The sequence below is a fragment of the Sorghum bicolor genome, chromosome 3 (genome assembly GCF_000003195.3).
Source record: "Sorghum bicolor cultivar BTx623 chromosome 3, Sorghum_bicolor_NCBIv3, whole genome shotgun sequence".
NCBI classification, from domain to species: Eukaryota; Viridiplantae; Streptophyta; class Magnoliopsida; order Poales; family Poaceae; genus Sorghum; species Sorghum bicolor.
The window spans coordinates 60,891,305-60,957,590 of NC_012872.2; the positions used below are offsets into that span (position 1 = coordinate 60,891,305).

General features: G+C 43.8%; 4 protein-coding genes across 5 annotated transcripts; 2 read left to right on the top strand and 2 right to left on the bottom strand.

Moving 5' to 3' along the window:
* LOC8059163 (IAA-amino acid hydrolase ILR1-like 2) lies at positions 6,680-12,854 on the bottom strand. The gene is made up of 3 exons (XM_002458334.2): positions 12,391-12,854; positions 11,647-11,772; positions 6,680-7,890 (listed from the first exon to the last, which is right to left on the bottom strand). Exons 1-3 carry the CDS (start codon positions 12,754-12,756, stop codon positions 7,039-7,041), a joined length of 1,344 nt encoding a protein of 447 aa, XP_002458379.1. The 5' UTR covers positions 12,757-12,854; the 3' UTR covers positions 6,680-7,038.
* Positions 18,899-23,490, top strand: LOC8069769 (vesicle transport v-SNARE 13). The gene is made up of 5 exons (XM_002456185.2): positions 18,899-19,246; positions 19,350-19,408; positions 19,647-19,835; positions 21,277-21,447; positions 23,122-23,490. The coding sequence occupies exons 1-5, from the start codon at positions 19,153-19,155 to the stop codon at positions 23,272-23,274; spliced, it is 666 nt and encodes a 221-aa protein (XP_002456230.1). The 5' UTR covers positions 18,899-19,152; the 3' UTR covers positions 23,275-23,490.
* LOC8059164 (transcription factor bHLH84) lies at positions 30,795-33,626 on the bottom strand. Of its 2 annotated transcripts, none has more exons than XM_021455624.1 (3): positions 33,350-33,626; positions 32,935-33,191; positions 30,795-32,507 (listed from the first exon to the last, which is right to left on the bottom strand). In XM_021455624.1, the coding sequence occupies exon 3, from the start codon at positions 32,325-32,327 to the stop codon at positions 31,071-31,073; it is 1,257 nt and encodes a 418-aa protein (XP_021311299.1). In that variant the 5' UTR covers positions 32,328-32,507; positions 32,935-33,191; positions 33,350-33,626; the 3' UTR covers positions 30,795-31,070. The 2 variants fall into 2 exon arrangements, with proteins under 2 accessions (XP_021311299.1, XP_021311298.1); XM_021455623.1 differs by having other exon boundaries at positions 30,795-32,409; positions 33,350-33,623.
* LOC110433742 lies at positions 46,694-47,339 on the top strand. The gene is made up of 2 exons (XM_021456295.1): positions 46,694-47,214; positions 47,321-47,339. The coding sequence occupies exons 1-2, from the start codon at positions 46,694-46,696 to the stop codon at positions 47,337-47,339; spliced, it is 540 nt and encodes a 179-aa protein (XP_021311970.1).

Consider the following 66,286-nt stretch of genomic DNA (forward strand, 5'->3'; position numbering starts at 1 on the left):
ACCCACATGGTCGGATTTGCATTTGCGTAGAAAAACAGTGTAACGACCCATCATCCAGTAGATAGGTTCTCTGCGTTCGTTTAACGATGGTGACTCGCTACCATTATTGATCACTTGTTTAAGGGCTAAATTTTCCTCTTAATGAAAAATAGGCATGATGCAAGTAACGGCTAGTTGTGTTGTTCAATCTTTGGAAGTTCCAACTATTTTCTCGGAAGTTCCAACCTTTGACAGATAACGACTAGTTTGTGAGTGTGGAGTGTTTATACCCCTCCGAATTAGGAGGGGTTGTTGTTGCCTTCCCATGCTCATATCCGAAAAAAGAAGCATCCCTCTAGCTCTCCTCACTTCCCCTTTGTGTGGATTCAAGTGAGATCTTGTGAGTTAAGTGGAGAGAGTTAGAAATTAGGGGGTTTGTGAGCACAAGAATGAGCGATCAAATCTTTGATTGAGCACATGTGTGGATTTCAACATTTATTCGTGAAGCGTCTATTATTCTTGGAGGTGAAGCCTCCTAGATGGCTAAGCGTCTCACGATGAGCTTTTGTACTTGTGGTGAGCCATAGGAAGTTTTAAACGGCTCTGATCTCATCTCCGCAAGGGAAGAGATCGAGCTAATGGATCGAGGAAAGTGGTTGAAAGAAACCCGGCTACTGGTCGCTCACGGCTTCCTCAACAGAAACGTACGGTTGAAGTGGGAACCCAACCTCACTTAAACAATTCCTTATCTCCTTTGTGCTTTACTTTGGATATTTATTTTTTTACTCGATCTACTTGGTTGTCCATGTTTATGAGTGCAGGTGCTTCGTGGGCTTGCTATTAGACATCTGCAGATTAATATATTATTTTTTGGTTTGAGCTAGAAATCATTAGGCATAATTTCACTTCGTTTATTCCGTGGAAGTTCTGATGGCCAAAACTTTCGATCTCCATCAGAATTTCCGAAGGTTATCTAATCCATTGCATTGTTTGAGTTGTGATTTTTTTTAGGAAAACACTTATTCATCCCTCTCCCTCCCCTAGGCGATATCTCGGTCCTTATACTCCACTTTTTATGAACATGCTCTACGCTAAGATGATGTTGTTCATATATTAGGTGAGCCACATAGCTAGAATTTCACAACACTTTCGACGAAATGCAAGATAAACTTTGAACATCCGATACCATATATTTTGGGACTGAGGCAATAATAGTAGATTGTGATCACAATTGTGATATGCCAAGCATGCAGCAACTGAGGAACAGGACTCAGGTGTAGGTCGAGATTCAAGAACATAATCACATATACCTCTATCTCCTCTTAATGAAACACGTGCCACTAAAGATGACAACGGGTAATTATCCATCGGGTTATGGCTGTCCATACCCTTACCCACGAGGAAATATTTTACCCATATCTATATACGGGTAAGAGTTTTTTCCATACCCTTACTCATGCGGGTAACGAGTACTCGTGGGTTATCCTTACTCATGGATCTAAGAATGTTTGCAATATCAAAATTACATGTATCAATATATTAGACTCCCAATTTCAGCCAAAGAATCGCAAATCAATAACAAATTAATTTACCTGTGGCGACGCGAGGAATGGGGATGGCGGCGTCTAGAGTCGTGGCAACTCGTTGTCGCGGTCTTCACGTGCGTGACCATGTGAGATGCGGCGCCGCAAGGGGGGAGGCGGGAGGGGAGGTGAAAACCTAGGATTTTCGCTGCGTTATATACACGTTTACTGGGCTTGGGCTGTGTGGTGGTAGTTTTGTCCCATGATTTCTGGAGTAGGGTCGGGATTAATTTACTTATGGGTTAACAGGTATGGGCAGTGCAGTCCCATACTCTTATCCTCTTTACCCGGTGGGTAAGACTTTTGTCTCATTTATCCATGAGTGAAAAAATTAGCCATACTTTTGCCCTAATAGGTTTTTTACTCATCGGATTTCGGGTAGAAATTGTTATCTTTACGTGTCATGCATGTTCTCGGAAAAAACATATATATTCCTCTGTCCTTGCTCCTGAGTTACGGATTGGCTCATCCTCAGCGCCAAACTTGGGCCTTGTTTAGTTCACTCTGAAAACCAAAAAGTTTTCAAGATTCTCCGTCACATCGAATCTTGTGGCACATGCATAAAACATTAAATAAAGACGAAAGCAAAAACTAATTACACAGTTTAGCTGTAAATCATGAGACGAATCTTTTGATCCTAGTTAGTCCATGATTGGATAATATTTCTCACAAACAAACGAAAAGTGCTACAGTACCGAAAAGTTTTTACTTTTCGGAACTAAACAAGGCCTTGGACCATTATTTTCCCACACCACTGGTTGTAATCATGCCAACCGTGGGTTAAGAAAATTATGTTTTCGAGTGACACTTATGTTATGTGTGAGCTGACACACATATTACAATACTACCTAATGCACCAGCTTCTAGTTGAAGGAACGATTAACTGACGGTCTAACTGCTCCATGATTATTAGTCACCCGATGACCACCATCCCATTTGCGCTGTCAAGAGGCCGATCCTACACTTTGCCAGGACAATCTTCTTCGCTTGGGCCCTGTGCTCCGATGTACAAGATTCTTATATAGCTAGAGTGGTTAAGTCACTCATTAGTTGTGCTTGATTAGATACACACACCTCACGGCGCAGAAGATGTCTAAATCTTTGTTTGTTGTTCCTAGTATACGCACTTCCCATTTTGTCTACGCTTAGGCCGTAGCACTAGACATGAAACCAACGCCTTAGGAAAAAAGGATACGGATCGCTTGGTGTTAATTTGGCTTCCAGTAGTTCAGCTCAAAATGATCTCCATCGGTAGCATCGGCACGCCGAGTGTTTTTTTCTGAAAGGCAACGCTGCCCTTCACCGATCTGTCTTCTTCGTGCGCGGCCATGGGGATCTTGTGAATTGTGATCATCAGAAGGAAAACAATGGAATCGAACACAAGGTTGCCCGCCGTGAGATGCGAGGTGCACTCATTGGGGAACGCTTTGGCGAGACCGCATCGCATGTGGCGCGCGCGGTCCACTCGACCTCCTTTTCGCTGTCTCCCCTGATTTCTCAAATCAAAAGTTCAGATCCTCTGAACCAACCATTGCAAAATTAACGGGAGTGCAAAGAAGCAGATTACCGTCGAGTTTTTCTTACCAAGTACTCCCCTAGTCACTCTTCATCAGTACTCTAGTTCACCGCTCCTGCATCTGAAGTCGCCCATCGGCTTGCAGGTTCTGACGTTTGTATTGCTGTACTGTGGCGGCATCAAATGCATCAGCAAACAGCAAAACTCTGTAGAAATGACGCGCAGTGCTTGCACACACAAACAACTCAACAGTCATCGATGAACACTGAACATGCAGCTATAGATTTGCTATAGGACAGGCTCGCAGGGGCCGGCCTACCAGCCATCCATCGATCGTGAGCTGTCTCGGAGGAGGCAGGCATGGCAACAGACTGGGAACGTGGTGGCTCCGGTTCCAGCCTCTGGATTTTGTCAGCTATAAAAATAGCAGGCGCCGTTCATCTCTCTATAACACACACACACACACACACACACACACACACACACACCCCAGTACACCTGCAGCACCGCCCCAAGCCTCGGCATCTAGCTTTCTACCGTGCACGGTACTACAAGCCGGCAACTTTTCACCGTAACGAAATGGCATCCAAGGTCTTCCGCGCCGTCGTCGTCGCCGCGCTCGCCGCGTCCGCCCTCGCGGGGGTCGCCATGGCCGCCGACGAGCCCGCGCCGAGCCCCACGTCCGGTGCCGCCGCCGTCTCGTCCTCGTTCGTCGCCGCCGTCCTCTGCCCCGCCGTGGCGCTCCTCTTCGGCAGCCTGCGTCACTGAGTCCCAGCAGAACACGGCGAGTTGTCGCATGGTCACTTACCTCCCCGACCCATCCCTGCCTCTGCCTTGTATTGTATTGTATCTACTAGCAGGTTTCTTCCTATGCTAGCTGGCTGTCTTGTGCATCCCATGTATGATGTATCTTTAGTTCTTTACCGACTCAGATATTCTATGCCACCAGTTTCTCAGCTACAGTAATTATTTGATTTGTTATGCCCCCTGTGGAATTAAGTGCGTACAGTTTCACTTGTTTCCTAATCAGAGTCACGTCCCTTGCAATCGTTATGTATTAGTACTACTGATTAACTTCCCGTTGATTTCATTTCTCTGAAGTTGCCATGTAATGTTCCTTCTCTGAACTATACTAAAATGGTCTGATTAGTAAAGCCAACCGAACACTTCCATTGCTTTAGCCAAACAAAAACTGCCCGGAGTCCACTGGAGAGTACTATGGTGGATGCGAAGCACAATCAAGAGTCCACTGGAGAGGGGCAATTTAAATATTTGCCCCCCCTTACGGATGGCTCCTCTTCACTTGCCTCTCTTATAAGTGCAATTAAAGATTTGCTCCAGGAATCTCTTCGGTCCTATAGATTTGCCCATTTTACCTACGTGGCAGTCTTACTCATCACGTCAGGTTGGATTGGCTACAGGAAAAGACTACATTACCCCTCCCCTTATCTGTATCGTGTGCGTGCTAAACCATGGCCTGTGGCTGCTTGCATATAGCTCTGACCACTGAGACTGATGAGTTCATTGCGGGCTGCAGCATCTATGAAAGTTTTTAAATTGAATATAGTTTCTGAATTCACTCCACTAAATAATACCACATCTCAAATAATTTAGACTCATTCTACAAATTTGTTTATTTATTTGGCATACATGGTTTGCTAGAAACTTAGTGCCAGAACACACTTGTTGGGTACCATAATAAGGGATACCCAAATCAGAGCAATAAAAAACGCAAAGAAACACACTAACCACAATCATCAGGGCCTCGGACGCGAGTTCCGACTCGCCCGACCCCTCAGGACATCGAACGCAAGTTCCGACTCGCCCGACCCCTCAGGGCATCGGACGCGAGTTCCGACTCGCCCGACCCCTCAGGGCCTCGGACGCAAGTTCCGACTCGCCCAACCCCGTCCAGGCTCGGGCACCGGACCCCACTCCGTCTGGGCAGCAAGACTTCCACCGCACGGCGCCCGTACCCACGACATGACAGACGCGACGGCTTCCATACCGCGGCAGGGCAAGGCGATAACTATTCCAACCACCCTGGTCACTGTGCCCTTACCTCTTTCACTGTGACGTACTACCTCACAGTAGGAAGGGAATGGGGGAGGTTAATCAGCACCACTATTTGAGGTCACTTCCCACTATTGACAGCATGTGCAGCAGTGCCGGCGACCCGACCCCCGCGACTCCTACAGGGCTCGGTAACACTCTACAGGAACAGCCATACTGCCGACCATCCCCCAAGGACGAGATGGACCAGCTTCAACAGGGTCGGGACTGAGGTTTCACCATTCAACAGAAGAAATCTTCTCTTGTAAAAACCTGTCTTCCCCTTGAGACTATAAAAGGGGAGCCAGGGTTCACAACTAAGGATAGGTCCAGAAGGCCAAGTTCACACACACAACACTCTTTCTCAGAGCAGCAACCCGCACTCTGTCCACCACCAAGCCGAGACCTGGGACTTAGCCCTCTCTCGGAACCTGCTTGTACCCCCTACTTCAAGCACCTTTGGGTGCAAGGTTATACAGAAATTCCGACCACACTGGACGTAGGGCATTCTTGGCCCGAACCAGTATAAACCCTCTGTGTATCACTTGCATCACCATCCAAGCTTGGTCAGTCACGCAGAATTATACTTATTAGTGCCTAGATCGCGAGTCTAGACGCCGACAACACTACGCCCTCAGTCAAAGTGTTATTCTCAATTTCAGAGAGATCGGGCACTTTTATATTTTTTTAGATATATATTAAAAATATTAATATTTATGATACATAATTAATATCATTAGATAAAATATTTAATATATTTTTATAATACAACTTATTTAGAAATATGAATGTTACTAATATATTTTTTACAAACTATGGCCGGTGAGTTCAGAACCATCGTGCGTCGGCGGCCGGTGCTCATGCTCGCGAGCCCGACCCCAACCATGGCCACGCAGGAGCTCCGGCCAGGCCCTCTCCCTGACGTCGACGCCTGACGCGCAGCCGTTTGCGCCTCGCCACTGCTTCTGCTCGCGAGCCCGGCCGCCAGCTGCAGACCTTCGCGCTCGCAAGCCGAGCCTCCTGCCATGGCTATGCAGAAGCTCCGGCCAGGCCTCTCCTCGATGCTAGCAGGTCGCCCACGGCCACTCGTGCATTGCCACGGGAGCAGCTGCTCCTGCTCGCGAGCTCGGTCGCCTGCTGCAGCTGCTCGCGTTCGCAAGTTGCTCACAGGTGCACGACCATGGAGCTCCCGCACGCGCAGCCTCCTGCAAGCCGCTTGCACGCGCACGGCCATGAACCTCCCGCACGCGTGGCTCCTGCAAGCTGCTTGCACATGCACGACCATGGAGCTCCCGCACGCGGCAACCTGCACACCGGAGGGACACGGCCAGAGACATGGCTGGCGTTGGGGAGCTAGGGGCTGCTATGTCTCTAGGAGAGAGCAAAAACAGAGGGAGGGGTACTGCAGTCTTTTCCTATACTCCATCTAAGCTAACATGCTGATTTGACTGCTAAAGAGGTAAAATGGGTAAATATATAACACTGAGTAGATACTTGAGACAAATCTTTAATTGCATTTATAAGAGGAGCAAGTGAAGAAGAGTCATCGGGGGGCAAATATTTAAATTGCCCACTGGAGAGTGGGAAACCTTTCATTTCCCAAACTATTCGTGGAACAAAGCTCGGACAGGAGCGCCTGTACTGTACAGGCATCATCTCAGCTCCCAATCTATGAATCACATCGTGAGCTTGACCAGCTTTACGACCCTCGCGTTGGGCAGCAAGATCAGTCGCACAAATCGATCGGATCCCGACGTGAGTACGTGACTGCTCGACGGATCGCAGGCGCTAACTGCAACCTGGCCTTCTTGAGCTCGTCGAGCTTCGCTGGGCACGCGCCACCATGAGCGCGAAGCCGGCGCCGCCGGCACCGTGGCCGCTCGCGAAAGGCTGCAGCCTGCAGTACAGCTACAGCTCGTCGTGGGGGCCGACGGGCCCGCTGGCTGCCGCGTGGTTCCGCAGGTACCCGATGGCGAGGTTGGCGTGCATCGCGGCGCCGTAGGGAAGCGCGCCGTCGTCGATGAAGAAGTGCGGCGAGTGCGCGGCGTGGACGGCCCCGATGGCCTCGTTCCCGATCCCGACGAAGTAGAAGTGCGAGGCGGGGACGGCCTCCGAGAAGGACGCGAAGTCCTCGCTGCCCATGCACGGCTCCATGGCGCCGCGGACGGCGCCCGCTCCGACCGTCTCGGCGGCGACGGCCTCGAAGTGCGCGTGCAGCGAGGCGGCGTTCACCGTCGGGGGAAGCAGCGGGCTCCCGCCGGCGCCGAAGTCCACGGACGCCGCGCACCGGTGCACCGCGGACTGCGCCACGACCACCTCCTCGATCCGCCGCTTCAGCCGCAGGAAGCCTTCGCTGGAGAAGCACCGGAACGTGCCGCCGATCGTCACGGAGTCCGGGATCACGTTGAACGCGCCGCCGCCCTGGAACCTCGTCACCGTCACCACCTGCGAGTCCAGCGGGTCGGCCTCCCGCGAGACCAGGCTCTGCAGGCTGAGGACGACGCTGGAGGCTGCCACGACGGGGTCCACGGTGATGTGGGGGGCGGCGGCGTGGCCGCCGACCCCGGTAATCACCGCCTCGAAGAACCCGCACCCGGCCAGCAGCGGGCCGGACCTGGAGCCCACCACGCCGGTGGGGAGCATCACGCTGACGTGGAACCCGAATATGGCCTCCACGTTCTCCACGGCGCCCGCCTCCACCATCTGCTTGGCGCCCATGCCGACCTCCTCGCCCGGCTGGAAAAGGAGGACTACTGTGCCCTGAGGGGGAAAAAAATCAAACCTTTGGCTGTATCAATTTCTCGCTTTCCTTGCACGCCGTGAAATTGCAGCAACAACGAAATTACATGTTATCAGCAAGACTAGCAGCTCGAATCGCAGAGGAAAACTTCACTGATAACTGAATATTTATAGACAGTTACTGACTTACTATTCACACTCAATGTAAAATTCTCCTTCCTCACCACGGCACATAAAACGGGTTCACCATTTTCGATCCTCAACCCAAGTTTATCGCCCCCGGCCTGGGTTCACTGGTTCATTTTCGACTCGAAATGTAAGAATCTCTTGCAATTAGCATACCATGTATCATGTCTTCGTATCTCAATCCTATCGACCCAAAAACTTTATGACTATGTTCCTCACATCCGTTTTTATGGAATTGCCATGTCTTCTTCTCTAGTTTGGTGAGCTCCACCGAGCTAATAAGATCACTTTGAAACATAGAAATTTTATAGAAATTATAAAAAAATTTATGTAAGAACCCATATTCCAGAAAGGACCTTCGGGTGTAGGGTCTATGAGATTGTATACTTGTCTCTAACATAACCAGAGAGAGACAAGTATAGTAGTTTGTGATTACGGTCGTAACGATGAGGCCACACTCGACAATTAATCAAGAGGTGGAGGGGCGGCGACAACCACAGCTAATGAGTTACCAATAGAGCTAGTGGCGGGCCGAGTGCCCACCGATGTTAAGAAATGGGATGATGTAGGAGAAAGGAGGTGAGGCTAAAAAGGGCATAAGGGTGGGCCTTGTTGGCGCCGATGAGCAACGAACGCGATTATATGAAAGACGCGCACATACACAAAATAAATGCATAACTTGGAGAAAGTAGATAAGAGATAAAGGTCAAGTGAGAATCGGCCGCAACTATAATATCTAATGGCTTAAAATTCAAGTGTCAAATAAGTTCTGGATATAAAATTGTACATGAGAGAAACTTCAAATCTTATAAAATATATCATAATCACGTGCTCTATCAATATCATTCTTCCTGCATCCATTATTAGTTTATTACTCTTATCCATGCCTGATTTAATTTCATGGGAAAATGACTCTTCATTCAACAACTAGCTAGAACTACTAAAACTTGCACCCTTCTATCAGGACTTCAAAAGGAACCATGCATTCTCTCAAATCAAAATCAATTGGGCTCCAGCTCTAACTCCTTATGTGAAGAAACTTCTCTAGTGAAGTTAGAGTTTAAAAAACGTCCGACAAAAATGACACCAGCGGTAGTCTTGTAGTAATTTGTATTAGATTTGTGAGAATGAGTTAAAAGAAAACACTTTTTTGGTTCCTCTAGACAAAAACAGCTATGCTTCTTGCAATGAACCGCTTTTTGGATGTCGGTTGGCAGGGCTCCTTGCAAAGAGCTGCAAGAAACCAAAGTCTTGCCAAACGGGACCTAAGTACCCCTTCTATTTAAAAAATATTTGGTAAGTTAGGATTCAAAACTTTATAAGTTTAACTAACGACTAATCAAATTATATACTTCCTCCATCCTGAAATAAGTGTTACCGTAGGATATGTGCCGGTCAAACTTTCTTAAGTTTGACTAGGTATATAGAAAATATCGGCAACATTGATATCTCTAAATAAGTTTATTATGAAAATATATTTAATGATTTATCTAATGATACTAACTATATATCAGAAATATTAATATTTTCTCATATATGTTTAACCAAAACTAAAAATGTTTGACTAAAGTAATGACATCTATTTTAAGACAGAGGGGGTACATGATTAGAACATAAAAGATTACAATGATTGATTCACATTACGCATATCTCTAATTACGAGTTTTTTTAGCTATTTTATTTTTTTATTTTATAGCAGGTGAGAATATCTTAGGTCTTGTTTGGATAGCTAGGCTAACAACTAGTTGGTAAAAATTATCATTTAAAGATTCAAATGTGGGGAATAGTGAGTGGGCTAAAGTTTAGCCAAAACTCTAACTAGCCGTTAGTTACTAGTCCTCCTGTTTGAATTCTTTAATTGCCAAACTTTATCTCTTGAGGATCCAAACATGACTTAACAGTAATCAGCAAACACGTCTTTGTTGACAAACATCGTACCACGAGACAGCGGCACAGTAGAAAAAGATGTCTGGCGTGTCGCCCCGGGAATCTTTAAGTTCTTGTTGCGAGAAATTCCATTTGATGTGCACGTTTTAGCAGAAAGGTCAGACTATATACCATGTGCTTAGTCCAATACGGGCCATTTTTTAAGGTGTCTTGCACGCAAGATTTTAAATAGGAGGCTAATTTTATTTAGCGGCCGCACCCTTGAAAGCTACAGGATATAATAGCAGCTCTATCCGTTTATTGCTTTTATAATAAAGTGAAAACGCTTAATTAGTTATGCACAGAAGTACGGAAACAAGAGATTTTATAAATAAACGAAAATAGTCAAATACAAGTCAAGGCTCGCTCATGTTTATAGGTACATTAGTTCCCAGTCATTTAATCAATTAGAATTCAACAATAAACAAATCAATAGTTGTTCAATAGTTCATTACACAATTTATTATGTGAAGAACACAACAGAGATATACATATTACAGTCATCTAGAGTAAATAATGAGTATTTACCTCGGTTAATTAAGATTAGCATCAATGGGCGCTAAAAAAGTTTTGCACTACATACCATACGTACTACTATATAAACGGTGCAGTAGAAGTTACTTGCATTCATATAAACAGGCCACTGAACTGAAGAAATAGACTAACCCATCCCTAAGACTATCTCCAACAATCATCACCCAAAATACAAGACCCATTTGTCCTTTGGTTAGCGCTACAGGTAAAAGATTCTATACCTATTTTTAGTCTTCTCTGACAACAAGACCTAAAAGACAACACTCTTTGCAAATGAGTCTCGAGGAGAGAGGATACCCAAATTTGGGTTATGCCTCTCCTGATACTCAAAATGGGTATTTGTGTATGGGTACTCTGTTGGAGGTCATAGGTATTGTATTGGAGACCCATTTTAGGTTTGGGTTCCCAAACGAGTCTCCTGTTGCAGACAGCCTAAAACTTTCAAAATGGATCACTCAAGATACGAATGCATGAGTTGAATGCAAAGATCGCAAACTTGTCCAACTAACGTGAACACCCATTCACGTGGTGAAAAACTAATTAAGCTATCCTCTACACAAACTCGTCATCTAAACGTAGCTTTGGTGATAACAGATTCAGGCGGATCCAGAAACTTGAAATGCCGCATCGTCGCGAGAGGTCACGTTTTTGATCGGGCATAGCCACGAGCTTAATTGTTTTTAAATAAAATAAGTTATTTTTGTTGATATCAAAACAAACAGATGAGAGGACGACACAGCAAAGAAAGATGTTGAGAGGACTTATTGACAGCTTCATCTCGATCGCTTTAAAGCGGAGCACAGAGATCTCAAGCATCAGCGGGAAAATGACTTTGCAACAAACCATGCATATGCTACCGGCACTAACCACTAACTGATGAAACCTGCATACACAATTGCGCCGGATATGCAAGCGCACAACGTGACAATTTTAAAGGACTCCAAAATCAGGCGAGCGAGCTGTTATTGCAGGGTGACACGCGCGCAGGTTACTCGATCGACGTCGACGACAACCAGATGAGGGACAGTCGGACAGATATCATAAGACGCCGTTGGAACGATGCGCGAGATGCAGTTGTGTAGTGTGACACAGTGAAGGGGAGGAAGAAGAAAGGCGAGCGAGAGGACCAACCTGCAGGTCGTGGCGGCGCTCATGGAGGATCTTGGCGGCGCCGAGCAGCATTGCGGTGTGCGCGTCGTGGCCGCAGGCGTGCATCCTCCGGGCCTCCTTGCTCTTGTGCTCCCACTCCACTTCCTCCTGTGATCCACAGAAATTGAAAACAGATTAGAGGCCATGAAAGTTTGATTATTAGTGAGTACTTGCATGACATCTGCAAGACTGCAACGTCGATCGGAGCAAGCTGAGGAGTTCCGGTCAACTTGCTTAGGTTAACACACATGTGCCGGATACGACCCGCTTACTGTTTGGATAAACTTTATTTACCGGTTCTGAGTTGTCCACCTGTACAATTGTAGTACTTGTCTTCCCCAAAAGTGTATATATACAGTAGTAGTAGTATTAGTAGTAGTATATTCAAAGGCTCAAGATGTTAGCATGCTTGACTTTGCGCTTTACACGACGGAAAACACTTCGACCCGTACGCATGACTTCTGCAAAGTTTTCTATAACGCCAGTGCCATTCCTCCTTTTTTCTTTTTCTTTGTTTGATGAGATGAAATAGTGCCCTTTTCTAGTAGGTTTGCAGCAGTTGCAATGGCACTAGCGCTGCAAGACGTCCTCCCTAGGCCCCTGAATTTATCGTCCAATTTGCTGTGGAAAGGTCGATTTGTGAGAATGGGATGAACCGAACCTGGACTGTCCATCCCCGAATTGAATTTCAACAACAAGACAACGGGAAGCGCGTATTGTTAGTACCTGCAGCGGGAGCGCGTCCATGTCGGCGCGCAGCGCGACGAACGGGGCGCCCCCGGTGCCGACGGCCGCGACGACGCCCGTCCCGGCGACGGGGTACCTGTACGCGACGCCCATCGCGTCGAGCTCCCTCCGGACCAGCGCGCTCGTCTCGTGCTCCTGGAACGCCAGCTCGGGCCGCTCGTGGATGGCCCGCCTGACGCCCGTCATCCACGCCGCGAACTCCTCGCGCTGCGCCCGGCGCAGCAGCACGTCGCCGCTGTCCGCCGCGCCCGCGGAGCCGGCGGCGGCGGCGACGACGAGGGCGAGCAGCAGGGCGCCAGCGATTGCGCTTATTGCGCGCGGCGGCCTCGGCGCGGGCGCGGCCATCGGGGACGGACGGGACGGGACAAGAGGCCGCACGCACGGCACGGGGGCGCGCACCGGGGGGTCCTGGGCTTTGTGGCGCGGGCGGCGTCCGCGCGTTCCCGTTCCTGGTGGATTTTATATACACGCGTCCGTCCGCGGTGCCCGCGCGCGACGTTGTACGGGCTGCATCTATCTGTATGGCCCTGTGTTGTTGCGCTGCCTCCGTTCCGTTCCGTTCCTTGTCTTGTCTCCGGAGCCGTGGGATCGCCGGCGCACGTGGCCAACGTGCCCTGGCCGCGCTGGATTTTCAGAGCACGTGTTGCGTGGAGGAAAGGAAAGGAGGCCCAGCCCGCCGATACGGCCGTGGCGGCGTGACGTCGTCGCCCGTCGGTATCGTTGCGGCCTGACGAGGGAACCTTGTCACGGGTCACACGAGTCGTGCACCGCCCGCCACCCCGCGCGCCGCCCTAGTTTTGTGGCTCGTCGGACGCTGCTGCTCTAGGAGTTTCTGGCCGGGACTTCGTGCAACAGGTCACGGGAACGCACGTATTTTGACCTCAGCGTTATCCGGGACTGGATCGACAAGTTCAGATTGGATTTTGGCAGCGGTCCGCGTGGAATTGTTTGCACCATACTAGCTTGATGATTCATTTTTGCATGTGAATGAAGAATGACAAAAAACTAGCATGGTGCGCTTTGACGTTTTAGCGTTCTGTCTGCTAATTAAGTAGCAAGTCGTGACCAAGTTGCTAATCGCTGAATGTGTCAAAGCCAGCTTGAGAAAAATGTGGCAATGGAATGGAGACAGCCTCATTAATATATACAGTAGATAGGACGACTAATAAAGCTACACAAACGAGAGTTCATCGCCTGGTTGTTGCTGTCAATGTCTTAAACCCCTTCAACCACGTCTCGAACTAATTAACGAACTTAATACCATGACGAGTTTGACAAACGAAACAGTGCTTCAACAGAAAGACTGTTCATATCTATATGCATTGCACCTTACTTGTAGTGGAGCAGTAAACACTAAACAGTCCGTGCTCCACGAATTTTTTTGGCCTTGTTTAGTTGGAGAGGAAAATTTTGATGTCGTAGGATGTCTGAAGGGGTGTTCGGATACTAATAAAAAACTAATTACATAACTCGGCTGGAAACTGAGAGACGAATTTATTAAGTCTAATTAATATATTATTAGCACATGTAGGTTACTGTAACACTAAGTCTAATCATGGACTCACTACATTTAAAAGATTCGGCTCGTGATTTCCAACCAAACTGTGTAATTAGTTTATTTTTTATCTATATTTAATACTTTATGTATATGTCCAAATATTTGATGTGATATTTGAAAATTTTTTGGGTTGGAAACTAAACAAGTCCTTTGTTTCTAAGACTGTGCAAACATGTTTCACCATGAGAAACGCATTGAGACAGTGTGCACATAGGACATAGCCTTTGGGGGTCAATAACTATATAGGACTAAAGATGTGTAACATCCCAAAAATTCACATTAAAAAATCACTCGCATTAAAAAATTATTTTCAAAATATATTTTAAAAACTATAAAATAATTTGAGCTCTATAGTATCTCCATCTAATCCATCCATATTTATTTTTCGCGCACAAATAACAGCAAGTACCAGCAAGCTTACATGCAAGAAAACATAGCAGTGCACCTACACGAATATATATCTCATGCATGCATGCAGGACACGCACCGTCCATTTGCATGCACCTGCATGCAAGGACACGGTGATTAGGCACCGTCCATTTGCATGCAACGTGCATGCAAATGGGACATCGTCCTTCGCATGAAATTAGGCACCGACCATGCGCTACAGTAGCATTTTTAATGGCACGCAGCTGAGCGCTTTGGCCTATAAAAAGCCAGCCTCGGGTGCTCACTCTCACCACCCGAGAAACACGTTCACTCACTCGCTCTCTCGCTCTCACTTCGCGTATACCGTATACGGCCATACGCATAAGCCGAGCTCGACTGTCGTCGCAAGACGAGGTGAGCAGCTCATGAGCATCTCCTTGCTCTTCTCTGTCTTTCTGTAGTATTTTTCTGTATTTTTTTCCATGTATTTGTCTGTACCGATTCACTGCCAAAAACTCCACGAATAGAACCATGACATACAGAAGAGCTCTAATGACTCCTGCTAATTTCTCTCTAACCATGCATGCGTGGGCCATAAGCATTAACTCCAAATAGTACATGCATGCACCATGCACTACCAGCCAAACAAATGCCCACGTGAAGCATGTATTTCTTAATCATCGTTAGCCTTTTTCGCATGATTAAAGTCCGGCCATTTCACAAATGCCACATGCTAACTCTGATTTTAATAATTCTTTTTCCTAAATTCATCTAAAATCATGATCTACCTCTCATATTAATTTCATGATTTTTGGAGCTCATTTGAATTTATATGATTATTTATCTGTGCCTATTGTCTGTGTCGTTCGTCGCGTATTTTAGTTGACGGAGTGAACGAGCCGGAAAACGAGAACGTTGGGGCGGATGTGATCTCTTTTGGGGATGCCCTGGTGTTGTGGCTTATACCTTGCGGGGTTAAGCGTGAAGATATCCGCCGTGTCTCGATTAAGGACTGAGTTGATGATTCATCTTGCCTAACTCATTTATCGTACAACCACTCGCCTTGCATGGGAAAGGCTTAGTCTAAATCTCTCTAGTTAGTATGGCAATCACCTGGAGGCAGGTGTGCAACGGGACACTAAGTGATGTATGTGAAATTGTGAAAATATATGAAAAGAGCTTTGTGAATTATTGTGGTATCATGAGATGTGGCCTTAGTGTTCCCGTGGTGAGCGCCATTACTTAGCTATGGAGGGTAATGACTTTGATGGATCTGTGCTTGCACGACGGTGTAAGTTATGGTATCCTACTTGTGGAGAAAGTGTACAACCTCTGCAGAGTGTAAATCTATCTGGATAGCCGTGTCCGCGGTCTCGGACGGGTTATGGTTTGGTTTCAACAACTAGATGGGTTGGTATGAGTGAAAACATGAGAGTGAGTGTGATTTTGGAAATAAATGGTTGACTGCCATTGTGTTGTGGGAACAAGGGTTCAACAACACTTAAAATTGTGATCAAACCCCCATTTTTAGAAATACTATCATATGTGGAAAAAGAGGTCTTTTACAACAGTACTTGTGAAATGAAACCTTGCATGTGTAAAAAGATAGCTTTATGCAAATAAAACTAAGCCTCATCCTTGATTTATCCATATGCATATATACTGTTATCCCCTTCCGTAGGGTAAGGTTGGATTTGCTGAGTACTTTGTACTCACCCTTGCTTTATTAAACAGAGGAAGATCCGGACTTCGATCCCGAAGTGGCGTTCGAGTAAGGTCGTGTCTGCACCCAACTAAGCCTGTGGCATTGGGACTCGTCAGATGTTCGATTGTGATATCGTTTGTTTCTGGGTCCTTTGGACCTATGTTGTATTTTGGTGTCTTATTATTATAGCGTGCCTTCCTTGGCCACGCTTACCAAGACTACTGCGCTGAAACTTATCTGATGTAATAAATGTGTTACTAGCCTCCTGGGACTAGTAATGTATCACATTTGAGTTTCTGGTTTACCAGGGACGCTTTAAGATGTGATAGGTGAATTTTTTTTGGGTTGGAAACTAAGCAAGTCCTTTGTTTGTAAGACTGTGCAAACACGTTTCACCACGAGAAATGCATTGAGACGGTGATAGCCTTTGGGTCAATAACTATAGGACTAAAAGTAGCGAGGACTGAATAGACCATGCCATTATTTCAGCCGCACCAACGTTAGCACATCATCAAGAAAGAGCAAGGCCGGCCACCCAGACCCAGGCGCCCACTCTCCATCGTGCGCATTCATCTCGCTGCCTGCTGCTCTGCGCTCTGATGCCCGGCCCGGTCTGCATGTGCAGGAAAAAGGAGCAAAGGGCGCAGCAGGAGTGCAGGACGTCCCATTCCGCCCGCCTTCGTTTTCCACGTGAACGTGAGCATGCGCGCGTCCAAACACAGGCCTTGTTTTAGTTCACTTTGAAAATCAAAATTTTTTTAAGATTCTCCGTCACATCAAATCTTATGGCATATGCATGAAACATTAAATATAGACGAAAACAAAAACTAATTATACAGTTTAGCTGTAAATCACGAGATGAATCTTTTGATCCTAGTTAGTCCATGATTAGATAATATTTGTCACAAACAAACGAAAGTGCTACAGTACCGAAAACTTTTCACTTTTCGGAACTAAACACGGCCACAAACAGCTAGCGCACCAGGCCAGGACCGACGTGATCTCCCCCTTGGTTTTTTGCTTGCAGACTCTTGCACCATGTCGGCATCAATCAATAATTCAGGGCCATTCTAAGCAGCTACCACCACCGTTTCTCTCAGAGGACGTACAGTACAGTACACTACCCTGGCGCCCGCCGGACGCATCAGGCCGCGCATCAAATTCTTGGCGTCGAGCTGCGGCTGCGTCAGCGTCTCGGCGCGTCTGCGGGTAACATGAGGAGCGCAGCATTGTTTGCACTGGCCAATGGGGGGGTGGGGGTGTGGGTGTGTGTGATGTGAACACGGTGCTGCGGCCTCCTATTCCTTATCGGCATCTCAGCGATCAGTTGATGTAATTGAGCGGCAGCAAAAGGACGAGCAAAACTTGACGCAATGGGCGTGACTGTGAACATAATAAATTTCAAATATGCCTATGATGAAATGATGGTATCTTCCTCCCCTGCTTAGGCGGCTACGTGGTTGGTGCGTGCGTCTAGCCCAATAATGTTTTTTTTTGAAGAAAGTCTAGCCCAATAATATTATTTCTTTTGGTGGTGTTCCGGTTCTGCCACGCCGATTCAGTCGGTCACTCCAAAGTCTAATCACTGTCCAATGTTTGGTCGCACGGTTTACAAATACAACCTGGATAGCGGGAACTGCATCACGTTCCCAAGCTAGCGAGTGATTACCACTAAGAAGATATCAAATATCGATGCAATGTAATTGTCTTCATCTCTATAATTGCCATTTTAGACATGCAAAATGCAACACAAAAGTACATAAAAAGGAGTAAAATCCACTTGCGATCATTGAACTTGCTCGACTATGTCATATTGATCCATAAACTCACAAATTGACCATCTAATCCATGTCATCTCGATACCTAAATTTTTAAACCACTCGTTTAGATTCTCAAACTTGTCCGATTTGTATTATCTAGCTCTCTAAACTTGCAAATCACCAATTTTGTTCCTCTGACTCTGTTTAGTTATATCATCTTAGTCTAGTCCCTAAATACAATAAACTTGTAAATTCAATATATATTTATAGAACTAAATATAAATCTATTCTTTTTAGACTCATGTTTAGATGCACTTTAAATTAGAATAAAAAATCATCATATACTATATATTTTTAAATTTATAAATAAAAAACTAAAAATGATTATATATTTTTTTATATATCCTAAAAATATATGTGTCGATTTAGTTATTGAACTGTAGAGTTAAAAAATAGAAAATATATGGTGTTTTTTTATTCTAATGTAAAGTACTCCCTCCGTCCCTAAATACTGCTATTTTTAGGAGAAAATTTTGTCTACAAATACTGTTATTTCTACTAGCATACTCGGTCCATCAGCCCAATTTATTTCTCCTCGGAACTTCCGTGGTCCACCAGCCAATTTAATTTCTTTTAGGGAGTAGTACTTTGGCGCATGGTAATTGTCTGAGTCTGTTTAGTTGGCATTAAATGCCGCTCGTTGGAACCAGAGAACCATGGCTTAACGTGCATGATTAAATGGTGGAACCCAAATTAATTAAGGGTAGAATGGTCTTTTGTTTGCCACACTAATCTGTCTGAAATATGCTAGAAATAGTATTATTTTGGGACGGAGGGAGTATATGCTACGGAGTCTAACAGAATTAGATTTATAATTTTTAGATAAGTTCTATAAATATATATTGGATTTTTAAGTTTAAATATAACATACGGTTATTTTAGACAAATAGTGCCTATATAATAATCTAATATACGGTCCGGGTTCAGCTGGTTTTGTTCCGGATCCGGGTTCAGCTGGGTTTGTTCCGGGTCCCTGCGGCAACCGTCAGCCGCTTGCTAAGCCCACGACAACAACTCACCACCCGGGCCTACCACGCAGTCTCTAGTAGGAACAAACAGCGCCAATGTGCTAATCTCTTCTCTATTGGGCTCGGCAATCCTGACCCGATCAAAGACGTAGCTGCCCCCAAATTTCCCCTCGCGGAGCCACGCGGATCGAGTCCCCGTCGAATTCGCCTCTGCCACCTGCTCGATCCGGTGGCCGCGAACTCGCCGCTGTCGGATCGTTTCCGCCGGGGTGATTAAGCTACGGGATTTGTAGAGATCTAGGCGAGCCGCGGGCAGCAGCCATGAGCGAGGTGTTCGAGGGATACGAGAGGCAGTACTGCGAGGCCTCCGCCTCGCTCTCCCGCAAGTGCACCGCTGCCTCCGCCCTCGATGGAGGTAAGCAAAGATTCCCATGTTTGATATGACCCCCCTTTGGATTTCGTTGGGGAGCGCCTGCTTTTGTTGATTGTTTTGGTCTGATTTGGTGGGCTATACGCAGAGAAGAAGAAGCAGAAGCTGTCCGAGATCCAATCCGGCATCGAGGAAGCTGAATCGCTGGTAAATAGATTCCGCAACGCATTCTATTCTAGGGATCCCCTTGGCTAACTGGATATAAGACATCGACCTGCTCAATTGATTTGAGGAATGTGTAGAAAAGTAGAGATCAAGGACCTTTCGTTTCCTTCGTTTCAGTTTTGGTGTTCCGAGGGAGTTGTGGGATGTTTATGTGCCTTGGTCTTCATTTGGGGGGGTTTGGGGGAGAGTAATTTTATTTTTTCGTTTTATTTGTTTGCAGATTCGGAAGATGGACCTGGAGGCAAGGAGCCTACAGCCTAGCATAAAGGCTGGTTTGCTTGCAAAGCTGAGGGAGTATAAATCTGACCTTAACAACGTCAAGAGTGAGCTTAAGAGGATATCAGCGCCCAATGCCAGGCAGGCTACCCGGGAGGAGCTCCTGGAGTCTGGAATGGCTGATACTCTTGCGGTGAGCTTAATACTAGGACCTTTTCAGGACTGTGTCTACAAAGCGTTGAGCTATGCTTAATGCTTCAATGCATAGCATATCACATCAGGGCATTTATTATTGATTGCATCAGAACAAAAATGTCATAGGTCCAATGTCTGTGAGCTAGAAATAACTGTTACATATATGTGTTTGTACTTTTAAATGTGGATGTGGTATTTCATATCAGGTGATTTGGTTTGCACTGAAATGATCAAGAACTTTTCTTTTTTTCCCTCAGTATCATTATACCTATAGATGGGTGGAATATTAGTTATACAGTATAAATGATTGATGGTGCTATATCTGTTATTTAGTTGCATTTTGCTTGCAACATTGTGCATCATTGTAACAATGGGACATGTGAATAGGAATTAGTTCAATGAATGGTTTACATGTGCATGTTGGTAAATCCAGCCGGATTACTACATTACATATTGGCCTTCCACTTTTTTTAAAAAATTTTAGATGTCCAAGTTTTAGCACTATGGCTCTCTTTCTGGATCCTGCCAGTATGTTCATATATGTTCTCACTTCTCACTCATGCATATCTGGCCATCAAGTTTAATTGATGGCTTTCCTTATCTTACATGCTTAGATGACACGATTACAACTTTTGTTCTATAGGAAATATACATATTCAAATTTAGTTGTATATATCAGATAGTTTCGCCTTTTCATCCAGATATACTTATATTTTTAAATTTTGATTCAGATTCTTAATACTGTACCTTATACTACACCACCAATTGGCATCTGTGTGGCTGATCACCTTTACCTCCCTTTGTGGCTCTTAACTAACTGTGCTTCACTTAAGTTTTATGATGTTGGTAGCATAGGGTTACCCTTACTGCGACCATTTTTATTATTGGTAATGGATGAATGAAAACAGTGTTAGACATGATAGAAGCAAGAAATCCTTTGTCTCATCCTATATCTCTGTAATATTCTGTTTGTCACTAAATAAGATAGAACCATTACATTGATAAAAAGAAATTTATATGTGATGGATGACTTTCCTGTTCTTATCTCGAGAACATACTTCTGTAGTCTTACAAAAGTAAATCACATGATAATATGCCCTATTTTTTTTACAAAGATAATATTGCCCTATAGTAAGTTACCTGTCAATATCTATTTACATAAGAAATGTTCCTCAGGTAATACAATAGTTCTGGCACCAGCTGAACTTAAGGAACTATAAGTTCATTAGTTGTTTTGGAATGTTGTTTAATATCTAGTAAAGTGATTGGATTACCTTTGTTTCTTAGTCCTCAATGTCAGTGTACAATAGGACTGCTGCCTTGACATTCCTGTTGCATTTATTTTGTTTATGCTGGTTTGATTTATTGAGGCCTTTTGTCTCAGACTTCTTACAGTTTTTTTACTCATGTCATACTTGGGGGACTCTCCCATGGTTCAGGTGTCTACTGATCAGAGGGGAAGATTGATGATGACAACTGAAAGACTGAATCAGTCCACTGACAGAATTAAAGAGAGCCGAAGAACTATGTTGGAGACAGAAGAACTTGGTGTCTCAATTCTTCAGGACCTTCACCAACAGCGACAGTCACTACTACATGCTCATACTACTGTATGTACCTGTCTCAACAGCTCTACGTATTATATAGATTTACTTTCCGGTCATTTTCTGATTTTACAGGTTGAAAACTGCAATAATTCTTGCTAACAAGACCTGTATAACAGCACTACTAGTTTAGTTCATGAGTGTGCTCTATCTTGGCTTTATTCATAGCAAGCTCACCTTGGATTTTGTTTTGTGCAGAACTTTTTTATGAAAATTAAATGTTAGTTATCTACTGGTTTCTTCTTTTGTGGTTCACTGTTGAAATCTTAGTGATTTGTATTATTGGTGTTGAATGTGTGTTTAATTTTTTTTACTTTATGTTTTTTTCTTCCTTATTTTGTTTGTTGGTTTTATGTGTTATTGGTGGACCCTTTTCTCCTCAATATAATGACGCCAATATTTCCTGTGTGTTTTAGAAAGAAATTGTTCAAATATTCTGTTAGATGTGCTGGGCTACAATCTCTAAATCTCTCTCCCAAATAACTCATCACCATTCTCCTTTTTATTTTTTTGACGATCCAGATTAGTTTTTTTTTATTCGTGACCTAAGTGACTCTATCTCATCACTCCATATGGATACTTAATATTGTTTTGCTACATTAATTAATTGGAGTGAAGATTAGATCTCCCTCCCTTCCAATTTATAGGTCGTTTTGGCTTTTCTAGATACACAACTTTTATTATATATGTAGACATTGTATATCAAGGTGTGTAGCAAAAGCTATGTACTTGGAAAAGGTAAAATGGCCTATAATTTGGGACAGAGGGTGGTACTTCAGGAATTTAGACTGTCTTGTGCTTTTGCACACATTAAAGATTATATTTGATCGCATAAAAGTTAAAGATTATGTTGTACTTCAGGAAAGATTAGACTGGTGTTGTATTTTCTTGAACACGTGTAGGACTTATAGTACATTTCGTGAAGGGTGAGCATGCATTTGTTCTGCATTATGTGTGATGTCTTTACTATATGGATGGCTATGGAATTTTGGTGCAAAGGGTTGGTGATTACATTAAAAAGGGAAAGATCCTTAGTAAAAAAAGGTGCATGCAACACATGTAACCCCATTCCTTGTTGAAATTGAATCTCAGAATTATACATCTGCAGCTGTAATGAGTTCATTATAGGTAATCTAAAGAGCAAAGTAGACCAGTGGCCCCTAAACTTGTTTGACAGTGTCACCTAGATCCCTGAAATATTGATATGCATATCTGGGTTTTAATTGTGCCACTGTGATTGCCGATGTGGCTGGCCAGCATGGACATCGGAGAGAAAAATGATGTTACGGGATGACATGTAGGTTCCACTGGATCTTTTATTTTTGTCATCAGCTGTCATGTTTGAATGTGAATTGTAAAAACACGCTGACATGGATGCTGTATAGATGCTAAGTAAACACAAAATTGAGGAGTGCCGATGTATTTTAATCATTAATACTGCCTAGTAAGTTTAGGACCCAAATATGCAAATTTGTTCAGGTACGTAGCTGACACAACTGAACAAATTTGAGGAATGCCGATGTATTTTAATCTATAATCACAAAATTGTGTTGGCTAAAATACTGCACCATGGCGTACATTCTTGGTATGTTGATCTGCTTTGTGTTGTGTGCGCACGTTCATGTGTTAGAACTTTCATATTTGTGTGTATTACTGAGATTGATACCCTCTTGCTCATAGTTGCATGGAGTCGATGATAACATTGGCAAGAGCAAGAAGATCCTGGCTGCAATGTCAAAGAGGATGGATAGGAACAAGTGGATCATTGGGGGAATTATCACGGCTCTCGTTCTGGCCATCCTTCTCATACTCTACTTCAAGCTCGCTCATTAAGCCTGCCTGCAGGTAGGTTATCCCCACATATCTGTGTTCAGTAATTGTGTGATAAGAGTTGTCTGAATGATGTGTATTGAGCAACACGTGTCTCTCGGAGCATCATTTGTTCCCCCCCAAACCTGTAAACTTCCGTGGCTCATGTTGTGTACAGTCAAGATACTTCCAACTATGTAAACTGTCTAAAGAGTGAAAAAAAATTACTTGTGTTGAGTATCATGTGCCTAAGCACGGTGTTCTGTCATGTTGAACTAGAGAGGTTACTAGAGCAGGAGTATGCACTACCTCCGACCTGAAATAAATCAACTCTAGAGTCTGTAATACTCACCATTTTAAACTTTGATCAAACTTATGGAAAAAAGCACCAATACGTGTAATACCAAATTAGCATCGTTAGATACATAATTAAATATATTCTCATAATATAACTCTTTGGTGTCATAGATGATACTACTCTTTCCTATAAATCTGGTCAAATCTAAGATAGTTTGATAGTTTGACTCTAGGTGATTCTAGGAATTGATTTGTTTTGTGATGGAGGTATAACTATTCCATGCGCATCAGTCTACTTGAACTGCTGTCGCTGTCTGCCTTGGAATTAGGCCTTGTTTAGTTCACCCCAAAAAGCAAAAAGTTTTCAAGATTTCCCGTCACATCGAATCTTGCGGCACATGCATGAAGCATTAAATATAGACGAAAGCAAAAACTAATTACACAGTTTAGCTGGAAATTGCGAGACGAATCTTTTGATCCTAGTTAGTCCATAATTAGATAATATTTACCGAAATCCGAAATCTTTTCGGAACTAAACAAGGCCTTATTGTGATTAGGCAGCTCTGTGGCTAGTCTGTTATTGTTGTCGCGTTAGGGTTTGTGCAGATGCTTCCTGAATGATTGATCGAGTGGTACTCCTAGACTAATAGGTGGGCCCTGGCAGCTATCTAGTGTGCATGCGCAGAAGGTGCAGGTCGATGAGGCAGGCGCATCTTGTGCTTGATCTGCATCCATTTTGGATAGGGGGAAATGGGCACTGGGCATATCAGGGTTTGATGTGATGCATGGTGAATTGTTGATAGGCAATAATGATCCGCGGGATGCCTGGCTAGGGTAGGATGGGAATGGACGGTGGACGGTGGTTGGTACTGAAGAGGACATCACAGCAAATGGTGTGAACAAGTTGTCACAGGAAAAGAGCCGGGACGGGACGGGGCCTTTGCCAACGCATTGGTCTTGTGCCTTCAGCCTTGTGTTGTGAACTAAAACCTGTAACAACTTGTCCCCTGTGACAGCACGGGTAGCAACTTGTGCTGCATCGCTCGATCGGATACCCCCTTTTGTTTGACGAAACACGCGGAATTCAATGCGTAACGACCGTGATGCGACGCGCAAGTGCTCTGGATAGAAGCTTCGCGACGCCGGCCTCTTCTCTCGACAGAAAAGAGGGACGCGGCCGTCGCTTCATTCATGGGCGGTTCTTGATCGAATCAGCCGTGACGTCACGCGCACCTGCCGGCCGTGCCCTGACTGAAACCGCCAACCAAGATCCTGCCTGTCTTGTTACTTCCAAACTTTTTTTTTACAAAATATAAATAGTAGCACTTTTATTTATATTTGATAAATAGTATTCAATCATGGACTAACCAGATTCAAAAAATTCGTCTTACAAGTTATAAGTAAACTGTATAATTAATTATTTTATTATTACTTTTATCTACATTTAGTATTTTATGTAGCCTCTATTCGGGCTCACCCTGAGTTTTGGCACCAGGCCAGGGCTAGTTTGTTTGCTACCCGACAGTGGGGCGGAGCTACAACTACAAGGTATGCAAAGCGCGTCACAGCGTTAGCCTTAATGGTCCGTGTGCACGTTGAATCCTCGCTCGGCTTTAGCTACAAGATCATTGCCGAGTGTTTTTTTTTACCAAGTTTTTTTTAAAATCAATTTAAAAATATTTTCAGAAGTCGACCCAAAAATAAAAGTTGTTCGAAATAAAATTTTCTATAACTCTGCTTTAAGGTACAAATCAAGAATCTAAATGAATTTTGAATTACAAATTAAAGTTAGTTCTAGGTTTGAAATAAATCCATTTTGTGATATTTGAATTTAATTCAATTCTTTCAAATCTAGTGCTCCAAAAATATATGCTACTTAAATTTCTAAATTATGTTTAAGTCTAAAACAATTTAATTTAAACATCACAATATTTGTAGACATGGCATGATAATTATGATCATTAATTCACACTTAAAAGATGCATATAAAATATCGCACAAACACATGAAATGCTTATGAGATGAGATGCTTATGCCAATGCTCATGTAAGTTTCGTGTAGCCCTAATACATGCTTAACACGGCATTCGACAAAGAACTTTTTTGTCAAGTGACAAAAAAGAAACATTTCAGATTCCGGTAGTGGTAGTAAGGTTGAGAAACTGCCTCGATCTGCTATTGTACCGGACCTGACTCCCTGATCATACTATACAGAGTCTAGAGGTGTCACCCTAAAAATGTCACTTGAGCAAAATTTCTTGTTGAGTTTCCTAAAAAAGAAAATTCTTGTTGATAATGATACATATACTTCGCCTACAGGGCCGGTCCTGAGAAATTCTGGACCTGGAGCCCAATCAAAACTTAGAGCCCTCTAGAAACATTATAAAAAAATATCAATATGTACATATATTTTTTTGACACTCAACATGTATCAAAGCAAAATTCATACGAAATAATATGATCTATTAAAAACAAAATTATTCATGTATGATTAGTGTATGCTGATGAATGAATTTGAGTATCAATTGATAGACTAAAAAAGAAGCGAAGAGAACCTACTAATTCAGCAGGCGGCAAAAGCGTCGAGTGCGGCGAGCCGGGCGGTCGGCATTCGGCGATGGGAACCGGCGGCGGTCCGCAATCGACGGCTCGTCGAAATTTAGAGTTAGAAAAAAATCTATACGCACACGTAATAGCCGTTTATTGATCGTTGAAGCTGAAACGTTCACTTATGAAGTACTATTGCTGCGCATCATAGGAGGCCTCTTGGGCTGGGCTCTAAGCCTAGTAGCCTTAATCTCAACATACGTGTTGCTGTTGCCTTCTTAATCTTTGGATTTTTGGCTAACTAAACTAAATATACTAGTACTTCTAATACTAATACAGCATACTCGTATATAGGAAGGGCCCAGTAGCGTCGAGGGCCTAGAACGGCCGCCCCGTTCGCACCCCCTCAGGGCCGGCACTGTTCGCCTATCGATGCAACATCCATTTTATTGCTATTTTCCTCGAATCATGGAGAAACCGTGGAGAAATCTAGGCACAAAGGCAGGCAGATTGCATCATCCGTTGATCTTGAACAAGCTCAATTCCTGGATCTCGTGCATGCCAGCCAATGTCAACCAGGCATGCATGCACACAGACACCAGAGGTCGTCATTTCAGCGATCCGAATTGCATTTTTGTCAAAAGTACGTGTGCCGCATGCATGCATGCACATCGCATGCCCGCGGGTCATGATAGCCTTACGCCCACTGTCTCTGCCTGTAGGATGATGTAGTCCCGACCCCCTTCAACCTTTTCTTGTCAACCCTGCACATGCAGCACATATATACACATATACAGCCAGATCCAAAGATCAAATGTGACGACTAAAACGGTCGACCCTGCATCATATATATAGTGTAAAACGCATGGCCGTACTATATATACTCTATTTTCCTTGAAACAAAATGAAACTCTGAAAAACACTAGTAGTAACGTGTACGTGCATCATTATCTTAATAATAAAATAAATTCCCTGGCATTAGTTCTTTCGACGCATCTGGTCAAATACGGCCTAGCGATGAAGTCCGTTGCTGCAATCATAAGCATCAAAAGAGCTAGCCTGCCTGCAACATCTTATTCTCCCTTTTCCCACTGGATGGATGGAGCGATATGATCGATCGTGATCAGCAGTCAACACACACCTCCCTCCCATATCGTCACTTGCCGGCCGGCTCGATCGTCTTTTCAACGACGCCACTACGCACACGGAACCGCCGCCGAATCTGCCGATCGAGAGAGTCGGCGGGCCGGGGGCGCGGGGCCACCGCGACGAGCCGACGACGAGAGAAACTGAAACTTTCCTGAAATCGCGAAGGGGCGGCGGCCGAGGGGAAAATTGGGTGGAGCCAAAAAGAAATTTCGAGCGCGCATGTCTGAATTCTGGCCAACGCGCGCGGCGGAAAATCGTCGAGATCCGTTCGTTCCGTCGCGTGCTTCGCTTCGCTTCGTGCCTTTGCAGGTGGTTGATGACTTCCTGCTCTAGAGACGTAGATGATGGAGTTCTTGGATCAGATTTTATTTTTTAACACAACTGATAAAGTGTTCTCGTACAGATTGTTTAGAAAATTAATTAAGCTGAGGCGGCCCAGCGGAAATAATGACCAGTCAAACCAAAACCAAACCAAGGATCGTACTGTACAAAGTCCTCAAAAAAGAAGGGTGCATGCATGTCGGGCTGTAGGCGCAGGTACGTGCACCTTTCCCTCCGCCTAGCTAGTAGTACTACTGCATAGCTCCAGTAAAAAATGGAAAAAAGGTAACAAAAGTCCCGTATATGTTACGCTGCATGCCTCTCCATGGCCAGTCGTCCCTGTGGATTTTACCGTGCCGGGCGAGAGCTAGAGCGCGCGCCGTGCGTGCATGCAGCCGGGTGACCAGCTGCCAGTCGGCCCTAGTAGAGTAGCAGCAGGATTCGTGCGTGCATGTGGGGAGCAAACGCGCTGCAGGGAGGGCGGGCCGCACGCGCCTTTTGGAGCCGGACTGACGGATGAGGGCCGGCCGGTGTTCTTCTCAAGGCGCACGCCTTGCATTGGTCTCGACAAGAATTCAGGGGGCGGGGAGCGGACGCGGCGTTGGCAGAGCGCCAGAGCCAGCGCCAGCGCGCGCTGCTTCCCACACTTTGCAGGCATGGGGGTCAGCCCCAAAGGGAATGTCTTTTGGCATCGGGCAGCCCAACAACCAGGGTATATAGGCCCTACAATGTGGTGCCCGGCCGGCGGCTGGCCCCGGTCGTCGGTCGATGCCGTTCCTCCACCCACCGGCTCGATCGGCTATTGATATATAGGGCTACTAGTTTGCCCAAAAGCGCCCTGTAAAAGTGCATGCGTGATGCAAGCTGCACTGTGCAGTGCTGTGCTACTCACCCTCTAGCTCTAGCTAGCTGCACGTACTACTGTGCTATCATAGCAGCGGCGCACACACATAACGAAGACTTTCGTTGTTCGATGCTTTGACACGAACGAACGAACGAACGAGACAGCAAAGAAAGAGGAGAGAGGGACAGGACAGTACTCTACAGGAGAAGAGAACTCATGAGAGAGAGAGAAGAGCACCGATGATCGAGTATAGGAAAAGGACGTGCCCAAACTCCCATACGTACGTGCTGCCTTGGGCACTTAATCATATGTGCCATGATTCATTCCTTCCACCCCTCATCATCAGTTAACGCCACTAGCGATCGCAACAGGTACAGAGCCCACTGCGCGCGCCTAGCTAGCTAGTAGTAGTATGGAAGAGATGAACGGCGCCGGTGTGATGCTCATGCATGGCATGGCGCCCAGCGACATCGAGCGTGCATTCCCTCGTCTAGGGTTTTCCCCCTCCTTCTACTAGCTAGATTAGCTTTTGCAAATGCAATGCATATCAAGATCGACGATGCATGACTTGACAGTAGTAGGAAAACGCTGACAGTCCATATATATATAGATGCATGCATGATCAAGGCCAGCTCGCTGGGATAAAAAGGCATCGTCAGCAAAAGGCCCTTTCCATGTTAAGTTACTAACATAATCCCGGCCGTATTCCCGTGCTTTGTTGATCGATCAGATATAAAAGACCTGGCCCAGCATCGGTTGATGATAGAGATACTCCAGCTCCAGGATAAAAAGACGAGAGCTGAGATATGAATTTAGCAAGATATAGATAGATATAGCATCTCTCGTCTTTGTTGATCAGAAAGCTCTCTGGCCGGCTAGCCTACCTAGGCGCTGCGTATCTCGCTCCCTCTCCCTTTTTGCGTTCAGCTACTAGCAGGAAAAAGATATTTCGTTGGGTTGGACGCAAAAGGGGCGAGGAAAAGTGGTTAATCATGCACAAAAGTAGAAGCAGGAATATATATATATGTATATGCAATTTGGGCATTTGGCTAGCAAGATTGCCAGCCTCATGCTGTATCCAGCGATGATAGAATCAGCTGTCGTTGTTTTCGGTCGCATCGCGGGCACCACACCGGGTTTAATTTGTGACCACTGGCGACTTGCACATATATATCTAGTACTCCTATGCAACAAATGAGGCAAGATCGACTCGGTTGGCTATGTTCCTTGTATAGGAACTTGTCCATCTAAGTTTTTACACCCTCTCCCTCTCCCTCTCCCTCTCCCTCTCCCTCTCCCCCTCCCCCCCCCCCCCACCCCCACCCCACCCCAATCAAAAAAAAGTAATTCTCATTTGCTGATCAGTTAAACAAATCCAAAGTTTGACCAAATATATAAAGAAACATTAGTATTTACGATGGTGAATAAATATCATTTGATTTTTTTCTGAACTTGTCGTAGCATGTATTTCACTTGATTGATTGTAAAATATATTCTCATGGTAATACCTATTTATAGATATAAATATTTATTTTTTCTATAAATTGTGTCAAACTTAATCATTTTTGGAAGGGCTCTGCCAGTGTTGTCCCTTCGTTGAAGCCAGAGCTAGAAGAGTGGAGCACCAAAACATGGTTCCTCCTCCGTACATTTAAAACAGTTTTGGCTCCTCTATTCAACACCCATAAGGCTCCTTCGGTTCTGCTGCCAGAACTACCGATGGGAGTCAGAGTAGAAGTGCAACCAAACAGGCCCTTAAGAAAGTTTGATTTGTTCCAAACCTATACATTCGCATTCCTTTTGGGGCAGAGGGAGTAAATCTCTAACTTGACATGATTGCTTGCATTTACATTTAGTTACTGTTTCAGTGTTAGCTAGTAGGTGGACTGCACGCCTACAATAATCCGGTTACTTTGACTTTATCAATCTCAAAATATATCAGCCTAGAGTCTCATATGTGCTCATAATGATATGGTGTGTATGCATTGTTTCCTTGAAAACAATAAGGCATGGAAATACTAGTTAGCATGGTGTCATTTATGTTCTTTTTACTGTTTTTTGTATTTGAAAATATTTTAAATAGATGCGACTTCGAAAATTCGAGTTATGCAATTCGAGTATATATATATGTGTGTGTGTTTTAGAATAATAAAACTGATGATCAGCTTAACAAATTTTAACAGCGTTAGTCGTTCTTCGACATCCTGTAAAAAACCGAGGTGTAAAAAGTTCTAGATTGCATTTGGATCAGCGATTGGGTCTTGTAAGAAACACTGTCTACTAGATTTTTCAGTTTGCTCATCATCACCATTGTTCCCTCGTTCTGCATGCAGTCTCTCTCACTACTACAGCAGTATAGCTGCATCTCTATCACTTAATTAACAATATGAGGCGAATCCAAACTTAATTTGCACATATATGTGTAACTACAACCTTAAATACCGTGCTATAGTATCTAGTATCTACTATACGCAGTACTAATAGTACTCATGATATACGATCATACCATCACCGTAAGTACGCCGGCCGGCCGTGTAATCTACTAACAAAAGAGACCCTGACCAAGAAACAGTAGGTATGAAACAGCAACATGCATGCATGTGTATATCGTCCACTCTGGAGTGATCTGGACGACGACGACAGTCATACTACAGGAACAGTTACTACAACAGTAGTTTGCTGCTAGTATTCGACGATCCGATTGTTGGATTTACATACCCAGCTGGAGAAATCATGTTACTGCTCCTTCCTGCTGCAAATCCGAGGAACCCACCAGGATTATTGCTGCCGCTGCTGTAATAGTTGTATTGCTGCGACCTGCTTGCTGTTGCTGTGCTGTTGCTGGTGCTCGTGTCGTTGGTCGTGCCTAGGGTTTCCAGCGCCTGGACCTGAGACTTGAGGAACTTGAGGTAGCTCGCCGCCTCGTCCAGCATGGACGCTGTGTCCATCTTGCTGCCCCCGGGGACAAGCTTCTGCAGCACGCGCAGGCGCTCGCTCACGCGCTCCCGCCGCAGCCGCGCCGCCACCGTCTGCGGGTCGCTCGAGATGCGCACGTTCTTCCGCCGGGGCTTCTCCGCGGCCGCCGCGGCGATCACCTCGGGTCCCAGGTTCACGGGCCGCATCGCCGCCGCGCGGTAGATCATCTCCTTCACCTGCGCCATCGCCTCCATGTCCGGCTCGTACCCCGCGCTGGGATCGCGCGCGACATGGGCGCCGCCGCCGAAGCTGATGCTCGTCGCCGCGGCACGCCGCTTCGCGCCACCGCCGGCAGGCCGCGGGAACGGCGCCGGTGGCGGTGCGGTGGTTGTTGTTGTTGCGATGGCGGTCGCCGGGAACTCGTCGCTCACGTCGACCTTCCTCTTGACGCGGTGGCCGTGTGCCGCCTGCTGTGAGTGGGATGACGCGTGGGTAAACGTCAACGGCGGCGGCGCCGTGGTGGTTTGTGACATGATGGACGTCGGCGACACCACCTCGGCGTCGTGGCCGCCGCCGCCGCCGCCGCTATAGTTGTTTGACTCCCCGGAGGATATGTTTCCGCCGGTTGTACCGCTGTAGCTGGAGAGCATGGCGCCGCCGTTGGACACCGCCCCGCCGTATCCGAGCTCCCGGGTGAAGGCGAGCGCCGCGTCGAGTAGGCCAGCGTCGAAGACATCCCCCGTCCCCGCGCTCAAGAACGCGAGCGGGTCGCCGTCCATACCCGCGCCGCCGCCTTCGATGGCACACGCATTCGAGCTCACCTGGCATGCTCCGGCGTCGCCGCCGCCGCCGCCAATAAGGGCACCGTCGCACTGGAGCTGCCCAAAGCACACCCCAAGGAAGGCCTCGTCCATGTCGAACCGACTGCATCCAGCAGCAGCCTGGCGCGAGAAGTATTCGTCAACATGGTGGCCGGCGCCGGCCCAGCCAAAGGTAGCGTCCATCGCCGCCGCCTCCCGCCGCCGAGGAAGCTGAAATAATGACTGGCGCAGGGATTCTGCTGGGAGGACGCTATACGACTGTACACTGCACAAAAGAGGAAGCTTCGAGCGTTAGACGAGTTCTTGGCCATACGTATGTACGAAAGGAAGACTGGTACGATCCATCTACATCGAAGAGGGAATCTGCAAATCGAGTTGTGGAATGAACGTCAACAAACAGGTACACGGCTATGGCATTGATGGATGGACAAGGACGGGGGAGGGGGAGATGTCTCGAACCTCATAATTACAACTGTATACTATATATGTAGTATTCTTTTCCACACCAAACCATGAGACTGCAGTAAATATATATGTAGTTCTTCAAGAACTACACATACAAGAACAAGATCTAGCTCATGCATGAGAGAGAGAGAGAGAGAGAGAGATCGGTCTTCTTCTTTTATACTACTAGTAACACCAAACTATTTTTACTGCCATATATAGTTAAATTCTACAGCTGGGAGCGAGGTGTGATTGATTAAGCCATGGTATTTGGATTCGGATGCATGAAATCACGTGTGCTAATTATGGAGCAATAATATACTGGACTTGTTGTGTGTGTTCATACCTTCCCTATCAATCGCGACCGATCGATGATTGATGTGGCTAACGATGGGACTTGATTCTCGCTTCTCGCTTCGCCGACGGAGCGCAACGTCACGCGGCTTCTTCCAACAGCCGCCGTCGTTGGAGAGCACGCCGTCAACGGCGGTACGGTGGCGCTGATGAGCCGCCGACGACGACGACCGGTGTAGATGAGCGAGATGAAGAACTCGCCCGGACGAACAACCGGCGAGGCGAGTAAAGAAAAGAGAGAGGATATATCTGTGTCCAACGACATTGGTTACGAGTTAGTTAGTATGCTGGAATACTAGTCTAGTACCACCACCACCACCACCACCACCACATAAGTACAGAGAGAGCTGTGCAACGCAAATACAACACACTAACGAGGAGAGAGGCGTGTGCAGTAGGTATAGTACCTGCAGCAGTCGTAGTGTCTTTGCTCAGCTGATGAGCTATGCTAACTGATTGACCAATCAATCAGCAACCAGAGCTTCGCGGAAGCGCTAGCTCTCGCGCTGTTCGAGTTAGCTTATGCGAGAGCGGACAGCGGGAGGGAGGAGAATGAGGAGATAGGCCGGCCGGGGTGGAGACACAGCACCGATCATGCATATGTGGGATATGGTCCTCCTGTTGATGGATGCATATGGGCTGCTTCTTTTATAGATGCCTAGCGGCTATGCCTGTTTCGGTAGTATTTCCTCCTCTCTCTCTCTCCCCTTGCCTAGCTACTTATTAACTGTCTCTCTATATTTTTTTTGGGGAAAAAATCTTCATTGAGAAAAAGATGGTGCGGCACTGTGTTCGGTTGGGGAAGATGACGCTGAGTGGGCGGCACATGAACATGCATCCACTACAGATGACGCGCTCTCATAAATACTTGCCCAAAATCTATAGTCCTCTTTTGTATCTATCTACTATCTATCCATCGATATACGCCACTGTTACGTGTTACACGTATCCTGCAGTGTTAGCTAGATTCTGCTAACACACAAAAAAAATTATTCACTTTTCATGCATTTAGTTCTTAAAATCAGAACCGGGTCGTCGTGATGATGAACTTATCAACACTATCTTTCAGACATAAAACAACGTTTTTCACTCATAGTAAGTTAGGATCAACGTCTAGCTTTTTTTAGTCAGCCGAACAAAGCCATTGATATAATAATACTATATTTAACAGAAAGTGTTGACAGTAGTAGCGTATCATCAGCGTATGTATGAAACTCCGAACTTCGCGGGTAGAATACACGAGTACAGATTTTTCACGGAAAAAAGGTTTCTACAGCTTTCTCTGCTGGTCTGGCTCGGATCTGGGGCTCTGCAAGCTTTGTTTGCCTTTGGCACCGCACACTGCAGCAGGCAGAAGAGGGGAAAAAGATTGACGGGGCTGCCACGCCCTCCCTGCAGCCCGCTTCATCAGGGTGCAGTAATAACTTTCTGTGGACGCCCTCCGTCGCTTTTTTGCCCATTTTTGAGAGGAACAAGGGCCACGAGGAGCAGTAGGTATCGTCCTGTGCTCACTTCACAATTTCACATGCACGCATGTCTGCATTTGGTTGCATTGCATGGTGTAGCCTCCTGCTGAGGGCCGGCCTGAGCCCCTGAGGCATCACAGGGAAGCTTTGTAGCTTTATATTCCTGGACGTGCACACATGATATTCCACCATGCATGCATAGGGCTGTAATGATATATATTCACTGCGCCCGGTAGAAGGTAGCAACAAAGCAACAAAGTTTTACTGAAAAAATAGTGGACTGATCGATCATCAACAGCCGTCAGTAGTCGGTGAAACCTTTCTTCAGAGTAGTCAGATCCTCTCAGAGCGCAGAGCAAGAGGACAAGGAAGCTACAGCAGGTTGCTGATGATGATAGTTAATGGTACGGTGAAGTGGATATATATACGCTAATTAAATTTCCTTAAAAATTCAATTTTTCATGGTTATTATATATATTGCTGCACGTATATATTAATTAGTCGATCGATCTGTTTCCCCCTTCAATAATTCAAATAAGATAGGAGACCACGCCAATGCAAATCTGTGTGTGTGCTGATGGGATGATGGGGGATCAGGACCACATTGACGATGATAGGAAACCAATTTTACAAGGCTAGCCAGACTATTAATTAGAGAAATTGTTTACACAAGGCGCTGCTGCCATCCTTAGCATGATTGAACGACGCGTGTGTTGATCAATTCCAAGTATGATGATAGATGCAGCATAGTGTTAGAAGGTTTTGTCGTCTAGGCGCCGGTGCTGCTGCAACTCCTCAACAGTCAGCACCGGTGGCCCTGTTTCGGCTCTTGTTTACGTGTATTTCGTTGATTTTTTTTCCTTTCCCACCTAATGGAGATGTTCCCTACATCCTAGTCTGGATCATGCCAGTACTTAATGAGATTCTTTTTTGAGAAACCACTAATGAGATACCTACGTCTGCTGCTACGTGTGACAGACAAGATGGTGGTATATAGCCCTCAGCCCACAGTAAATTAAAGCATGCATAGACAAACTAGTGCTAGCCTGGTTATAGATTTTATGCACATGCATGGTGCTTAATTAGGCTCTAATATCAGGGCAAAGCTACTCTAATTTATCTATGAAAGGAAAAGTACACTGGGGAAGTAAAATAATTGAAGTAGTGCTGAGTGCTGACATGATCGATCTGCATCTTGTTTTTTAGGGAGTTGTCTGCAATATGATAAGGTAGGGAGAACATGTGGATATGTATAGTCCGTGGGAATGTCCTAAGAAAGTAACATTGTTTAAGGGCAAGTAACTCAACTTGCTCCAAAGCATGTACATTTGTAATGGAGTTGTAATGTACTTGCTGTCTTAACTATTTGATTGGGAGGCACATGGCTAGTAGTAGCTTTGTCTTCGTCTGTGTTAACATACCATACATATACGCTCTAGTTTAGTAGTTCGCTATTCTGCAGGATTTGGATATCATACTTATTCTTTTTCGTGGCAACTTATATATAGTTCTGATTAGACGTTGAAGACAAAGTGCAGATGGAACCACTTTAATTATGTCGCCACCCGTATGGAACAAAAAAAAACCACAATCATATGTACGTGCTTGTGTAATCATCAAATGACACGCGTAGATAGAAGTATTTCAATTCTGTGATTAGACCTTTCATAGTATCCGTGATGCTTATCTTGTTTTTATTTCCGTAAATCCATATCCTACAAAACTTTGTTGTACATTATTTAATCATGCATCAATGTGCAATCAGGTTCTTATAATTAATAATACACCAGCCAGTGTGTGTACATATATTATATATATGTACAATCATCAATATATGTATATATAGCCCCCAGCCCCCCAGTGAGCAGTGCTCTCCTCACATGGACTGCTCGATCGAAACTCTCATCAGCACGACAATTCTGACGAGCAAAATGCAGGCATTGTCGCGTACTGTAGGTTTTATATAAAAGAGTTCTAAAGAAAAGGGAAAGAGTCATTTTCCAGAGGCAAGGAAATTCAGTGCCGAGCAGTGAGAGTTGGTTAAATATTCTGTCCCTGACTGAATAAAGCAGCCAGACGTGAGCAAATCGCATTTGTAGTAACTAACAAAGATGTAGGTCCAACCACCTGCGATCCTCTCTCGGCCGGCATCGATCGGGCGGCGCCATTTCTGTTCAATTCCGCCTGCAAGTTGCCGCTCCGTCAGCGTCGAGAGGCGCGCGCGTTGCGTCATTTGCATACTCTACCACGGCTCTGAGGCGGAACGGCGGAACCTGATCGAAGCTCTCATCATCAATTCATCATCTGCTTCTGCTTCTTGCTTCTGCTTGTGCAGTTCTGCAGAAAACAAGGCAACAGTTTCCCCCGGCACGCTCGGCTCGGCGGCTCGGCGCAGAAAGTGAAAGTAAACCGCGCCCAGGAAGAAACGGCCAAGGGCCAACCGAGCTACCCGGTTTTTGAGATTTCGTCATCGGCGTTGGTTGCATAAATCGTCCACAGTTTCGAGGAGGGCGTATGCATGCGTGAGGACGTTGAACCGCACGGCAAACCGGCCGGGATGACGACGGCCATGGCCGAGCAGCTGGTAAAGGTAGCTACCGCATATACACGAAAACATGCATGCTCTGATGACGTTTTCGTTTAGCTACAGATGACTAGAGGGGCTCACAGGTCACTTTGACGTTTTATTAGTTTTGTTGCAAGCTAAACTCTTTCGATTTTAATTATAGATTTATAAATAATGCATCAGCACATCTACAATATCAAACAAATGTTAGTAAATCATATTGTCATTTTTAAATATCTTTCGACGGCGAGCACGCAGTATATATTGTATGGTCTATGGTCACCGTGGCCACATCAGACGTCACATAGGTGGCCGAGTCCTGTGTGGCCTATTTTGAATGACGGCTAGAACATAAACTAAGTTTATGGACCCAGATGAGCAAAAGTAAAATTTATGGACCTAGGTGAGAAATAGAGAAAAGTTTAAGGACCCGCATCAGAATTCACTCAAGCATAAGCATATATACCTAGGTGAGAAATAGAGAAAAGTTTAAGGACCCGCATCAGAATTCACTCAAGCATAAGCATATATATATATATATATATATATATATATATATATATATATATATATATAGAGAGAGAGAGAGAGAGCTATATATAGAACTATTACTCTGTAGCTGGCTACAAAATAACTTATTTTGTAGCCACTTTGAGTTACGATAATTACTATATTAATTTATAAGATTATAGTAACTCCTTACTAAGTGGTTTACTTATAAACTATAACATTACAGTAAATATCCCCATGTGTTATAGTAACCCAACTATCGTAAATATGTATACATATTATCGTAAATTAGTATATAAAATTATCGTAAATGGAGGTGGCTATAAAATAACATATTTTATAGCTAGCTACAGAGTATACTCTCTCTCTATATATATATATATATATTTTTTTTCTATACTCCCGGGAGTAGTTACTTTCTACTGGGAGTATACACACTATCAAGGCTCTGGCGAGTCAAAAGGTGGCTAACGGGTTGAGAAATATGACCCGTTTAGATGGCAGATACTTTTGTTGACATATATACATGAAAAAAAACTGAAGACTAAATAGTTACCGTGAAAACCGGATCGGATCAGATTTGACGCTGGGTTTGTTATCTGAGGCATGTTTGCACGTTAATAGTACGTATTCATACTTTGCGGCTAGGTCTATTTAGATCGAAAGATTATACTGCATTCATACTTTTTTTATTAGAAGTATGTGCATATACCTTTTTTGTTAGAGCATGTCCATATACTACCAATGGAAGGAGTGTATACTTGTGTACTTAAACTAGTATATGCTCTGAGTATGTACGTATACTATAGCTCTACATAATCTAGAAAATTAATATACTCCATACTCTAGGTTCCGTTTTTGGATGGAAGTATGTACACATACTTTTTGAATGGAAATGTATATATACATAACTTATTTGAGATGAGTATATACACATACTTTTTTGACAAATGAGTATATGTATGGAAGTATCCTTGTATATGTAGATACCTTTTTTTGGATAGGAATATTGGTTCATACATTATTGCGAGCATATTATTTTACTACTAGTATTTTATCTCTCAGCTTGGCTTTGGTCGCCGATGCACCGAATGCTTCGTGATCATTGTAGCGATGAACCATGGACACGTGGACCGACGGACGATGCAGGCGATGCAGACATAGCTTACTCGACGAGATGCAATCTGCTACCTGGTTCATAAAGAATACAAAATCACACGGAATTACTCTCACGATCCAATGACGTAACTGAATGGAGATCAGATGAATATTGTTAATTTGGACATGTACGCTAGTTGTGGCAGATCTATTCATTTACCTGCTTCGCCGCCGGTGGCAAGTCACTGCCGTCGAAGAGGAGATGCCAGCCTTGTAAACATCGAACTGCCCGGTGATGAAAAAAAACAGGTTTTACCTTTTCTCAGATTTAATCTGCATCAGAAAATTGACATTGTCCGCAACACCTATATTATGATCAAATCGACAAGAATGAATCGGATATTAATTTAGCCTTGTTAAAAAAAATACATTTTTCCTCGAAAGAAACCTTTACTCATGGGGAGATTTGGAGAGTTTGGTGCACTCACTATCTGGTGCCACCATGCCGCCGGCATCACCTGTAGTCAAGCGGAACTCAACTCATATCCAGAGAGCCCACGATGGCATGTACATGATTGACGAAATAGGGATAGACACGGTAGGAGTAGATCCGATCGGCAATGTACAAATCAAAGATTTACCTGGTTGAGCTAGCCACGAAATAGATCGCCTCATATGCGTCGGCCACCGCCAGCCCGCCACTGCCGCTGCCGATTCGTAGCTGCTGCCGTTGAATGAATGGGGATGAGGCAAAGGTATCTGGACGGCGATGGATAAATAAAGATCCACACACACGGGTTAGTTGCACCCGTTTTGCCTCGACAGGCCATATCGGTGGGATGAAACAGGTTCTACTCGTATGCAGGTAGGGAGTAACTACTCATAGAGAGTAGGAAAAAATTTACCCCATATATATATATATATATATATATATATATATATATATATAGAGAGAGAGAGAGAGAGAGAGAGAGCTAAGTGTTACATTGCACTGGGTCACAATATTTGAATTGAACGTCAGTAATCGAACACAAATGCATGAGCTCTAAGAACTTTGTATCGGACAGACACACACCACTAGGTAAGTGTTACATTGCACTGGGTCACAATATTTGAATTGAACGTCAGTAATCGAACACAGATGCATGAGCTCTAAGAACTTTGTATCGGACACGGAGACGTAGATACTATCTTCAGATTAGAACCGGGTCAGATGTGGACGTGTGAGCTAGGAGTAAAGTATGATTCATATCGGTCGCAGATGTGTGGGTAGGGGTCAAGCTTTGATATCACATGATTCATATCGGTCGCAGATGTGTGGGTAGGGGTCAAGCTTTGATATCACCTGCTAGATTATGGCTTTAGAGTCTTTTTAAGTGCAAAGACATATATACGACGGCATTATGCATCTTGGAAAGCATAAAAAACTTGGATGTTACAATGATACATTATATATGCATGTAGATTTTAGTAAAATTAGAGTTATAATAATATACTATGTATGTAAATTGATTAATTATTAGATTAATATGTGCATAGCTGAGAGGTGCTTCATATTTATATTCTCCTTTGATTAGTTTCCCAATCGTACAGACGACAGGACAATAAGTTCCCGAAAACAACCATCCATGTCGGCAACAGGGCCTTGGAGTTATGGCGTGTGTTGACATTACATGTACCGTATGTCGTCCATCCCGGAACTGAAGGTCAAATTCCATATATTTCTAAGTTTCTATAACAGAATTTGACTTCGACCTGAACAAGAAAAGTCCAAGGTAAGGAGGACCGATAATCATTTCATCAGTTATGTTTTTGGGGACTTTGACAGCTGTGCAACCAACGTAAGGGATTTTTTATGATAGATTTTGATAGTAGTTTACTTTTTTATAAAAAAAATAAACACACTGCTTCGTACTAATTCCCTTAGATCATTTCCCTTTTTTTAAAAAAAAAGAAAAATGAACATTTTTCAAAATGAATTCTACCATTGGCTCAGCTTCTAGCTCGCTATGTAGGACGAAATGAGTGAATACTGTAAATCTCTAATTTAGGTCATCAGGTCACCATCTTAATTAAACAATATATATATTCAGATCAACTGCTGGATCTATGCATATATAGGTTAACGGCTAACCTGTTAAATTTATATTCGTACTAGATTTGTCTCTTGGGTTGGACCCACTTTGTCAGGCACAAGTTAGATGCATCATCATGATCCTCACATGGCCATGGCCTTGCGGTTCGTACTTGGCAGTACTAGATTTCTTTGTCTCGTGATGATGTTTCAAGACATCTTACAATGATTGGAGCTGATGAGCAAGGATCTTCGTTAGTTATGCCTTGATTTTTCTGCATATTCCTGTTTTGTACGTATGTATAGGGTGTGGTTGGACTTGGACATTGATCAGAACATGTATCAGTGTACGAAGACTAAGGCCTTGTTTGGATGCACTCGTATTTACTCAATTCATATATGTCGAACAAGTAAACTATTAGAGTAGAAATTAGTTTATTTTTTACACTAATCCACTCATGTAGATATTAACTTGAATACTAGTGTAGACAAACTAATCTGAGGTGTATGTGTGCTCCAGTTGAGTACAAACTGAAACTATATTGTACGGTTGGATATTGAGCTGTAATGGGACTAGTTGAGCTTATCTGCTGAATCTATCAATTATTCAGCAATATTTTTCTCTCATAATAAATTAGCAAACAATATTTTCTGCTATAGCTTTTCAGTCAAACGAACAACCTAGTCGTAGCACCTGAAATCTTGTCTGGTTAGGCCAAAAAATCTTTGCTAAAACCAGATTATGAACTTTATTTACAAACTCACTGGTACCGGTTTTTCCAAGACTATTATGATAATAAGCAGGTTCTGTGCAATTAGTTCAAGAACGGCACTTGTAACTACAATACTACAGTTGTGATGTCTTTTCTATTGATCTTAGTTTTTTTTTTACTGGAATATCGTTGTATTTGACTGGTATTCTTGTTTCTGTTCATATAGAGAGTCGTGAGTATATTTCATCTCGTAAGTGATTGTATTGGAATTTATATATAGCTGATGGCTCTTGTATTTACTCACATCCTTTGCCACATCTATCATTTTATCGATTTTGTGATCATATTCGTATAGACTCCTTTCGATGATTATTTTTAGACTAGCTATATATCTGTATATCTTTCATTATATGCTTTGTTCTGTGAATTTATTTGATATAGGATTATACAATGTTGTGAAAGATGTTGACCGGCCTAATTTATGTAGTCTGGCAGATAAAGGTTGCGTCTGGAAATTAAGACACTGATTGCGATCGATGGGTGCCAATTCAATTATGCGTTATCTTGGTCATTGCGCTATATATTGATTCTGCTTCCCTGTTACATTGATGTTACATGCATTGTGTTGCATAAATGTTACTACTCCGATGATCCATATTTGATTATAAGTGGTCCTCTTTTAACAGGTTTATATATCCCAACTGATTATTGTGCGGTTACAATTGTTTATCATGGATAAAAAAATTGCTCGTTTATTATTTTTGTACTCAGAGCTATATTTGCTCGTTTATTTAATCGATCGAGAAAAGTAATATATAGCACTAAACAAAATCTAGGGCTAGCTGAAGCCACGCTTTAATTTTGCATGGTGACAGTTGATTAGTGCTCCGTATACGACAAGCAATATGTTGGCATCCGGAGGTCAGATCCTCCACACAGTCACAGCAGCAGCAGCCGCAGCACGGTTGGAGAGATCCGGCAGATCCTCGTTTTTAATTTGATCACCGCCGGCGGTACGGTGGATTTCTCGCAGATGCAGACAAAAGGCTAGAAATGTGCTGCTCATCACGCGCGGGAGCACATTAACCCACATGATCGACCGCTAGCTGGTTGTAATTAATCGAGGCACTGCACGGGCGATCTCAAAGTTCACAGCCCAACAGTGCGAAATCTGCACGGCACGCGCGCGGATATGGATGGACGCGCGGGTGGTCGACGATCTGCCGATGACACGATGATGAGCTCGACCGACCCGCCGGTGCAAGCAACCGACGGCGGCGGGCAGACAGGGACGGCCGGCAAGCACGCGCGCGGCGGCGGTGTTTATTTATTTGATCGTCTGGTTCCTCCGATATCCTCGATTGGTTTTGGCGAAACCGGGGGCCGGCGGCAAGTGGCAACTGGCACGGCAGCTCCAGACGTACGACGACGGCGACCAGTCCAAGAACCGCGCGTATAGTAAACGTACGTATTCAAGTACGCCCGCGCTACAGCTCCACCAGCCCAACCGATCCGCGCGCGGTCGCGACAGTTCAGGTATATGCAGTGCACCCACCAGGAGGCTGATCTGAGAGGACACACGTCGCGCGATCTGTGTTGATGGGAGCATCGGAACAACAGTGACCCGCCCCGATCCATCCATATCGATCAAGCCGAGGCGGGGCTACGTGCAGTGAACAATGTGGACACATGGACTACGCCAATTACTATATAGTATTAGCTCACCTAATAAGACAAACTGGTAGTACTTAGATTACGTGTTGATTAGTGAAGGCAAGTACACTAATAATGGTATGATAGTCTGTGGCTCTCTAATTCAGATCATTCCTCGTCCCACGTCTCTGGCGTCCATACGTACAGGAAATCGCCTAATCCATTATTGTCCTCGTCCGATCCATTGGGGGAGGGAGTGGTTGTTTGGTGAGATCGCGTGGCAGAGCGAGCTTGATCACTCATGTGAATCAATCGTGTCAAAGCAAAGGTTGTTAAGGGAGCCTGTCACTTGTGCCAAATCTTGCAACATGGTATTGTTTGGGAGTGGAAACGCTGGGGAAGCAACAAGATAATCTCGATGACCGCTCTGAAAATCATATGGAAATGATCCGGGTTTTGTTGTTAATTGCCAGTCGCCAGTACCATATATATTTTATCCCCCAGAGAGTCCTGGAACCACTTGATTCCGATCCCAGCAGGAGCAGGTAGCCCGAATCGATCATCCGTGCATTTCATATACGATCCGAGAAGCGAGAATGCAACACGGGAGGGAGTACGTAGTGTAAATTTGTTCTTCGTACTCGCCATCGAACCTACCTACATACAACTTGCTTGAATAAGCAATATCGTGCTTGTTTTCTACCCTGCTCTGCTCCGAAAAGGTTTGGGGTTTGGGTTTGGCCTAACGAAAGTACAATCATTGCGCCTGTTTCTCCAACCAGAACGAGTCCGATCGCTCCGTCCGGATTTGAAAAATGGGGTGTTTGTTTTATGGTACGTGGTTCAGTGCACCATGCATGCGTGCAAAATCCTCGCCATTATGCTCGCTGATCCTGCGATCGCAACTCGTGCTAATTATTACTCCTCGCGGTACGGCCGGCTGTAGCGCACCGATCCGGCAGGTGTCCTGCGCGTGTCACCATGCCGGGTTAGGCTCGCTCGCTCGCTCGCTCGGAGACACCACCACCAGCTGCTGTCGCTGTCACGTACCCATGGTCCCGCCCGGGCCGGACGCTCGCTGCACACACACACACACACTCTCTCTCACTAGAAACAAGCTGGCTCAAGGCTACTAGCTCGGTCTAGCTGCTAGTAACTGGAGTGTACTAGTACTGGATAACCGTTTTGTGGAGACAAAAATCTTATCAGAATCGGGGGATGATGATCTATCCACCCGACTGTTGCTACTAGTACATTGATCCGGCGAGTAGCAACAGTAATTCACCGAGCTAGCTAAGCTAGTAGGCGATGTGGCATTGATTGATAGCTAGGAACGCTGCATACAGTATGGTGGTGGACCACATCCACATACAAGAGTCCTTCGGGCCAGGAGCCAGGAGGCGTTGCAAGCCAAGTGCAAGTGCGCTCTTGCCGTGACACATGCCGCCATACCACTCGGCGTCGGCGGACGCGCGCACGAACGCCCCGAGCAGAGGAGGCATGCGTGTCTGACGACGGACAGCACAGGAACCCCGCTCGGGGCCTCGGGGCCTTGGCAAGATCCCCGCCCGGGGAGGCAGATCTTATCTCATCCGGCCCGACACATCTCCCTGCTCCTGTAGCAAGCACGCAAGCTAGCTATAGCTTAGCTAGGCTGGTCGTCGAAGCGTACACATCCATCGATGGATCCATCCATCCATCGGGGTCGGGCACGGCCACTCTGCGTGCGCTGCGCCCCCATTTACTGGATCGGTATGGATGCACGCCCCCCGCTGCCCGGCCCCCGGCCACGGCGCCCCGCCCCCCTGCCGATCGCGTCATGCCGGTGCCGTGTCCGCGCGCGGGAGGGCTGCGGGAGATGGGCGCCCGCGCACGGCGTGCGGCCGCGGTCGCCGCGCGTCACGTCCCTTTCCCCCCCACACCCCACGCCCGGACCACCACCGAGGCCGCTGCATCCAATTATGGCCGACCCGTCGGTTCAACGTACGCGCCTGCCGCCTTCCTCCCACCCCCCATGGCTCCAAAACCGGACCCTGTGCATGCACGCAGCGCTGTCCCAACTCCCAACCCGAGCCCGGCCGGCGGGCTCAACGCTGCGCCCGCGCGCATCGCCGTCGCTCTCGCATGAGGTAGTCGCCGTCGCGGGAATCCCGTTGGCCGGCAGGGGGCTTCTGCGCCACAGGTTTTGCCCATCGAGGCGGGCGCGCGCATGCATCCACTACCTTCTTGTTTTCATCTTTTGCCCCGATAACGATCGATCCACGACATCGGGGCGTGTCCGTGGCCCGGATGCGCGAATTGATGCGCCAACCTCTGCGGCTGTCCCGGCCAGCTTCCCACGGTTTTCTCCATTGATGCGGACCTGACCTGAGGAGTGCGGGTACAGTGCCAAGCCTCGGAATGTAGCTAGCTGGGATAGATAGCCAGCTCTGGGTTCTGCCATTGCGGGCGGACACCCACGACGCCACTGGCACTTTCATGCCTGCCCTGCATGCCCTCGACCTCGATCGATCGATCACTTCGTTTTCTTCTAGCATCTTCTTCTTCTTCTGGATAGGTGGCGGCAAATTAAACCATGAAACGGACTGTGTGATGCATCCAGTTAGCAGGCTAGACCTTGCTTTGCCACTTGCTAGCTATCGCCTATCGAGCTAGCTAGTAGCTTGCATTGATGGTGTGCCACATGCAGACCTGCATGCTTGCACCGATCAGAGCCTCAGCGGTGTTAGGCTGCATCCATATCGAGCAATGCAAACTTGGCGGCCGCTGCTCCCTTTCTGATCGCGTGATGCGTGGATTCATGTCAACTGTAAAAATGTACGAATAACTTCAGTGGCAGCCATACTAAACACACCAGTTCTGCAACAGAGGTCTGAAATACAAAAGTGTCAATTAAATTAAAACTAGAACAAAGGAGACGCGATCGACATATACTCTGTTGCTGCATTGCATGGCCCTGTGTACGGCGCGCGCAACGTAACCATCGTCGTCAAGGGTTACGATCGAGGCCAAATTAAGCATCCCATTATTCATCCGTGGTCCGTGCCATATGCCGCGTGCGTGTGGGGCAACAAGCTGACGCGTGGTGCCGACCTCGTAATAAACTCCGGCCGCGTTGACTGTTTTCCCTCTATGAACAGGATCGTTGCATTTGGAGAACAGGTCCAATAGGGATGTATTAGCACTTAGCAGCCAGCTCCCAGCTGAAAGTAATAAGTCAGCGCAAGTGCCGCAACAGACCTGACGTAACATTCATCTGATGAATTATTCCTCAAGATCAACAGTAATAATATCCTTTGCGGCTACTCCCTGGAGCTCGTACGGATATATGTGCAAGTTATAGATGTTGGATTGATCTCAGGCCCAACCCAACGGTTGGGGCCTTTTTCCCTCTGGATCGCGCTCTGATCGGGGGCGCCCAACCGATCCATGGTTGGTGGGCCCCCGACGCGCTGCGCTATATAAACAGGAGTGGGGGCCGCAGGCACGAAACCGCTAAGTTCGCCGTGCACACATCCCCACTCGACAAACCCTAGGCCATCCGATCGGCTTGCGCAGTGGCGTCGGGAAGCACCACTGCGCCTCTCTCCTACCCCGCCGTCGTCGGTCAGTGCTGGTGGAGGCCCGAAGGACGACGGGATCTACTCCGCCACCGCGTCCACGCCCTCAACATGGACCCCGCTGGATCTGCACCCGCCGCCAACGACGACCAAGCGCTGAATGCGATGCACTTCATTAGTGCAATTCCAAAGCTGACGGGACAGAACTATGTTCTGTGGCGCGAGGAACTTGATGCTGCTCTAGCACTTGCTGAGATAGATTTGGCTCTTCAGGAGCCAAAGCCCACTGAGCCAGAGGAGCCCGAAAGGGCTCAGAATGAGACCGATGAAGCTTTTGCTAATCGGAAGCGAGACTTTGCTCCCATCAGAGCAAAGTATGATCTTGAGAAGTACAAGTGGGAAAAGTCAAACCGCAAGTGCAAGATTGTCATCAAGAAAACCATCACAGAGGGCCTAAGAGGTGCCATCCCAGAATGTGAGACAGCAAAAGAATACCTTGAGAAAGTGAAGAATCAGTTTACTGGTTCAACCAAAGCCCATGCTTCCACCCTGATCCAGAAACTCACTAACATGAGGTTCACAGGGGGGAGTGTGAGAGAGCACATTCTGAGCATGAGCACCATGGCAGCCAAGTTAGAGAAGCTAAAGATGCCCCTCGCTGATGGTTTCCTCATTCACCTAGCTCTAAACTCACTTCCTAAAGAGTATGAGACATTTGTTGTTAACTACAACACACAGCCAGAGGAGTGGGATTTAGAGAAGGTGATTGCTATGTGTGTGCAAGAGGAAGAAAGGCTCAAGAATGCAAATGGTGGTTCTGTGAACTTTGTGAAAGGAAAGAACAAGAAGCCATTCTACAACAAGAAAGCTCCCGATGCCTCCACCCCCCAGAACAAGGGAGGAAGCACTTCACAGCCTAAAGCACAGCCAAAGCAAGACAACCAGCACAGGCAGGAGGACCCGGATCGCTGTAGATGGTGTAATGAGACAGGGCATTGGAAGCATGACTGCCCTAAGTTCATGAAACATTGCCTAGTGAAAGGTGAGGACATTATAACTTTTGTTGATGAATCCTTATATCTAAGTTATGCTAGATCCACATGGTGGATTGACTCAGGTGCAATTGTTCATGTTGCAAACTCTTTGCAGGGATTCAGTGGAGGGAGAACTCTTCAAAGAGGAGAAAGACAGATTAAGGTGGCCACTGGTGTTGAAGCTGAAGTTCAAGCTATAGGAAATTTATCTCTAGATTTAGCTAGTGGCTTCACCCTTGAGTTGCATGATGTTCTTTATGTTCCCTCTTTAGCTAGAAATTTAATTTCAGTTTCATGTTTGTCAGACTATGGTTTTGATTGCCACTTCAGCAAGAATGATTGTAAGCTACAGTTAAATAATAAATGTGTGGGTCTTGCCTTCCGACAAGACAAACTTTATTTATTATCTTTGTCTGAGAATGTGAATGTTGAATGTAATAATGCTGAGAATGCAATACCCGCAGATGCTAGCAAGAAAAGAAAGAGAATTGCTTCCTCATCGAAATTATGGCACTGTCGTTTAGGCCATATTTCGAGGGGGAGAATAGAACGCTTAGTCAAAGAATCAATCCTCCCACCATTAGAACTCTCAGAGTTAGAGCAATGCGTTGATTGCATTAAAGGCAAGTTAGTAAAGAACATAAAGAAAGGCGCTAAGCGAAGCATGGGAGTACTAGAATTGATCCACACAGACATCTGTGGACCTTTTCCAGTGACATCTGTGGATGGTTTTGATTCCTTCATCACATTCACAGATGACTACTCTCGTTTTGGATACATCTATCCAATCAAAGAACGCTCAGAAGCTTTAGACAAATTTAAGATATTCAAGGCTGAGGTTGAAAACCAACTAGACAGAAAAATCAAAGTAGTAAGATTTGACCGTGGGGGGGAGTACTACGGTCGACATACCCCTTATGGACAAGTTCCTGGACCTTTTGCAAGGTTCTTACAGGAAAATGGCATAGTAGCCCAGTATTCAATGCCAGGGGACCCTCAGCAGAATGGAGTAGCAGAAAGGCGTAACCGTACTCTAATGGATATGGTGCGCAGCATGATGAGCTATTCCACTCTGCCACTGAGTTTGTGGATGGAGGCTTAAAAACCGCCATTCATATTCTCAACAGAGTTCCAAGCAAGTCAGTACTTAAAACCCCGTATGAGTTGTGGACCGGCAGGAAACCCTCAGTAAACCATCTGCGTGTCTGGGGGAGCCCCGCTGAAGCAAAAGTGTTTAACCCAAACATAGGAAAGCTAGACCCCAAAACAGTAAGTTGTCATTTTATTGGCTATCCAGAAAAGTCGAAAGGTTATCGTTTCTACTGCCCTGGTAGACATACCAAGTTTGTGGAAACGAGACACGCTAGTTTTCTAGAAGATCAGATGATCAGGGGGAGCAAGGCAGCGCGAGAAATTAACCTTGAAGAGAAGCGGGTGTTCGTGCCCATTCCCATGGTGCAAGAACCCTACTTTACGCTGCCCGTTGTTGTTGGATCTACACCAGTAGTGACAACACCTGCTGCTTTTTCGCCTATGGCCAATTTGGAACCTGTCCCTCAGGAGCCGAATGAACCCATAGTCGAAGAACAACAGCCCCAACAAGAGCAACCTCAAGAAGAAATGCCAGTAGCAGAAACTTCTGGCAGACCTCAAAGAGCGAGAAAGTCTCCTATTCCAGATGACTATATAGTCTATGAATGCGAAGAAGTTCAGATGGAGGATGAACCCACTTCATTTGAAGAAGCCATGAGGAGCACCGAAGCATCTAAGTGGCAAGAAGCCATGGAAGATGAATTAAAGTCTATGAGTACCAATAAAGTTTGGGACCTAGAGGAAATTCCTGAAGGAGCCAAAACAGTAGGCTGCAAATGGGTCTACAAGGTGAAACGTGACTCCAAAGGGAACATAGAAAGGTACAAAGCAAGACTGGTAGCCAAGGGTTTCACTCAGCGAGAAGGGATAGATTATAATGAAACATTCTCTCCTGTCTCGAGTAAGGACTCTTTTAGAATCATAATGGCCCTAGTGGCACATTTTGATCTAGAATTGCATCAAATGGATGTGAAGACAGCTTTTCTCAATGGGGATCTAGAAGAAAGAGTATACATGGCACAACCGAAAGGTTTTGTTGTGACAGGCAAAGAAAGAATGGGCTGTCGCCTGAAGAAATCCATTTATGGATTAAAGCAAGCATCCAGGCAGTGGTATTTAAAGTTTGATAAGACAATCAGAAAGTTTGGGTTTAAAGAGAACGTTGAGGACAATTGCGTATATGCAAAGTTTAAGAATGGGAAATACATTTTCCTAGTACTGTATGTAGATGACATTCTACTAGCCAGTAGTGATGTCACTCTACTGCAGGAAACCAAGAGATTTTTGTCCTCAAATTTCGATATGAAAGATTTAGGTGAAGCTTCTTTTGTCTTGGGCATAAAGATTCACCGAGATAGAAGTCGAGGGGTATTGGGATTGTCCCAAGAGGCATATATAGAGAAAATATTGAAGAAATTCAATATGCATAAGTGTAGACCTTCACCTGCTCCTATTGTAAAAGGTGACAAGTATGGGGAACATCAATGTCCCAAGAGCAAGTTCGAGCGCGATCGCATGCAAGCCGTTCCATACGCTTCAGCTGTCGGAAGCTTACAGTATGCTCAAGTGTGCACACGCCCAGACCTAGCTTTTGTGACCGGGTTACTTGGTAGATATCAAAGTAATCCAGGTATGGAACACTGGAATCTAGTAAAGAAAGTCTTAAGGTACTTGCAAGGCACGAAAGGGCTCATGTTAACCTATAGAAGAACTGACGACCTACAAATAGTAGGGTATTCAGATTCTGATTACGCGGGAGATGATAGAAAGTCTACCTCAGGGTATATATTCACTCTCGCGCAAGGAGCCATATCATGGAAGAGCTCAAAACAAACAATAGTCACTGCATCGTTGTAATACCCGATTTTAAGAACAAAACCAGATATGCACCATATGTGAGTCTTAGAAGCCAAATCTCACATATAGCTACAAATAAGGGGTAATATCAAAAGACAATGCATAGATTATATAACGTCCATAATATAAAAGAGATAACCTTTGATAGCGAACAACGGATAGACAACTCCAAACTCCGGGTATTAACTTCTCTCTACAGGATCCAACTGACTGGTTGATCACAAGCCTAAACTTCTCCTGAGGTTTGGGGGAAATAGCAAGAGTGAGTTCATGTCGAACTCCACAAGTATAGCAACTAGATTATATGGATCCCACAATCTCATGATCAATGTGACATATATAATGTAAAGCATTAAATAATAAACAATGAGCATATTTAACACACAAGAATCATCACCCTGAATGTAGATGTCCCCAAGGCCGCTCCTGACCGTGAGCTCGGCTAGTATACTAGTTTTTAACCCTCTGCAGAGGTTGCACATCTTTACCCATGAGTCATGATTTACCCTTTCGCCCGAGGTGATCAGCCTCTTAACCCACTTCCAAGGAAGGTCGGCAGGGATCACTATGAAGCCTTTCAAAAGTTCGTCTAACATGTTAGGGCCGCAAGGTTTCCTTTGTGCGCAGATATAGAGCCCCCCTTCCGATGGCACAATGACTCGCAGCCTATACACATACAGACAGAGGCCACACTATACCCAAAACGGTTCAGCCCCTCCGCCCTTTCGGGTAACCTCTAACAAGCTAGAAAAGGTCTTCATACTGAGCTAAAGCCAGAGCCATTATAGCCCTCATGGTTGCACTGTTGTCCCGGGTGATCACGTACAGACAAATCATCAAGTGCTAAAAAGTCATTTTTATCATTTATTACTTAACATTAATCTAGTCACAGGATCATGGTCATAGAAATAAAACCCAAATGCTATACTTGCCTCAATCCAATTGCTCTTGCTTATCCTTTTGGTCCTGCTGGTCTCACTTGTTGCCAAAGCTTTGATCTTGATCACCGAAACTGCTCTCCGTCTAAACTCGATCATCGATCATCAACACACAAACAATCGGACACAACATACACATAGCAAACAAAGCTATAATTAGAACAGTACACCAATCATATAAAAACAATATGAAAAGTTTGTAAAATAATTCTACGCATCGCTACGATCTCACAGACGTAAAGATGACGAAAATCGGAGTTAAAACGGAAAAGATATGGATTTAATAAGATTTTATATAGAAAAGTAATTAATTAATTAAGGTCACGAAATTAAAAGGTTTCAAACTGAGTGAACAATATTACTAACATGTAGTGCTCGTGATTACGAACCTAACACAATTTCAATGGACAAAACGGAGTTAAAACAGAGATGATATGGCCTAAATAAACTAGCGTATTTTCTTTGTATTTTTAGGTTTGTTTTTCTAAAGGAAAACGGCAATAAAACATGTCCATGTTATAACGACGTCATCAAGCTAGCCAGCAACGTTTATTCGCAGATATATGTTAGACATGTACATCCCTAGATCGATTGCTGCGCAGATAGAAACATCGCCGGGCGAAACAAATCAGTGCATGCACTTGTAGAGGCTTTGTGAAATTTCTCACACAGGAATCGACATATTAAAGATGCAAAGTTACCTCTTATGGTGATTATAAGATTCAATAGGACATGCTTGCCGAACGATGGGTCAGTGGCCACGTCGTCAAGAACAGGTTGATCTACGGCAACACCTTCTACTCCCGTGCTCTGTTGCTTGCTACTCTTCACGTGGCCAGCGATTTGGTCTTCTGCTTCTTTGGTCCACAATCACGATGGTTCACCGGAACATGGCAAGCAGCTCTGGCAAACAGGACGTGGCAAGAGCAGAACGGCGGCCGTAACATGGCAAGAGCAGCATCTATCTAGGCATGGCCGACGGCGGCGGCTCTCAAGGGTTTTAAGGACGTAAACACTCTAGACGAATATGACGTGTATATATACGTGCGGTCTAGATCAAGTTTGATTAGGGTTAGAACTTATTATTTTTGGAATTAATTATTTTCATGGATAAAATAATTATAGAAAAGTCCAGAATTATTATTTAAACTATGAAAAATATTCTAAAAGCTCTGAAAATTCGGAGAAAATTCTCAGAGACATTATGGAATATGAGGAACTCAAATAACGTATTTGGACCTCATGATAAGATAATTTGGAGCATCTAAAAATTAGATTTATGCTCATAGAAAAGTGAGAATAGAAGATGGAAAAATTCCCGAAAAGTTTGTAGAGATTGCTTGATGGACGAGGAACTAAAAGAAGTGCTTTGAGTGACAAAGAAAAGATTTTAGGAAGCTCCTAATAAAAAATTGAGCTGAGAAACCAAAGAATTTGGTTATAGATAAAGATAAAGACGTACTGGTCAAGGAAGATCTACTAAACGCATTTTAAAACTTTGCTCACTCAACACATAAAGGAGCAACAAGTCAACATCACATCAAAACATATGCACCAGCATGTATGCACAACAATATTGCTAAGGCTTATGATAAATTTTAATTTAATGAAAATTATTATTTTCCTTATATTTTCGTGAGCACAAAATACAAAACTGAATAAATTTTCATCTATTTTGAAAAGAGCAAATTTTAGGGTGTTACAATTCTACCCCCCTTAAGATGAATCTCGTCCTCGAGATTCGGAAGATAGTGATCAAAGAGATATGGATACTCTGTCTTTGGATGTTGTTCACTTCCTTGAGTTGTTCCATCCTCTTGTAGAGATTTTGGCTTTACGTTGCACCCTCTAGTAATCTATCTCCAAGTGATAGCATTTTTTTGAAGTCATAACCTTGTTCAATACCAAACCAATGATGATGTCTACAACTTAGAATCAACTTAGTGAAGATTTTCCTTAGGTTCTTATGATCCACGTTGATGACATTTTGTTTATATTTTTTTTGTCCAAGAAGATAGTACTTCCATGCTCCACATCACGTCTCAGGTACATGCTAAGTATGGTGAAAATTGATCTCACAACTAAGGGTGGCTCGAACCAAAGATCAATCTTGACAAAACTTAAACTTCTTATAGATGACCATAATCATAGAATATCTCAGAAGACAATTATCACTTCAAGATAGTTTTATAATGCATCATCCCGTAATATCAAGGTGCTACCCCCCTTAGAATGAGATTGATCGGGGGACACTAAGGACTAGTTCTCCTATCCTTTTTGGACGCTACACATCATAGTCTTTCAAATTCGTTGTACCAAGTCTCATAATCCAAGGTTAGTTCCATCACTAAATTCCAACATTAACCAATCATTCTCCTTGTAACCCCTTTATTTGGGCTACCCCCTTAATAAAAGTCATCTAGGGGGCACAGGAAAGGTAGCTTGCATGTTTTCCCAGCAGGTTAACTAACAGTGAGAACATCTAACATCCCAAAGAACTTATGTGTAAGGGTAGAACAAGCAGGTATCCTGAATTTTTCTCATGATATAAAAACACCGGCGTAGTAAAATACATATAACTCTTATTCTGTCAATCCAACAGAGTTATAGCTTATACCGTTAGAAAACTTATGAAATTCTCTACCACTTTTATGTAGAAGACCTCCTTAGGTTCTGTCTTTAAGCTTAGGTAAAACAACCAAACTTAATATCCATCCTGACACTGTCTCTGCAAAGGTGCAGTAACTTCCAGAAGTTATATCTCGAGCTACTTAACTCATCTAGAGATGATCCTTATATTTTTGAAAAGCTTAGGAAATCCTCTACAACTTTCTTATACAATTGTTTCCCATATTCTGACTTTAACTTGGCTGAAAATAGGAAATACCAGATCTGTCCAGATCTTGAAACAGAACAGAAACATCCAACTGTAAATATCATATCTCGGGTTCTACTTATCCAAATAAGTTCTCGTTTATACCGTTGGAAAGCTTAGCAAATTTTCTACAACTTTTCTATAGAAAACTTTTCCAAATTCTATAGCTTTGTTTGTCTCAAACAGTAAGCAACCAAAACTGATCCAGATTCTTGGCAGCACAGTTGTATCATCTTGTGATTTTTGTAACTTCTAAACCATAATTGCTATGAGGGTGATTCTTGCGGCCAGGGAAAGATCTTGAAGTCTAGTTGTTCCCAGAAAAATTTGATAAACTTTGCACGAACAGAACTTGAGATACACCATGATTATTGCAGACTGCTCCAAAAATCAGCAAAAGATAGAAACAGGAGATAGCCAAACCCAACTACTTTATTCACTAATCCTTATACCTTAGGCCTATAAACTAAATGATATTGTGGAGAAATCCCACAAAATCATTGCACTCATTACAAAGATCCAAATCAAACATAAACATAATGACAACCAAATAAACACACTTCACTCAACTTGCGATACTATCGTTTTCTTCATAGGGAGGATAAGGATCCCAAAACTTATATTTCAAAGACGCAAGAAGGTGGTAAGAAAAGGTTCTAATAGCATACCAAATAAAAGAGTGGGGATGAGAACAAGTCTTTAAAATAAGCAACAAGGTGAAGATGAATAGCAATGAAAATGATATAGTATAGAGGAAAATATCAAGGTTTATAAAGCAAGGATCTTATAGCAATTTCAAAACCTTAAGATGGTCAATTTCTAACTAGGCTTGCGTCCTACAGTCAGCATTGCTTTGATACCACTTTGTAATACCCGATTTTAAGAACAAAACCAGATATGCACCATATGTGAGTCTTAGAAGCCAAATCTCACATATAGCTACAAATAAGGGGTAATATCAAAAGACAATGCATAGATTATATAACGTCCATAATATAAAAGAGATAACCTTTGATAGCGAACAACGGATAGACAACTCCAAACTCCGGGTATTAACTTCTCTCTACAGGATCCAACTGACTGGTTGATCACAAGCCTAAACTTCTCCTGAGGTTTGGGGGAAATAGCAAGAGTGAGTCCATGTCGAACTCCACAAGTATAGCAACTAGATTATATGGATCCCACAATCTCATGATCAATGTGACATATATAATGTAAAGCATTAAATAATAAACAATGAGCATATTTAACACACAAGAATCATCACCCTGAATGTAGATGTCCCCAAGGCCGCTCCTGACCGTGAGCTCGGCTAGTATACTAGTTTTTAACCCTCTGCAGAGGTTGCACATCTTTACCCATGAGTCATGATTTACCCTTTCGCCCGAGGTGATCAGCCTCTTAACCCACTTCCAAGGAAGGTCGGCAGGGATCACTATGAAGCCTTTCAAAAGTTCGTCTAACATGTTAGGGCCGCAAGGTTTCCTTTGCGCGCAGATATAGAGCCCCCCTTCCGATGGCACAATGACTCGCAGCCTATACACATACAGACAGAGGCCACACTATACCCAAAACGGTTCAGCCCCTCCGCCCTTTCGGGTAACCTCTAACAAGCTAGAAAAGGTCTTCATACTGAGCTAAAGCCAGAGCCATTATAGCCCTCATGGTTGCACTGTTGTCCCGGGTGATCACGTACAGACAAATCATCAAGTGCTAAAAAGTCATTTTTATCATTTATTACTTAACATTAATCTAGTCACAGGATCATGGTCATAGAAATAAAACCCAAATGCTATACTTGCCTCAATCCAATTGCTCTTGCTTATCCTTTTGGTCCTGCTGGTCTCACTTGTTGCCAAAGCTTTGATCTTGATCACCGAAACTGCTCTCCGTCTAAACTCGATCATCGATCATCAACACACAAACAATCGGACACAACATACACATAGCAAACAAAGCTATAATTAGAACAGTACACCAATCATATAAAAACAATATGAAAAGTTTGTAAAATAATTCTACGCATCGCTACGATCTCACAGACGTAAAGATGACGAAAATCGGAGTTAAAACGGAAAAGATATGGATTTAATAAGATTTTATATAGAAAAGTAATTAATTAATTAAGGTCACGAAATTAAAAGGTTTCAAACTGAGTGAACAATATTACTAACATGTAGTGCTCGTGATTACGAACCTAACACAATTTCAATGGACAAAACGGAGTTAAAACAGAGATGATATGGCCTAAATAAACTAGCGTATTTTCTTTGTATTTTTAGGTTTGTTTTTCTAAAGGAAAACGGCAATAAAACATGTCCATGTTATAACGACGTCATCAAGCTAGCCAGCAACGTTTATTCGCAGATATATGTTAGACATGTACATCCCTAGATCGATTGCTGCGCAGATAGAAACATCGCCGGGCGAAACAAATCAGTGCATGCACTTGTAGAGGCTTTGTGAAATTTCTCACACAGGAATCGACATATTAAAGATGCAAAGTTACCTCTTATGGTGATTATAAGATTCAATAGGACATGCTTGCCGAACGATGGGTCAGTGGCCACGTCGTCAAGAACAGGTTGATCTACGGCAACACCTTCTACTCCCGTGCTCTGTTGCTTGCTACTCTTCACGTGGCCAGCGATTTGGTCTTCTGCTTCTTTGGTCCACAATCACGATGGTTCACCGGAACATGGCAAGCAGCTCTGGCAAGCAGGACGTGGCAAGAGCAGAACGGCGGCCGTAACATGGCAAGGGCAGCATCTATCTAGGCATGGCCGACGGCGGCGGCTCTCAAGGGTTTTAAGGACGTAAACACTCTAGACGAATATGACGTGTATATATACGTGCGGTCTAGATCAAGTTTGATTAGGGTTAGAACTTATTATTTTTGGAATTAATTATTTTCATGGATAAAATAATTATAGAAAAGTCCAGAATTATTATTTAAACTATGAAAAATATTCTAAAAGCTCTGAAAATTCGGAGAAAATTCTCAGAGACATTATGGAATATGAGGAACTCAAATAACGTATTTGGACCTCATGATAAGATAATTTGGAGCATCTAAAAATTAGATTTATGCTCATAGAAAAGTGAGAATAGAAGATGGAAAAATTCCCGAAAAGTTTGTAGAGATTGCTTGATGGACGAGGAACTAAAAGAAGTGCTTTGAGTGACAAAGAAAAGATTTTAGGAAGCTCCTAATAAAAAATTGAGCTGAGAAACCAAAGAATTTGGTTATAGATAAAGATAAAGACGTACTGGTCAAGGAAGATCTACTAAACGCATTTTAAAACTTTGCTCACTCAACACATAAAGGAGCAACAAGTCAACATCACATCAAAACATATGCACCAGCATGTATGCACAACAATATTGCTAAGGCTTATGATAAATTTTAATTTAATGAAAATTATTATTTTCCTTATATTTTCGTGAGCACAAAATACAAAACTGAATAAATTTTCATCTATTTTGAAAAGAGCAAATTTTAGGGTGTTACAATCGTCCACAATGTATGCTGAGTTTATTGCTTGTTATGAGGCATCAGGACAGGTGAATTGGCTTAAGAAATTTATACCCAGTTTAAAGGTGGTCGACAGCATCGATAAACCACTAAAGTTGTATTGTGACAACGAGCCAGCAGTGCTGTACGCTCACAACAACAAGTCAAGCAATGCTGCCAAGCACATTGACATAAAATATTATGTTGTCAAGGATAAAATCCGGGATCACGTCATAAGTCTTGAACATATAAGCACAGAAAAGATGCTAGCGGATCCGCTTACGAAAGGCTTACCGCCCAGTGTGTTCAGAGAACATGTAGCCGGCATGGGTTTAAGGGAAAGCCTGTGATTCCTGGATAGTGAGGGGCCCAAGGCGAGAATTCATCTCTAAACAGAAAAGTGTTTGTGGCTGTCTAATCTAGCAGTGATAACTGTTAAGATGAAGCATGCTCAATACACTGATTTGTGATGGGGTGAGTTGACAAAGCGAGAAAGCATAGATGAGATCAAGGGGGAGAATGTTGGATTGATCTCAGGCCCAACCCAACGGTTGGGGCCTTTTTCCCTCTGGATCGCGCCCTGATCGGGGGCGCCCAACCGATCCATGGTTGGTGGGCCCCCGACGCGCTGCGCTATATAAACAGGAGTGGGGGCCGCAGGCACGAAACCGCTAAGTTCGCCGTGCACACATCCCCACTCGACAAACCCTAGGCCATCCGATCGGCTTGCGCAGTGGCGTCGGGAAGCACCACTGCGCCTCTCTCCTACCCCGCCGTCGTCGGTCAGTGCCGGTGGAGGCCCGAAGGACGACGGGATCTACTCCGCCACCGCGTCCACGCCCTCAACATGGACCCCGCTGGATCTGCACCCGCCGCCAACGACGGTCGAAACTCTATACTCTAAATCTACATGTTCTACTTCCTTGTAATAGGTCTAGTCTGCATATGTATATCACTGTCCTTATTACTTTGTACCCCGAATCTCTGTTCAAGCTACTAGTAGTAGATCCTGTTATTAGATCTATCAATAGAACGTGAACCGGCCGTTGAATCTAGGTAGGACACCCCCGTTTGAGAATTTGATCTTGTGCTGCACATATCTCCAGTAGCAGTACCTACGCGTCCCGTCGAGAACAGAGAATTCAGAAGTCGGAAACACCCTTTACAGTTCACTTTGATGCACACCGAAACGTTAGCTTCGAATCGGTCGCGACGTGTGGATCGATCGCTAGTACTCCCCTCCGTCCCTTAAATTGAGTTAGGGGTATATATCTCATCAACCACACAATTAACGACCTACAGTTGGAAGGTGGTCCAAGTGACGACCTTGCGTTGCCAACTGATCGAGAAACCGCATCAAAGACCAGAGCAGGCCACTTTTATGGCCTATGGGCTCTAGCTACGGTTAGCTAGCCGGTGAGACCACACCTCAGGCTTTGTTTAGCTCACTCCAAAATCAAAAAAAAAAAAATCAAAATTTTCCATCATATCAAATCTTGTGTCATTAATATAGAGCATTAAATATAGATTAAAATAATTAATTATACAATTTACCTATAATTTATAAGACAAGTATTTTGAGCCTAATTAACTTATAATTAAAGAATAATTACCAAATACAAACAAAAATATTACCGTGTCAAAATCTAAAAAGTTTTTAAATATAAACAAAGCCTCACATCAACAATGCAACCTTACGTTGCGTACGTACTAGAGATACCCGGTGCGCGTTGAATGTGATCATCAATATCGCACATGTGCCCCACACGACCTAATCGAATCGCTAGCTCCCTGGCTCGCTGCCACCGGCGGGCGGCGCGGCGGCCGCGCGCTGTCACCGATGACGTTCGGGCCCGGCGCGCTTTCGCCATACGTGCCACTACGAGTCTACTCCTGTGTCGTTAAATAAGCACACTTCATTTGTTTGAAATTTATCTAAAAACAAGTGTAATACTTCTACGTATAATTCATCTAATCCTGGTGGTATTTTCTATTTTAATTCCAAAGTAAAATCATTACACGTCGAATTAGCTTTTGCACTATGCCATATCTGATAATCATTATCGAGTCAAAAACCCTATTAATGTCGTGCCGGGTGCCGATAGAGGTTAAGTGGTAGTGATGAGGATGTCCTATCACCGTTGGTTTGGCGACCCAACAATAATAATAAGGACAACACTGCTATCGTGTTAACTCATCAATCGACAGTGATATGGTGACTATCAATGCCGATTTAGGCCAAGACTCCAGTAGTGGTAGTACCACTGCTCGATGAGTTTCAGTTCAATACCACATCCGGTAGTTATTATTATAACACACTAATGAATTTTCATTGCCATCATATTTCTCTCAAGATAGAATATATATAACCAGAAAGCTCAAACTTAATAGGTAGAGATAATAGAGTCATCACATACCAAAGTCTCAGCACCTTTAGTCTCTTAGTGATTACAAACTACTACGGTGGAGCACATCCACTTCTCTTAGTGTCCTCCACCACGTGCAATGACGTAGTTTGTGTAGCACACATCCCCTATTATGTATCTCAACACACCATTTAAGTATATCAATACATGAATTAGTGCACTCTCTCTTGCCTCACAAGAATGAGTACATGGTCTACCGGAGAATGAATAAAGTAGAAGCACTGTAAATGGGTACTCCTTTGTTTATATATATCGGGTAAGTCATGCGGAGTACAATCTTGTACTCATGATGTTGTTATTAAGTTGTGTTGCGGGTACCTAAAGGACATTGATGGCCATGTCATCCCGCCGAAGCCGGCAAAGTGGGTGAATTGCAGAAGCTGTCTAAGCTATGGTGGTGATGCCCGTGGGCAAAGACGACCACTTGTTACTAGTTAGATTTAATTCATAGCACATGACTTTCACCATAGGTGTAATATGGTAAGATAGTCATCAGGTTCTCACTACACATAGGTTAGCTAGTGTCTTCATTAATGTTGTACAATTCATTTGTTAGAGCAACCACAATGTATTTGGAATGGTTGGTCCATAAGGACAGCCTTTGCGTTAGTGGACTTTAGTTATTGCTTTTTCCACAATATGTAGTCCATATGAGTAGTCTAAATGGATAAAGAATTGGTCCATTAACACATAAAAAATTCATTCAGAAGCACAACCACCCAATCATCAATCCCTCTTCTCTCCACTAATATTTTTTATTTCTTATGGGTAGTCCATAGCCTTATGGGTAGCTTTTGCTATGGACTGCTATATGGATTAGTTCGGCAATGTTTCAGCTAGCCTGTATAGAAAATTTTAAGTCCTATGGACTGCTTTTTGCACACATTTGTAGTTGCTCTTAACTCAACAAGACTTGTAATATATATGTTTATGTTGATTTATGTAATCTTTTGTTGGCATGTAAACTTGATTTATGGTGACTATATCAGTATGATACATAACTGATATCATGTGTCTTGATATAGTGGAGATGTGGATGACATCTTCCAAGGATCATTGAAGTTGATTTGGTTCAATCAAATCGGTCAAGGGGATGACACACCCGACTTAGCTAAATTAACATGGCGGATCCCCACGTGACCATCAACATGCTCTTGGCTGATTGACTTCTTCCGGACCCATGTTAAGGGTCAAGCTTGTGAAGTTGCTTAGCACACGAAGTGATCACCTTGAGACTCCCTTAACAAGGACGTAGGTTGTTGGTAAGCAATCCAACCTCGAGGATAAATCTTTTTTCATATTTTGCTCCGATAGTTTTTCATTTGTATTTAGCTTGTGTAGTTGTTGCTTGTAGTAGTTGGTCTCTAGTTGTACATGTACCTCTAGTTGAGTAGAGTAGCTAGTTTAGTTGCTTTATTTGTTTAGGTTAACTAGGATTAGTGCTAGCTTCCTTGTGTGACTGAGTGTTGTTTTAGAAGTAGAGTAATCGTGCTGCTAGACTTGTTAAGAGGTTTGCATTGGTTGAAACAAGAAGCATACCTTGCATGTTGCTGTGGGAATTGTGGGTTAGTGGATTGCGTGTTATGATGACATAGACAACAAAATGCTTATGTATCTTGTTGACGTGGACATTATAGTTGCATATGCTAGTGAATTTTAATTATATATAATAGTGCATTGTCTAGTTGGATAACTTTCATATTGAGATAAATAACTATTAGGATTTTGCTTAATAGATTTTAGTATGTATGTTACAGTGCATGTCCAAGTTAGATAGCTTGCATGTTGAACTCAATAACTAGTGGAGTTTTGCTTTATAAGATGTGAAAGAGGATTTTAATTGTATATGACATTGCATTGTCTAGTTAGACATGGGATTTTGTTTAGTGGATTGTAATTTGTATGTGATAGTGCATGGTCTAGCTGGATAGCTTGCATGTTGAGATAAATATCCAGTAGGATTTTGCTTTATACAATGTGCTAGTGGATTTTAATTGTATGTGATAGTGTATTGTCTAGTTGGACGGCTTGCATATGTTGGGATAAATAGCTAATGGGGTTTTGCTTAGCGGATTTTATTTTGTATGTGATAGTGTATGTCCTAGTTGGATAGCTTGCTTGTTGAGATAAATAGCTAGTAGGGTTTGCTTTTATAGAAGGTTTGCATTGGTTGAAACTAGAAGCATACCCCGCGTGTTGCTGTGGGAGTTACAAATTACTGAATTGTGCGTGGTATGATGACGTGGACAACAAAATGCTTGTGTGTCTTATCAATGTGAACATTACAACTGCATGTTCTAGTGAATTTTAATTTATGTGACAGTGCATTGTCTAGTTGGACAGCTTGTATATTGAGATAAATAGCTAGTGGGGTTTTTCTTAGTGGATTTTAGTTTGTATGTGATAGTGCATGGCCTAGTTGGATAGCTTGCATGTTGAGATAAATAACTAGTAGGGTTTTGCTTTATAAGATGTTCTAGTTGGTTTTAGTTGTATGTGATAGTGCATTGTCTAGTTGGACAATTTGCATGTTGAGACAAGTATGTAGTAGGTTTTGTTTAGTGGATTTTAATTTGTATGTGATAGTGCATCGTCTTGTTGGATAGCTTGCATGTTGAGATAAATTCGAGTTTTGCTTTATAAGATGTGCCGATGGATTTTAGTCGTATGTGATAGTGCATTGTCTAATTAGACAGCTTGCATATTGAGATAAATAGCTAGTGAAGTTTTGCTTAGTGGATTTTATTTTGTATGAGATAATGTATGGCATAGTTAGATAGCTTGCATGTAGCATACTTTATAAAAGTATAAGATAATATAAAATAAGATAGGTTAGAATATTAGTTGATATTAGGGTCACTTTATTGTTCTAACCATTTCGCTCTAGTGTTATTTATTTATTGAATTTTTTTAATAGACTATTAACTCCCTCTAACTATCTAAATTCTTTTAGGAGCCTATAGTCGACATGTCATGCTTTTTATGCTGGTACTGAAATATTAGGAAAGAATTATGTAATATTTGACACTAAAAATTTAAACTTTCTTATATAGCACTGAGTTAAAATTTTCTTTCGTTAATGATATTGCCGTCCATCTTTGTTACTCCCTCCGTCTCAAATTATAAGTCATTCCAAGAATCTTGGAGAGTCAAAGTTTTTTAAGTTTGACCAAATTTCACTACATAAAATACATGGCTTTTTAACGTTTTTAGTATGGCAATTGTAAAAATGTTACTATATCATCCATTTTGTGACATTATATTTTAGGCATAGTGACTTAGTGACAATTAAAAGGTGTATGTCACAATAAATATCATTTAACAAGTATAATTTCATCTAATGACAATATTTTCTATGTCACAAGGCCTATTTGTTTGTCACAAATATTTTTATTAATTTTTTAAAAAACTTTCCATGTTGACAAGGTCTTTTGTCACGTCAACATATGTTTTTTCTTTTTTCTATTTTATTTTTTATTATATCAAATAACTTTTTTGTCTTGTAGTTGGGCTATATTTTTTTGTTGACAAGGTCTTTTGCACCGATTCACTTTCAACAATGCTGCTATATTTTTTGTTGTAGCTTTAGATATATACTTTTCTGTAATTAATTGAAATAATTCATAGTTTGTAGCTTCTATAATTATTTTGTCAGACTAAAACATACATATACATATATTATATGTTCGTTGTGTATATATACTCATGTAGAGTCTAAGAAAATTAGATTTTATATTTTATTATTTCTCTATGATTTATTATGATTTTTTAAAGATGCAGCCAAATAAATAAAAAAAGAAAAGGACAAACGAGGTAAAATATACGGTTTGAAAAGTTAAGGGAGGTGGTTTGTCTGGTTTTGGAGTTGAGGAAGAAAAAGAGGACTTTTGCGAAAATTAACGGAGTAAAATTAGACTTTTCTCGAACGACAACGACGAAATGCACAGCTAACCTGGGCCTAGGCTGCACTGGCCTTTTAGCCGGCCCAAAAGCGAAGGGCATGTGCGTGCGGGCGCATATAAGCATCGCGTCCCAAACCCTAGACCAGCTGCTACTCCCTCCTCCTCTCATCTCTCAGCCGCCGCACATCTCTCTTGTGCGCACGGACTCTATCCTATCGAGGAGTCTCGTCCCTAGGCACGGCGTGGCCTCAAGGCGGCGGTGAGCATCTCGGGTGGCAGCTCCGCTGAGGTGATGACATGCTCCCAAGGCAGCGACTCGCACGCTGGGCGACGGTGCGGCCCTCTAGCGACATTGTAGACCCAAGGCGGCGGCTCGCACCTCAGGCCGCGGCATGGGCGCCGGCCCCTGGCGGATGCTCATCCCGTAGCAGCAGCCCAGCTGGTAGGTTCCTCTCCCTCTTGATGTGGACTTGATTTCAATCTCCAAGGTGTAGATCCAGTGGAGGAGAAGATCTACGGATGATGTGGCGCCATGGACCAAGGACTCCATCTGCCTGCTGGTAGGTTTTTGCTTTGGAGAACGAGAGAGGACGAGTAGATCTAGAGATTTGGCTTTCATTAAACAATTAATATCTAGTGTAGCCGCATGGTCTTCTTGATTCAGAAGCCCGAACAAGCTATAGAAATCAGGATAGCAAACTGTGAATTCTGGATAGTTGAGTTTAGTTGCTACCTGGATTGTTGTGTCACAGGTGGACAAATGTGAAATCTGGTTGTTCCTTCACGTTTGAAATATAGTTGCCTCATGATTTAGTGAGATAAATGAGGTGGAATGCACAAACTTTATCTCTAAGTTCAGTAGAATTGTATACATGTTTGTAGCTGATAAACTGCTATTATTCTCTCTGTATTGAATCTAATATGCTGCTAAGTATGCTAATTTCTGTCAGCCACATTACTTTATTGTAACTTTCTGCATTATTTTGCATTTCTTATTGCAGCGCTTTGAGGTTGACATCGGTTGAGAAGATCAGCATGGTACATACATGTTTCTAAAACTTTGTTTCAGCAGCTAGGTGATCATTAAGGTGTCCTTTCATGTTTTTTTTCTTTTTGGCTGGTAGCCAGGCCTTTGCTCCATTCGTTGCTAGTATTTCTAGTAGTTAAATGGTTCAGGTGCAGCCTGTTTTTCAGTTCAGTGTGTGTGGTAAAGTATATCTTTTTCATATCTTTGAAATCACTGGATTTTGAGTCTATATATTTTGTGAGAGATTTTTGAATATTTGCAGCTTATCCTTTACTGTATATTTGTAGGATCTAAATTTCAGAGAGAAAAAACTGAAGCAGCTGGACTGAAGCAGTTCGGTACTTGCTTATCACTACCCTTACACATGTGCTGGTGGTGTAGGTTTAAATTTAAGACTTGAGACCCTACATGTGTAATGAATTGGTGTATTGATGTAATGATATTGTATTTACTGTGGAGATGTTAATTCATTTAGATCTGATGTATTATATGTTGAAAAATTATATGGATGCAATTATATGGGCTGAATTGTGTGTGCTAGGAAAAAAATAAGCTGAATTTTGTGGGCTTGGAAAAAATATGGGCTGAAATATGTGGGATAGAATACGGGATGCACTATGAGATTGAGTAAAAAATATTATATGGGCTGAATTGTTGTAGACTCGAAATTTATATGGGTTGTAATTAAAAAAAATGGACCGGCTAATACCACTCTAAATAGATTTCAGGCCCATGAGCTATGTGGGCTTTAGTAGGCCAAAATTCATTTTGTGACATTTTTTCTTTCTGCCATGTCAGCTGTCATGTGGCAAGGTTTACGATTTTGTGACAATAAACTAATATCATATGCTTGTGACATGAACAAAACAAATGTCACATAATCTGTACCTATTTATAAAAGGAGAAAATTTCAGTCTGCCTACCTCCTATCCGTCATGTCCGCTTGTTTGAATCAATCGGCGCTGGTAGCTGTAGGAGGAAAAAAAGAATAGAAGTTTTTCTAGAGTTTCTAATACAAAATCTTCTATACACATTAAAG

Excerpts from the sequence above, each read along its gene's own strand:
- LOC8059163 (XM_002458334.2), bottom strand. The coding sequence starts at position 12,756 with ATGGCCGCGCCCGCGCCGAGGCCGCCGCGCGCAATAAGCGCAATCGCT. Across the intron at positions 11,773-12,390 it reads TGGACGCGCTCCCGCTGCAG|GAGGAAGTGGAGTGGGAGCA; the intron begins GTACTAACAATA and ends TGTGGATCACAG. Across the intron at positions 7,891-11,646 it reads AGCGCCGCCACGACCTGCAG|GGCACAGTAGTCCTCCTTTT; the intron begins GTTGGTCCTCTC and ends TTTCCCCCTCAG.
- LOC8069769 (XM_002456185.2), top strand. The coding sequence starts at position 19,153 with ATGAGCGAGGTGTTCGAGGGATACGAGAGGCAGTACTGCGAGGCCTCC. Across the intron at positions 19,247-19,349 it reads TGCCTCCGCCCTCGATGGAG|AGAAGAAGAAGCAGAAGCTG; the intron begins GTAAGCAAAGAT and ends GGCTATACGCAG. Across the intron at positions 21,448-23,121 it reads TACTACATGCTCATACTACT|TTGCATGGAGTCGATGATAA; the intron begins GTATGTACCTGT and ends TCTTGCTCATAG.
- LOC8059164 (XM_021455624.1), bottom strand. The coding sequence starts at position 32,327 with ATGGACGCTACCTTTGGCTGGGCCGGCGCCGGCCACCATGTTGACGAA.
- LOC110433742 (XM_021456295.1), top strand. The coding sequence starts at position 46,694 with ATGGACCCCGCTGGATCTGCACCCGCCGCCAACGACGACCAAGCGCTG.